Genomic DNA, 72,089 nt, shown 5'->3' on the forward strand with positions numbered 1-72,089 from the left:
AAAAATATAATATTCAAAATGTTCCTTGCAAACCCTGTGTAATTAGTGTAGCTTGACTATTCACTGCTAATTGTTGTCTGCCATTATGGAGTCTGAGCACTCATAAATCAGCCAATGCATTTGGTTTTAATTACTGAGTGAGTTGTTATTATACAGATACCTACATGATTATTATAGAAAGTGCTTAAGCAATAGAAAGTGTTTTAAGTGTTCTTTAACATTCTGGGTTAAATACCATTTACAACTTAGAACAGAACTCTTCCTGAAGTCTGTTTTATTAGGAAATATATAATCCTATCTGTTAGGTAACTTTGTTGCACTCTGCACTTTCCCCCAAGTAATGTGAAATATTGTCATGTAAATGAAAAATGTAAAATTAATTTTTTTTCAGAGATAAAAGTGTGAGAAATTTGATTTTTTAATCAAATTCTTGGTGAGCACATGTGGAGGCTGCAGTGTCGTTGAGACTCCATGAGAGGAAAATGGAAAGCCATGCGCGGCTGCTATTGTTATTGTTGTTATGAGCTCTCAAGTTGCTTCTGTCTTACCGTCTCCATTTGGTCTGTAGTTAGGATTTTGGTCTTCTTAACGTTCATCTACAGTTCTATTTTAGCACTTCCTTCTTTCAATTTCAGTACCAATTGTTCGAAGTCGTTGCTGCTTTCTTTCAGTAAGACGGCGCCTGCATCTGCATAGCTTAAATTATCAATGTTTCTTCAACCAATTTTCACATCTGAGTCTTGTTTGGGATTCCGTATATGTTCTGCATACATATTGGACAGAGGAGGGGATAAAATGCAGCCTTGTCTAACACGTTGCACTATAGGAAATAATTTTGCCTCTCCATATGATCTCCTAAAAGTAGCTTCTTGTCCACAATACAAATTACGTATGAAGAGAATTAAGTGCTGAGGCACACCCATTACTTTCAGAACAACCCATACTGTTTGATAATACAATCAAAAGCTTTGTTGTAGTCTATAAAGCATAGGCTGAAACTTGTTGGTGCTCTCTAGTAGCCAGCAGATGTTTGCAATATGATCTCAAGTGCCTCTTCCTTTTTGAAATCCAGCTTCAACATTAGGCATTTCATGCTCCATATAAGGAAAACACCTTTGTTGCAACACTTTGAGCATCCCTTTGCTTCCATGAGAAATTAATATTAATATTTATGTTTTGGCATCTACTTTCTTAGGGACTAGAATATATAGTGTTTCCAGTCTGTGGGCTTTTGTTTTGTTTTCCATATTTGTTGACAAAGTCTCATTAGAATGTTGATAGATCCAATCTCTGTGGCTTGAAACAGTTCTATTTGTATTCCATCTACCCCTGGTGATTTATTACATCCAAGTGCTTTCACTTCACTTTCTAGACCTGCAAGTTCCTCATCATCCATCATCCTTTTGTCCCTTCCATATAGGTTGCTTCTATACAGGTCTTTGGCATTGAACTGGGTCCTCTGTGTCACATGATTCATCAACTGTTCCTCTAACTGTATTACAGATGTCTTCCAAGACAGAACATGCCATTTGCACTTTTACTCAGTGTTTAGCCTGGACAATGCTAGGAATTTGAACTTTAATGTTTTTGCAGTTTCTTCTAATAGTATAGAGGATGGACTCTGCTCCTCCCCATTTTTAATGAATAACACCGCCACCTTTGTCTCTATGGAACAAATCTCTTAGTCTCCACAAAGTGGGATGAGAAATGAGAAAACTTTATTTCATATTTCCCCTACAGGATCATATACAACATGTTAAATCTTGCCTGTGCTGTTACCATAATATGCACCAATCTGTATTTACTATGGCTGTTCCTCTTGTCTCTGTGGCATGTACACCAGGCATGACTGGGAATTTCAGCAGCACCTGCATTAGAATATTCAGCACTGTCTTGGATTTTGATGAAATTGGGATTAAATTGCATAAGCATTAAATAGTTTCACTGGAATTCATGGCATCTTGTCAGGAATTCATGAACCAACTGGTAAGCCGTCGGGGTAGTCAGTAGTCATGGCAAGTGAATACAAGTGAGAACCAAAAAGACTGTGGAGGTAAATCCTGATTTGGTTCATCCTTATTCCATTTCTGGAAAACATGCTTTATCAGAAATGGTGTGGAGCATTGCCTTCTTGCATGCAGTAGCAAACATAGTATCACTGAATGGGCTACTCGGAGCCTGAACGGATCCTTGTGGTGCAGTGGTTAAACTGCAGTACTGCAGTGAAGACTCTGCTCATGACCTGAGTTTAATCCTAATGGAATCAGGTAGCTGGCTCAAGGTTAACTCAACCTTCCATCCATCCTTCTGAGGTCAGTAAATTAAGTACACACCTTGCTGTGGGGGCAATGTGTAACCTGCACAATTCAATTGTGAACCACCCAGAGAGAGAGAGAGAGAGAGATTTAAGCACTGTGGAGAAATATATAAGTATATAAGCAGCACACTTTACTTTGCTTTATTTGCACTTTTTTATCAACCAGCCTGTCCTTTTCTGCTTGCTATGTGCAAAAGTTTTGCACTGAGACATTTTGCACAAAGCGTAGAAACCACAACAGGGGAAAACAATACTCCTTGTCTTGCTCTCAGGCTGGGGATGATAATTCTTGGCAGGGGATGAAGAATCTTTGCCATGGCTTCTTGTTCTTTCAAGATGGCCTGCCACAATCAAAATCGTAGCAAGATTGTATCTACAAAAGAAAAATGTTTTTTTTAAAAAGGGGGGCGTTTGCAAAGGACAGCCAAAAGTCAGAACCAAATAATAACCCAAAGAAGTAGGAATGTACAAGAGCTGAAGTAGACCTCAGGCATGGCTCAGGTGCAACAGGGAACATTTTTCAGAGTTCTTCTTGCTGAAGATCCAATAATGTGTGCTTGTCAGTGTGAGTGCAAACCTGGCATGGCCTACAGGCTGCCCCAGCTTGACTAATGTGTACTTGTGCCTCGGATCTTTTAACTGGAAGAACGGTGGCATACGATTAAAAAAAATAGCCAATAATATTTAACATAGTACACTTTTATGTACATTTATTGTACATAAATAAATCTGTGTATATTACAGACACATTTATTGAACATCATAGACTTGGGTGCGTGAATCAAACTTCAGGCTTGTAAATCTATGGTGTTCTAATGATACATTGCGCTGGGGGCCCCATTCAGCTCAGAAACAGATAAAGCCACTTAGCAAATTTGGGTCAAAAACGAACTAAAGCAATTCTCCTATTCTTTTCCTCAGCAGGACAGGATTTTCCATTTTGGCCTTTGAGAAGACCTGGCAATTGTTCCATAATTCAGCATGAGATGAAAACAGGTCTGGATGTCAGATGTTAGCTTTTAACTACTAATAACAATTGTCCAGAAGCCCTCATTGTACACATCTGCGTCCATCTACCATATATGAATGCAAGTGTTTCAATTTGCTTGTCAGTGTCCGCTAACTCACTTGGAAATTTTCTACACATTTTAGCTATATCTCACTGTAGCCAGTTCTGTGGGACAACAATAATGCCGTTAGAGGCATTTTTTGCTTTGCTCTTTATATAACAGACTTTCCGTTTCAGGGGAAACCATTTCAAAAGTGTCATTTTTCCGAGAAAGTGCGAGACAAGATAACATGACACAGGTTGTCCGGATTTGTAGAAGCAGCAGGGGAAGATTGTTAGGACTGGAACAAAACAGTCCTGCACCAAATGTTTCTCTTCCTATTTTCCAACACTTTCTCAAGAAAAAAAACAGAGCCCAGAATGGACTTGTGAAGAGTGAACCAGGCCTGAATCTTAATTGCTGTTGTGACATGTGGATGCGTGTGCACAAGGCAGAAAATGTAGCTTATCCCCAATTTCAGAAGTGTCTATGAGTTCATCCCTTTGCTTTTTTTTTTGTCAAAAATTTGCTGCTGTTCATTTGTCTGAGTAAGATAAAGTATTATATCTGAGACTCTCACGACTAGCCCATAGGCAGTAGTTTGTCTTGGAGATGTCAAGAAGGACGAAAAGGCAAGACCAAAGCATAACAAAGCATGCAAGAATATGCCATAACAGGCAACCATTTCATGCTCATTTCTGCCTAGAAGAGTCCAGTGAACAGAATCCATACATTCCTTTCCAAATGCCTACTTTTTGATTTATCCAGTTCTGAGAACAAAACTTATGTCCACCCAACGTGGGGCTCGTGGTGCAGTGGTTAAACTGCTGTACTGCAGCCAAAACTGTGCTTCTGACCTGGGGTTCAATCCCACGTAACCGGTTCAAGGTTGACTCAGCCTTCTATCCTTCCGAGGTCGGTAAAATGAGTACCCAGCTCGCTGGGGGGGGGGGGGCAATGTGGAGCCTGCATAATTAACTTGTAAACCGCCCAGAGAGTGCTTGAAGCACTATGGAGTGGTAAATAAGCAGCACGCTTTATGTTCTAAAAGCCTTTGATAGAGAAGCTTTAACTGCACTTTGGTGGTGGCCCCATCGTGCAGCCATACATAAAGCCAAAAAGTTCCTGACAAGCCATTTGCAGCGTGTCTGCTGCTGCCAGGGCTGCACGGCATCCAAAGGTATTGAAAGCGGAAGGGATCGTTGAGCCCAGCCTGTGCCAAGGAGGCACAGTGGTGGTGAACTGAACTCTCAACCTCTGGCTTCACATCCAGAGACCTCAACCACTGAGCTATCCAGCAATTCTAGATGCGCACAGTTAAGTCTTTCCCTCCCAGACTGAGCACACTGAACAGATGCGGAAGCCTGTTGTTGTGATAGATTTTTCTATCTTTGTTCACAATACTTTCAGCAAATGGGTCTGGAAGAAAATGAGGGGTAGGGAATCAGGAGCAGAGTACAGCAGCAGATTCATCCTACCAGAAGCTCAAAGCTCAAGTTTCTTTGGTGAGTTGCCAGAGGGAAATATAGTTCCATATGACAAAGGAAGAGAAGCAGAGGGTCGCCACTCATTTTTGTATGTGTGATCACAGGAGAACACATTTATGTTCAGGCCTGCTCACCAGACGAAGTATCAAGGCAAGCAGGAAACAGGATTAAGATACCAGCAACTGTAAATAGGGGTGTGCAAATACCATCCACTATGGGGCAACCAACATGAATTTGACCCAACTCCGGGAGGCAGTGGAAGATAGGAGGGCCTGGCGTGCTCTGGTCCATGGGGTCACGAAGAGTCGGACATGACTAAATGACTAAATGAAACGAAATGATGGGACAGCCTAGATTGCCTTAGAAATAGCAAGTAATTTACTCCTTCTGTAGCCCCTGCACTTCGACTTGTATCCACATATTTAACAGTATTTGTTCTTAATTGAATGGGTCTGAACAGGGAAAAACCATAAACATGGGAGACATATATGACTGTCATCTGGGATGGTCAGTGGAATCAGTGCTATCAATTACAGCTCAATTGCCATTGTGCAGGAAAAGTCCCCACCAATTTCCTTCTTTGTTCTGTCCTTCCTCACCAGGAATCATCCACTTTACTCAAATTTACCCAATAAAACAATTTTTGAATGGGGAAGGAATAACATCCAGTTAGTAGCTTTCCTAAATTTCCTTTCCAAGGTTAAGTGTGGCACTGCTCTGTTGCTTTTGCCTAGAGTATTATCCTTTGCAGGTATTTTCTATCTATTTCTTACGTTTGTCAGTTTCAGCTCTTATCCAGGTCAGTTTCAAATGGCTATCATTTAGGCATAGCTAGAAAAATATACAACCATTTGAAACTGGTCTAAGATATATAAAAACATTGCAGAAGATAACATTTCAAGCATAGGCAGTGCAGGACTGTCACATTCTTATGAAGGAAATTGGCAAGAAGGGCATAAATATTTCTAGTTTGAAGCTCAAAGGGCAAGCCAGAGGAACAACAAAATTATAAATTTAGAATGATATGTGATGTAATGTAGTAGTAAAAACAAATTGTTTCCCACAATGCAGAAAGAGTAAGGGGGGAAAAAACCCACCCATGACTGTTAACCAGGTAGGTCTGTTTCTGCAAAATTAGGGTCATCACAACCATCATTGTTTGGCGTTCTTTTCTTAATGGCCCATAGCGACTGTTCCTCAAAGGAAATCTGTTTGACATTCATTGTTTGCATGAATACTGGTAGGTAATATTTACCCAGGTTCTGGTAAGGAATTCTGCAGAGAATGGCATCAATTGCTATATGCTATCTAGGGGATTAGACACAAGATTTTGTAGGAGGAAACTGAGGACATTCTGATTGCTGGAAAATCCAAGGGGAGGGAGAAAAGGAGGCAGAGCATCCCGTACAAAGCTGCAGGACCAAGAAGCTTTTGGATTCACAACCCAACTTGACTGTGGCTGCTCAGACAACAATGAGATAGACAGGAGAAGAATGTCTTTTGTATCACAGGCCGAAGTTTTTTTTTGCCTTCAGATTATCTGAAACTAACTAAAATGACTTAAAGACCAAGGATCCAGCACTCTTTTCATAATGCCTGTGATTCCAGACCAATTGTTTCATACACTACAATCAAGGACAAACATTTCCATATAAAATCTATATTTACTGCAGACAGTAACCCTGTTCTGGGATTTTCCTGAACTCATGAGGGTAAGGGCAAGTAGGACAACATGGTTGTTCACCGTGACCTCATCCCATATCCCCCTACGCACTGAACCTTACCTTATGAATCCAGAACAAGGATATAGAAAGCTGCAGGCTTCTCCTGAGTCAAACAGTTGGTCCACCTAGCTCAATACTGAATGTTTTTGGCTCTTTGGAATTGTAGGCAAGCTTCTCCCCTAGCCCTGCCTAGATATATCAGGTCGTGAATCCAGGATCAAGAGTGTTGTATTAATTGACTATAGATATCTAAGAGATGGTCTCCTCCCATTTTTTCTTATGCTCTGGCAAAGGCCTGAACAGGGCTACTTCAACATGACTACCTCTGATGGGCATTGCCTTGCCAGAATCAAAGTCAGATTTTTGTTGTTGTTGTTCATTCATCTTTTCAACTACAGATGATAAGGGGTGCATGAGCTCCATGTTTGACATTCTGAAGTTTCTCTGAAGTGTGCAAGAGCAACGTGTCCATATGACCCACAACAGTCAGCTTGTTTTTCCTAATACAGCTAAACTCTATCAGCCAAACAACCATTCCTCTAATGCATGAATGAACCACCTGAACTTTCACCTCCTCCAGGCAACGTGTTGTTTTCCAAATTCAATCACATTTGATTATTTGTCAAGAATGGAGCTTCCAGCTTTGCCTGCTTTTCTGGAAGACTTGGGAGCTGAAGAAAGAAAAAAAATGCTGCTTTTTTGAATGGCATCCACTTTTATAGCTGAGTTGTAATAAAAAATGAGTATCAGCCAGGTCTCCTCTTATCTATATTTATTGCCGAATTGTTTGGTAAATAATAGGCTTTTGCCTGACTTCTGTTGCATTCTAAAATGAAGCCTCTTTATTGAAGATTGCTAAGTAATTGGAGCTGCAGCTACTCAGAAGAGGGGAGGAGAGAGGAAAATAAAATTAAAGATAGCTGGCGCTCATAAGTCACCACCATTGTAGATATGAATGAAATTGGAATAGTGTGTGTGTTCGTTTTCACAAAATTCCAAAGGAACCGATCTGTATGCTTGCTTGCTTTCCTAAAGTAAGAATGACTTTATAAATATCAGTGGACGTTATTATTGTGCTCCAAGGAAAGCAACCACCAGCCTAGAGCTGAAATAAATTTATGTCCAAATTTATGTTTCCACAATATTATGTTTTACAGATTTCGATGCAAAGTATTATCCAGTTAGCTTCAGCTTACCTTCTATCCAGCCATTAACCCTGGTAAGAGAGTTGTATTAGAGTGCTAGTGGCCATGAAAGAGCCACCATTGCCACAAATTGCCGTCCAGCATAGCTCCTTGCTACTGCAGGTCATGGAAGTGGGCAGTGGCAGTACTGAAGAAGACAAAGGTAGCAGCATATTCTCAAAGGCTTTCATGGCCGGGGTCTGATGGTCCTTGTAGGTTTTTGGAGCTGTTAGGCCATGTTCTTAAGGTTTTTCGTCCTAACGTTTCTCCAGTCTCTGTCGTTGGCAACTTCAGAGGACAGGAGTTAGAACTCTGTCTGTGCTCTGGTGCAGTTTGTGCGATAGGTGAATATTCATAGCTGTGGGATCAGCTTTTGTCCTTTTCAGGAGATTGGGTGATTATGGTGATCAGCGTATTTGTTATTGTTGTTGTTGTGGGTGTATTGTTGTCATAAGGGGGAGATATGATCTGTCACTGTGATTGATCGGTCGAGTGTAAGCTGAAGCTACCTGGATAATTAGACTTTTAGAATGTCTAAAACTCAACAAAGTCTGGCTCCCAACACTGAAAAATACAGCCTGCAAAAGGTCAATGAACTCTACCCAGCCACTAACACCGTTGATCACGGCACACAAAAGACCAGCTAACTACACCCATCGATCACAGTGAAAGATCATCTCTCCCCCTTATCACTCTAGGCCCCTTCCAACTTCACTATTCTATGATTCTATTATCTAGATACCAGGGTATTTACTGCAATATTAATGAAGATAATAAATATTTTTATTACTAAATATATTAAATAAGGTTGCCTACTATCACTGGCATTATTCATTCTCTATATAAATAATCTATCTAGCTGGCTTAGTACCCCTGATCTCCATCCTCCCAGATTTGATAACATAGTACCAGTGTTACTGTATGCTGATGATACAGTGATACTCTCCAGAAGCCCTGTAGGGGTGAGGAGGGCTCTTGAGAAACTCTTTTCATACTGTGAAGATGAGTCCTTAACAGTCAACTATCAGAAAAACCAAGATAGTAGCCTTCGGGTGCAGACCAAATACTTGATCTTGGTTGATTAATGGCCACTGCATAGAGCAAGTTAACAACTTCAAATATTGTGGGGTAATTCTTCGGGCCTTGGGCTCTAGGCTTGAACAAAGTAAATATGTGGCAGATCAAGGAGAAAGATTTGCAAATAGCACAGCAAAATTCCATCTCTCTCAAGGAGGGCTTTTTATTCCAGCAGCTCTCAAAATTTATAAGGCCTAAATGGGGCTGCTTCACTCCTATTTTGAACCACAAAGAGACAAGTCTTTAGGTCAAAGAACAGGCTAGAAAAAATGGAGAATGAAGAAAAATTAAAAGTTTTAGTTGAAAATTAAATATCTTGGTATAACATTATTCAATAAGAACAGAAGGGGATAAAAAGAAACAATAAATGTAGAGAAGTTAAGAGATATGAAGGAATTATTTTACAGAAGGAAAGCATAGAAGAGAAGAAGCTAAGGAAGGGGATAGTAACTAAAAATTATAATTTATTATTGTAAGTAGAACAGGATGATTTACTCAAAACATTATGGGAAGGAGATTTGGGAGAAGAAATAAGTTGTGGTGCTTGGTAAATTGTTTTTGGAATGTTAGACTATTGAGATCCATATCTATAAGGATATAAGAAAAAAGTTTAGGCTACTGTGGAAGTGGTACTTGATTCCAACAGAACATAATCAAATAGATGATAATTGTCCCAAGATGTTCTGGAAAGGGTGCTAGAAAACAGGCACTTGTTTTCACATGTGGTGGAAAGGCAAGTATATACAGTGGTGCCTCGCTAGACGATGACAATCAATTCCACTGAAATCGCTGTTTAGCAAAATCATTGTCTAGCGAAAAGCATTTCCCCATTGGAATTCATTGAAACCTGTTTAATGCGTTCTAATGGGGAAGAATCGTCGTTGTCTAGCAAAGATCGGCCATAGGAAAGCCGCTTTGCGAACCGCCGATCAGCTGTTTAAATCGCTGTCTTGCGAAGCTTAGGTCCCAAAAATACCTGTTTGCAAGTGCAGAGGGAGCTGTCAAAATCGTCATCTAGCGAAAATCAGTTTGCGAAGCAGGGACCAAACATTGTCCAGCAAAATTCCCCCATAGGAATCACTGTTTTGCGAATCGCTATAGCGATCCCAAGAAGCCAATGTCTAGCGAAAAAACTGGCATGCGGGGTAACTGTCTAGCAAGGCACCACTGTATAAATTTTGGCAATTGGCTTTTAAAAAAAGAAATAAAACAAGCAACTGAAATTTAGCTGTATGTCCTAAAATAGTGCTTTTTTAATATTTGGAAGCGAAATAGGTAAGTGACCAAGGACAGAAGTCGCTTCTGATCTGTTAACAGCAGCAAGATATTGTTAAGTGACTGGGATAGAGAAGGTTGGAAAGTACCTACTAATGATAAACTTACATATTATATAAAAAAATAAAAAAGGGGATAATTGGTAAACATGAGTTTGTAGATATACGGGGAGAATTTATTGATTTTGTATTGATATAGGGGAAGAAACACAGTTTTACATATGATAATATTTATTTAATTCTGGAAGAGGAAAAGGACCCCCAGGAGGGTAAAACAGTTTAAGCAGTTACTTCATAATGGGCGCAAAGTATATGTAGGGTTTGTTCTCATTTTAGTTTGTTACATGTTTTAACGTTTATCATTTGTTGTCATTTTTTAAAATAAGAAAAAAAGAGAGATTAAAGGAATTTACTCTGCGTTTTGAAGCGCTTGTCTTCGATCTAGTACCAGGACTGTGCAGATGACACTGTTCGATTCAGGAATCCTACACTGATAGATGAATCTAGTTGTGTCAAATTCCGCCCCTACCCCATACAGACAATTTACACATCCATATGCATGAACAACAGCGCTGAAATGCACTTTTGGGAGGCGTGTTCATGCATGCACAAAGCTGAAAAAGAATAAGCAAGAAAGGCATTTCGCCCACCAGTGACCTGTGATAGGAGAGGGTTGCTATTCTGCTGTGGCAAAATGAAGCCCTCCTTGTTTGGATCAGGGAGTGTCCACAGCTGTACCTGTTTCTTTGGAAGGTAAAAAAAAGGACACAAGAAACAGAAATGGCTGGGCAATGTGTTGAGATGGGAAAGAGAGGAGGTAGGGTTTTTAAATCTGCACATGCAGTACCTAGTGTGATATAGTGGACAGAGCGATGGACTGGGATTCAGGAGGCCCGGGGTGGAGCCATGGAAGTTCACTGGGGGGTGTGGAACTGGTAAAACCACTCCTGAAATGTCTCACGTATTTTGAAAGCCCCATTAGAGCCGCTGTTGGTTGGTTTTGACTTCACAGCATGTAGCTAAGTACTAAGACTGCGGGTGATTTTGATTGTTTTAATTCATGAAATGTCACGAGCTATTTAATTCATGAAATGTCACAAAATATTCAACACTGTGAGTACAATAACATGCCTTATTCTAAGCCAGACTAAAGTTCAGTGAAGCACTGTAAAGTTCAGTGGGCTCTTCTCTGACCCACATGGATCTCCACTTTATCACAGGAGTCTCCAAACCCATTTTGGAAATTAAATGGAACTTTCTGTTTGTAGTACATGTGTTCAGTCAGCTGCAGCCCATAGGAAATCCCCTTTGCATGTCATAAATCAGGGCAAAACCCATTTTAACTCCCAAACTCCTTTCAGCTGGTCTACAGTCTCTGTGTTCTGGGCTGTCAAGTCGGAGCTGACTTATAAGGATGCTAATGGACTCTCAAGAGACGTGGTTTTACCAGTTCTACTCGGCCAGTGAGTTTCCATGGGCAAGTGGGGATTTGGACCCTGTTGTTGGGCCCAAAATTGAATTTAGCTCTCAAATAGCTTCATACATCGACCATCATGTATAAAAGATGGAAATCACTTGAAGTATTATAGGAGGTCAAACAGACATCTCAAATGTTGGAGATCTATGTCACTTAGTTGATTATGTCACTCCTGAGATCTACGCCAACAGGTTAAAAGAGAATTTGGTGGTTGCAGGTTTGGTTTTCTTTAGCCATCTTGGCTGCTTAGTGACCACGTTGTGGAAGAGTAAAGTCATTGTGGTGCTGGAGGAGACTCTTGGACTGCAAGGAGAACAAACCTATCCATTCTGAAGGAGATCAAGACTGAGTGCTCCCTGGAAGGACAGATCCTGAAGCTGAGGCTCCAATACTTTGGCCATCTCACGAGAAGAGAAGACTTCCTGGAAAAGACCCTGATGTTGGAAAAGTGTGAAGGCAAGAGGAGAAGGGGATGACCGAGGATGAGATGGCTGGACAGTGTCATCGAAGCAACCAACATGAATTTGACCCAACTCCAGGAGGCAGTGGAAGACAGGAGGGCCTAGCGTGCTCTGGTCCATGGGGTCATGAAGAGTCGGACATGACTAAACAACAACACAAATCATTCTCATTATTACATTCAGAGTGTACTCAATATTTATCTTTACCATTCAGAGAAAAGAAAATCCGGAAGTGAAATTTAGTAATCAAATGTATTTTTCAGCTCTGCCTCAAGTGGTGTTTCAGAAGCCCTCTTGAGCCATTTTGTTCTCACTGTTTCTGTCTCTTTCACTCTCTTTTCCTCAGTAGCGTCTTTCCACCAATTTCCCTTCCTGCTCTTTCCCTTCACAGTCAGTGCATATCGATATTCTGATCCAAGCTTCTCACAGTGGGATCCAATTGACATGGTTATTTACAGCAGATTTTCACTTGTAAACACACAGAATGTAATTGTCTTTTGTGTTTTGGAGGCTGCTTTCATAGCAACTCTGTTAAGTCTCACAACACAGTCCCTCTGATGACACAAATGTGAGGACAATTTGCTCTAAATTTTGGAGATGATAAGGTGCTTCTTCCATAATTTGAATTCCCAGGAAATATTGGTGTGAGCCAAGCTTCTCTCTTGGGATCAAGGAAGCCATTGCCTTTGCAGTGGATGTACAAGCTCAATATTCATTAATTAAGAATTACAAATGATGGGAAAAAAAGGACTATCAGCCAAAGTGGTGATTTGGCTTTTTCTTCAGACATAAAAGGGAAAATCTGTCAGGATTGTTTGGATGTAAAAGACCTGTTTTCGCTATTCATTGGACAGATGGGAAATGTGTCCCTGGCACTAACCTTGCAGGTGGTGTGGAGTAGCCAGCTGCAACCCGCTCTCTTTCGGCTCTCTTGTCCCAGACATTATTTTGTCAGTTCATGGAAAAACAAATTTGGCTTGAATTTACGGCAAAGCCATAGGCCAACAACATTTCCTGGGGTCTCAACTAGACAAACAGCAGTACAATAGTTCCTGGGCTGTACCAGTTTGCATAACAAGCAAAGGCACTGTGATCAAGTGCTCCATAAAAAGAATAACCCTGGTGCATTGAAAACCAGCTACTTTTTGTGTTGACATGGATTTGGATTTCAGTGCAAATGGGACTTTACAATATACATTAACTTCATTTACATCTCAACTTTGTCCCTAAAGTGAGATTCACTGCGGGTTATGAAGCCGAAGGAAGGAAGGAAGGAAGGAAGGAAGGAAGGAAGGAAGGAAGGAAGGAAGGAAGGAAGGAAGGAAGGAAGGAAGGAAGGAAGGGAGGGAGGGAGGGAGGGAGGGAGGGAGGGAGGGAGGGAGGAAGGAAGGAAGGAAGGAAGGAAGGAAGGAAGGAAGGGAGGGAGGGAGGGAGGGAGGGAGGGAGGGAGGGAGGGAGGGAAATGCATTATGTTCTAACCCAAAAACATAGTTTTAAAACATTATAATCTTATTTTTCTAAAATTATAATATTCTAAAATGTGACAATATAGTATTGAGTTTTAATATTTAAATGCAGTTGAATTAAGACACGGCAACAGATAACTGTCCACTCCGAAAGGGCTTAGCGACAACAGTACATAAAAGAATAAAATCAGTCAGCCAGAGTCCTATGCAAACACTAAGAGTACTTTAAAGTTATTATCACATCATCATCATCTTCTTCAGTTCATCAGTACAGATGAGAAAGATAAATCGTCATGATGATCACAATCAACACAAACTCACTCAACTCCCGAAGGGCAACCAAATCAAATTCCCCCAAACCCCCCAACCCCTAAATATGGGGGACAGCTCTCCCCTTACCACTTCAGTGCTCGGAGCCCAGGAACACAGACTGTTGTCCACCAGGTGAAAGGCTGGTGGGACACAGTTCAGGAAAGGGGGAGAAATCTCTGCAAAAATCTTCTTCTTCTTCTTTTTTTTTAAAAAATGCCAAAACAGGGAATCCACTCCAGTTTTTTTAGCTCTTTTACATATTGAACTCCCCACTCATCTCTTCCAGGACATCCTCTAAATCTTTTTTTTTTAATATATTTTATTTTTAACAAAGGGTAAGAGGAAGGAAAAAGGGATTGAGGTTAAGGGGAAGAGGAGAAACAATGACATACTAACATCCATTCTATACATATTGCCATATCAACATTACAAATTGCTCTTTTTACTATTTTCTGCCTTACAGATTTAAGTTCTCATTTTAATGCATGTTCTTCAAGCGATGTCTGATGACTCATACCATTTGTAGAATAAGTCCCATCTTTCAGTTGCCTTTTGTAGAGGACAGTCCTTCATCACTTCTGATAAAATGTCCATTTCCGCTGTTTCCCGTATCTTCTCTATAAGATCTTCTTGTTTTGGTACCATTGGACTTTTCCAATTTTTGGCGTAAAGAATTCTAGCTGCAGTGACTATGTATATAACTATATACTTCTTTGCCATATCTATGTTATCAGGTATCATGCTCCAATAAAAACAGTTCTGGGGTTAGTGGAACCTTACAAAGCAATATTTGTTGCAGCACAGCATGTACTCTTTTCCAATACTGTTTCACTACTCTACATGACCACCACATATGATAATATGATAACCACATGTGCTTCACATTTCCAATACACATTTGATACATCTGTATACATCTTCGACAATTTTTCTGGAGTCATATGCCACCAGTAAAACATCTTGTATATATTCTCTTTAAAATTAACCGATCTTGTAAGCTTTATATTATTTTGCTCAGGACGTCCTCTACATCTTAATTGGCAGTTGGCAGCCCTCCTTCTCCTGAGACTTTGAATTCAAAGGCAGTGGGAACAAATCATAGACCTATAAGGCCATCAAGAACACCCCCTTCTCAATGGAGGAATACAGATCAAAGGATATCTGCCTGGTGGTTGTCTAAGTTTCTCTTGATTCCATTGTCACACTGCTCTAACAGTTAGGAAGATTTTCCTGGTATTCAACCAAAATCTGGCTTCCTGTAACTTGAGCCCATTGTTGTGGGCGCTGGGATGCTCAAGAAGAGATCCTGCCCCTCCTCTGTATGACAGCCTTTGAAGTATTTGAAAAGTGTTATCATATCACCCCTCAGTCTTCTTTTCTCAAGGCTAAACATGCCGGGAAGATTGAAACGGTTAATACTGGATAGCTTGATAGTCATCCCAGCCCAGAAAGGCCTCTCAGAGCCACACCGTCTCCAGGCAACATGTGAGGCTATAAAAACTCAAACACAATGCCACGGCAAAAAATTGTGACATCATTATAAGGAAATGAAATCATGTAATCTGAGACAAGTCTGTGGATCCTGCATGACTGACTATTGTGAGGAGTTGTCATTGCAGATAATTTAGAGCAAGCTGGAGTGAAGGAAAATTAATATACAATTATATTTGCAGGGAAAATTGGAAGACATATGGTTATTTTTTAAAAAAAAACAACAACAACACAAGAATGGCATGTAGTCCTTACACAATACAAATGCGGGAGAAGATGAAACCTTTATTAGACCACACACAAAAAATTCAATGTGAGATTTCGTGAATTAAAATACAAATCTAATGATGATTAAACAAAACTTGAATTTCAAAAATAAGTAATGTTGTGGGGAAAGAGAAAAGGTTTATGCAGAGTGAGGAGCTACATCTGTCTGAATATATGAGGGAGAGGGAAATTCCAACCACATGTTACCAGAGGTGAAATATTAAAGCACAGCCCCTAAATATTGTTGTAAACAGCATGAAACTCACCTTAAGAAGCATACCTTCCAACTTCTGCCATGAATTTGTGGGACATTCATTCATAATTTTTCTGCACTGTTCCCAGGTACTGGTGCATGCATGAACAAGTGAATTTTAATCTATGCAAGCTCTCACTCATTGATTGCTTAATAGTCTAAAAAAGGTATCACATTCTGCAGTTTGTTTGTTTTTTGCTGTTGTTATGCACAATTATATTTATGAATATTATATCAGTTTTCCACAGTTTAGGTAATATATGGTAAGACTCCAGTGTCCATCTGCTGATTCACTTATCCACAGTCTGGAAATATAAAAAAATATAAAAAGAAAAATCCTAGAAATATATATTTCTAAAAAGGACGTTACCAGACCTGGCCAGTAGAGGGAGCCAGAGGACATGCTATGCATAGCTTTTGTTATTAAAATACAGTGGTGCCTCGCTTGACGAGGATAATCCGTTCCACCAAAATCGCTGTAGAACGAAATCCTCGTCAAGCAAAATAAAAAAGCCCATTGAAATGCATTAAAACCACTGGCAATGGTGCGGCTAAAAATATTGTAAATAAATAAATAAATAAATGCATTCCAATGGGCTAAATACCTCAGCGTCCAGTGAAGATCCTCCATAGGGCGGCCATTTTCTGCTCCCTGTCTTGCGAAGAATTTGTCCTAAAGCACAGCGGGGAGCCATTTTACACAACGGGTGGCCCTTTTAAAAACCCGACGATCAGCTGTTTTTGATTGTCAGGAAGCGACTGCTGGGACTATTGGGACTGTGTGTGACTGAAAGGAGGGCTTGCAACTCCGGGATAAAGCGCGCCAGGAGAAAAGCCGCACTGCGGTTTGTGCATGCTTCAGCGTTTTGACGAAGGCGGGTGGTTTTAAAACCTGACCAGGATTGCCTGGCTGCAACATTTCTTCCCTTTTTTGCCTCTCCCCTTTTGCTGCCCCTTGTTTTAGTGAGGGCTTTGGCGTTGCTTTGGGAAAGGCTCAGATTTGCTCTCTCCTACAGTTGTTTTTACCTCCTCCCCTTCTTGGAGAGCTTTAATTCATAGCCTTTTCGTTTGCCTTGCCTGTTGGTTTTCGCTTGCCACGGCAGCGGCATTCTGCTCCCTACTGCTGCCTCTTTGTGCCAAGTCATTTTGATCTCCCCCCACACACTTCTGGGAGATCTTTATAGCCCTTGCCTGTTTGGCATTGACTGGCTGTGGCGGCGGCTCCTCTCCCATTTAACTCTTGCTGTTACAGTTCTCTCTTGGTTTCCCCCTCCCCTTGCTTGCCTCCCTTGCTGGAGGCAGCAAATTTCTCTGCTCCCCCTCCCCATTGTTGTGACACGTGGCCCCAGTCTCTCTCACTAAATGGCTCTTGCCACGTGGGCAGCTAAAACTAGGTAGCTGTAGGGCAGGGCAGTTAGGGAACCTATCATCGTAAAGTGAAATTTCCCTATCTAAACATCATTTTGCGATCACTTTTGCAATCGCAAAAACCTCATCGCACAGCGGATTCATCGTACAATGAGGTTAATCGTTAAACGGGGCACCACTGCATTGTCAGCTACAATTCACCATTTTCAGAGTTTTGGGGGGGCTTGGAATTGATCCCCTCAGATAAGGAGGTCCTGCTGTAACTCCTGCTGTAACCTTGCTGTGACAAGCAGGTTCATAGTCATCCCCACTTCCAGGCTGTGGGAGATTGCAATCAGACTGTTATTTGCAGAATAATCAAGCAAAAAATGCTCCATATTTGGATACAGGACACATTTTCTGTGACTGTGGAGAAATTCTATCAAGGCAGCATTTATGTGCATACAGTTTATGCTTAACCACATGTACAAAAGAAGATTTTGCAAATGCCTGATATAATGCTATTGAATTAGCTAGCCTGCTTCTGGTCTAAAGTAGTCGAATTATCCTAACATTTTAATTTATTTTTAATTTTACCTATATGTCATATATGTCCATAATTTTAATTTGTGCAACACTCTGATGTGAACATAGAACCGCAGAAAGTTTAGTGTGGGATGGGATTCACCGGAGTTTGTATCTAGTGTTTGCAGATCATGTCATGAAAGGGAAATGATGGTTATTTAATGAATTATTATTGGATTCTAACTGAATGGAAGGGGGAGAAGGGTTTGTTACGTTTCTTTTGCCTCAGGCATAGAATAGTATTCACTTGGAGTTTGTTCTGCATCAAACCCCGGAATCTCCTGAGCTAGTCCTGCCTTTTAACAAAGCGATTAAGACAATTGTCACCCTTAACCTAAACACCATCATGCCTAGGGGCACATAATTAGCAGCCTGCCTGGATTAAGGATTTGAAAATATGTTTGCTGCATTTGCTTAGGAACCCATTTACATTCCTGGCCTTACCATTTCCCTACTAAATTGTGAGACTTCAAAAATCCTCATATGGCAATTTCTGAACATGTTGATATACACTTTCTCCAAACAAATTTTCACTTACTTTCCTCCACTAGCTAAATTGTACTGGTTTGCATTTTTCAAACATATGCGTTTTTAGTCATCCACCTTTTCCAAATATGCATCTGGTTTAAAACTTTCTTTGCTGAAATGCATTAAAACACATCTTACAAGGTGCAAAATCAATATTTCCATATGGATCCATCAAAGATCTAGTAAGCCCACGAAATTTCTTTTCTGTTCATAGGAAAGTTCCCTCTAGTTGGTTGTTGTGGATTTTTCGGGCTCTTTGGCCATGTTATGAAGGTTGTATGGGAGGGTTCGGAAGGAACAACCTTCAGAACACAGCCAAAGAGCCCGGAAAACCCACAACAACCATCAGATCCCAGCCGGGAAAGCCTTCGAGAATACATTCTGTCTAGTTCTTGCAAAATGTCTAGAGCAGAGATGGACAACTGTAGCTCTGTAAACTAAAAACTAAAAATAAATCAACAATTCCTCTTAATTGGCCATGTTGGTTATGGCTGGTGGATGTTATCGATCAAAAACATCAAGAGCAATGCTTCCCAATGTTGGTTCCCCAGATGTTCTTGGACTACAACTCCCAGAAATCTTGGCCAGCACAGCTAGTGTTTAGTTTGGTTTCAATTTATTACTGTCGAAGACCAGTAAATGAAACAGAGTATACAAAAATACGGTACACAGTCTAAGGAGATACTCCAATAAACTGGAAACATTTACATTAAAACTGTGGTGAAGGCTTCTGGGAGTTTTAGGCTAAGAACATCTGGGGACCCAAAGTTGGAAACAATTGATCTAGAGGGCCACAGTTATCCACTCTGTCAAAACAGACAAGTACTGTGCATATGAAATTCTCAGATTTTCCTGGAGACCTTCGATTTCCTTTATCCATCAAGATAAATGGACTAAGGGGGGAACTTGGTATAAGGAACTTCCAGCTTGAAGAGATGAGAGTTTGAGTGTAGGAAGTGTGGTGTCCCTTTTCTCTCACACACCCCCACGCTACCCCAAATACTAATGAAAAAACAAATTCCAGAGTGCATATCATGGTCTAAACCAGGTAACTGTAGTTGTTTCATTTTGGGGGTGAAAAATCCCACCATCTTCCATTGCCTATTCTGCTTACAGGTGATGGAAGTCATACATCAGAAACATCTGGAGTGCCACAAATGCACACCCCTGACCTAGAGACAAAGAATGTCAAGGAGATAGAGGGGAAGGAAGAGAATAGGTACTTAATAGAACCCTTTCTGTATCTGAGGCCAGGCACAGACAGAGTAGCAAAAGGAGTCAGAGGCCTCAGTTCACCATTTTGAATGTCTAAGTTCCGGCTTTGCCCTACTTTGTTCTTATTGAGGATTGGCTCCATTTAGATGCGTGTTTATGACTGCTGTATAGAAAATTACTCCCTTGCTCCACCATTTTCATACATTTTGTATCCGTCTCTCATTAACTACCAAGGCATTTATTTATTTGTTCAATAAAGAGCCAACATGAACCTAAAATATCCAGTCAACACCATACTGAAGTATAAGCTCTCCATCATGTTCCCATTGCCTGCCTCCTACGCCTGCTTTATTGCTCTCTTACCACCTCCATTTTATATCTCCCCACTTTAATGAGTCATTATTAGACTTTCCCAAGTCTGTCCAACCTTTAAAAACATGACGTCTTGAAGGCAGACTGTCTAGAGTGTCCCCAGTGACTGACCGGCAGACTCTAGAATTCATCATTATGAGCATGACAAAGAAAACATATAAACTTTCTTTATAGGAACCCCCTTGGGCCCATGGACTGGCACATAAAATATCAGCAGATTTTATACCTTTAGGGATACTTGGTGCATGGAGGAGAGTGAGATGGTCGTTCTAATTGTTACCTTGTTTCTTCGTAATAGGAAACTGCACTCAGGCGGGCACCCTAAGCCACATGGATGCTGGGAACTTTTACAAACTATAGGTGAGTTTTTCTGGCTCACCTGCTTCTGAAGACTGTGCCCGATAGAAGAGACATTAAAACATGAACGCGTGCATACAATTTCCAATTAAACTCAAGCAGCGTAAGAAGCTGATGCTATAGACGGTCTTATCTCTCCTGTTTCAAAACATTGATCCTGGGCTGAGCTTTCCCTACCAAAAAATAAAAAATAAAATAGAAATTTCAGAAGTGCTGTATGAGTGCAGGACATGCAAGATAAGATTTTTCAAGAGCCAAACTGCTAGATGATCGAAAGTGAAGCACTTTGCAAGAGGTCTTTGCCGGTTAATTAAGATAAGCAAGATAAAGCTTTGCAGCCTGCATGTGTATAGATGTAGTGCTTACAAACAAAATAGGACATGGGGTGGGGATGCAAAAGCCTCTGCTTTGTATGGTATTGGTAGGAGGGGGGCAATCAATATAGATCAGGACTGCAGTGAAGGGGGTGGAAAATATGCCTTTCTCCCCAGATCATACTACTGGTGAAAATCTGTCTCTAGAAGTCAGTGTTCAGGAACCTAGCTCCTAAGACTGCATCTCCCATAAACCTCTTAACAAGAGCCTCGTGGCGCAGTGGTTAAACTGCTGTATTGCAGCCAAAACTGTGCTCACGACCTGGGGTTCAATCCCAGGTAGCCGGCTCAAGATTGACTCAGCCTTCTATCCTTCTGAGGTCAGTAAAATGAGTGCCCAGCTTGCTGGGGAGGCAATGTGTAGCCTGCATAAATAACTTTTAAACCACCCAGAGATTGCTTGAAGCATTATGGGGTGGTATATAAGCAGCATGCTTTGCTTTTAAAAACCAGTGCTATGGAAGATGCGTGCAGCACTCCATACGTGCTCTACCACTGGGTTAATGCCAACAAAGTTCAGCCCTGCAGATGTTGTTTGACTGTCTGTGTCTCTATTGGCTGCAGATGATGGGAATTGTAGCCCGATAACATCTGGAGGCTGTACGTTGCCCAACCCTGCCTTAAGTGGTGTTAGCGATCTGATTCCGGTTGAGTAAGTAGGACAAGCTACATTATAAGAGCTTGGAAAGCTTACTTTTTAACTGTTTGGGAGGATGTTACAAGGGACACCTCCATCTATCTGTATTTTGAGGGCTCTTATGATAGATCAAGTTATGAGAACCATTTTGCACATTGGCTCCACTTCAAATTCGGCCAATAAGGAACTGTTGATAAGGGAAATTCCTCTAATATGTTTTCACACATGCAACTACACTATCACACGAGGACAATGTCACTTGGCAAAGTTCAGACATCTACCACTCTGTCTAAGATTGCCAGACATGTACATTCAGAAGAATTATTTTTCCAAATTGTGGGTACCTGCCATCAGATATGTAGCACAGAAGGAAAAGGTTAGTCACTCCATCTCTACATTCTAGGTTCTTATCCCAACATATTTTTTTCACATGTGTATCAGACCAAGAACCTCTATGCTTTGTGAATGTTCCTGCATGTGTGTGTGTGATCTCAAAAACAACTGTGCCCAATGCAGCAGCTGCTCTTATCTACATTCCAATTCCAGCCTGTGATTCTGGGAATTTTAATGACAAGATGTTACTTGCGCTATCTCTGTTTGCTTTCCACCACTTACTCGATACTTTTTAACTAGAGAAGCCAGGAATTGAACCTGAGATTTTTTGTTGAGATTTTGATCTGAAAATGTATTAAATATATATGTATTAAATATGAATGTTGTATAGTAGAAAGTAAAAGGGCTGATTTTACCTGAGTCATGTGCTAAGTGGATTCAGGTGGGTACCAGGGTTGAAGACTTGATGTTGTACAGCTGAAGAAAACAATGTAACCTTATGTAAGTGTTAAATGAAGCAATGTATTTTGCGATTGGTCCCAAGAATGTATAAAAGGAAATGGGTAAAAGGACATGTGTAAAGGGGACATCTTATCTGCTGTAAGTCAGATCACTTATTTCTATGCTATGTGTTGTATCATGTTATGCTGCCAGTTGAATGTCTATGCTCTGTATATTTGCAAGTAGACTAAGCTGAATTTTACTCTCTCAGTATTATAGTGTCTGCAACCTGATATCACTTAACTCTGCTTATGCCCAAAAAGAATACACTAACAAATTCTCAACAATTTTCAGCATTACGTATGTGCTCTACCATTGGGTTAATGACAACAAGGTTCATCCCTGCAGATGTTGTTGGACTGTCTGTGTCTATATTGGCTGAAGATGATGGGAACGTAGCCCAATAACATCTGGGGAGGCTGTATGTTGTCCAAAACTGCCTTAAGTGGTGTTTGAGATCTGATTCTGTGTGAGTGAGTAGGATAGGCTACATTACAAGAGCTTGGAAAAGTTACTTTTTGCTGTAAGTCATTGCCAAATGAGGCAACTGAGCAAGTCCCAGTGATGTCATGCATCCCACAAGATAGGGCAACTCAGTCCAAGGTCCTCCATGTCCCTTTGGCACTTACACCCAGCACTCTCCTTGCACTCTAGGGAGAAAAAAAGAAGTCTGATGCAGGCCCTAGAGGAAGGTGAAGGGACAGCCTGAGTCACAGGAGACTTACCGTATTTGCCGGCATACAAGATGACTTTTTGGCTGTGAAAAACATGCCTCCAAGTGGGGAGGTCATCTTGTACACTGGATGCATGTCCAGCAAACCCTCCCTCCCTCCCAGCGAAGTCACTTACCTGGTAGTAAGACTGAGTAGAGCCCCACTCCTAGCCTGGGAACAGCCTGACTCTCAGAACAGCTGACTGTCGGAAGAGCAGAGAGGTGGCAGCCATTTTGAGATGCGACCACATGGCTGCTGCCTCTCAAAATGGCTGCCGCCTCTTCAAAATGGCTGCCGCCTCTCTGCTGTTCCTTCTTCCAGCAAACCCTGGCTCTCTCCGAAAAGGAACCAAAAGGGGCAAAAGGAACTCTCCCCATGATGCAGCCAAAGCAGAATCACGCAGGCAGAAGAGGGGGTAGTCTTATACAGCAAGTATATAACAAACTCTATATTCTGAGTGGGAATGTTGGGGGTGGTCTTATACACCCAGTTGCCTTATACACCAGCAAATACAGTAGTAGTAGAGGAAGAAATGGAGTCTTGGAGAGATACCCAGGAGGAGTTAGGAGAGGCCTTCTAGGCTGAGGAGGTCAAGAAAAAGCAATTAGAGTTCCACAGGGAATGTGATTCCATGAATAAGGAGAATCCTTGGATCGAGGAGCTGTGTCATGAATTCAGCCAAAAATCTGGAACCTGAGAGGTTAACTACAGCTGAGGAGAATGCTGAGCAATTAGAAGCACAGACAGCTGAATTGCCACCAGATTCTCCTCCCCCAGTAGCCAGGGTAAGGGCCAGACTTCAGCAAAGACTTATGACGCAAAGGTCAGAGGATCGCCTGAATGCTGCCCGCAGAAACATCCGGTCAGCTAGTTCTGAGTTTTTACAGGATGAAAAGGCTTCCAGCACTTCAATGACTGTTTTGCTATATAATCAGCTCCCAGCCGGCTGGGAAGCTTGTGGAAGCAACAAGTCCTCTGGCTCATGTCCACGCTCCTGCTCATCTTGGACCTTGTCTTCTGGACCCTCACCTTTGGACTCTGAATTCTGACTACCGTTTGTGTTTTGGCTCTGGCATTTTGGTATCTGTTTTGCATCTAGTGGACTTCTGATATTGGACTGGTTTATTGGATTTTTGCCTGTTAAAACCCCTGGGAATGTGACAAGCTGGCTGAACCAAGGATTCCTAAAGGCAAGGGAGCCAACCATCTATCCTCTCATCCTCCTTGTCCATGCTACTGAGGTGAGAGTCACCGGTGATAGGGTCCCCATCTCCTTGGAGAGCTGGAGAAGGGAAGACGACTCTGGTACAGTACCTGGCGGTGCCAGAAGGCATGTCTACATCACTTCCACAAAGAACAGCAACAGCCAACGGCTCCCTTGATCCACCACAAATCTTGCCCTCACAGCGAGTTTATAGGCCTTTGCTTTTATGGGCTGAACTTCAAAGGAATGCACATTCACTGCTGAGGTGAATTTCAGGCTCCACCCCCAGTGCAGTTAACCTGAGGGATTGGAAAGAAAGAGGCTTACCTCAGGATAGACCAGGGGAACATCAGCCTCGCTGACCAGGGGCGGGTTGGTGAGGCTCACACTGCTCTTCCCGGAATATTTCAGGGTAATTCTGTAAGCTGTAGTTGAAAAATGTAACTTTGACAATGCTACATAATCTACTTCAGTGCATGCAGGATTGGCCCCATCCCTCTGGAGAGAACTGCTCTAGAGATTGCAGGACTGGGCCCTTTCCCTGCAGTGGTTGCCCAGCTCCTCAGGACAGCCACCTGTGGAAGCTGAGGACTGGGCTATATGAGAACAGGCTTTCCCTACAGACCTTTGCCTCAGCAACTAAGGTTTCTGGCTGTGCTGTTATTTCTGCCTGGTTGTTCCTGTTGTCCTCTTCTTGCATCCCTGGGCCCTGCTGCCTTGATACTGTTTCTCCTGGCTTTGACTCCTGGATTGACTGATCATGATTTGTATCATCCTCCTACTTGGCTGTTGTTTGGACTCAAAACCCTAGTTGGATGGTCTCTGCTTGGTCTGTGGGGTTGTTTCTAACTTGTTCCTGTGGTCTTGCTCTGGACTAGATCTTGGTGCCTTTTTTACTGAACCCTGACACTCCTCTCTCCAATCTTAAGAGAAAAACTGAAGTTTGGCAGGGAATTGAAATGTATGCAATGTTTATTTTCATATCAAACCTTTCACTGATTTAGCAACACAAAATGCTTCATTTCTATAAAATTACAATATTAGGTTGGTTTGTGAACTTTGTTGTTATGTGCTGTTAAATAAGAACTGATGTAGCAAACCTAACAGGGTTTTCAAGGTACAGTGGTGCCTCGCTTAACGAGCGCACCATTTAACAATGAATCCGCATAGTGACGTGTTTTTTGCGATCGCTAATGAGATCGCATTGCAATGTTTAGATAGGCTAAAGATCGCATTGCGATGATCGGTAAGCGTTTTGCTTACCGATCTTCGCATTGCGATGTTTAGAAAACAGCTGATCGGCGGTTCCATAATGGCCGCCGGCTGTGGAAAATGGCCGCCCGCAGCATTTTCGCACCCTGCCCTCGCTTACCGGGCAGTGAAAATGGCGGCCAGATGGGGGGAATCTTCGCTTACCGGTGAGTTTTTCCCCAATAGGAACGCATTAAACTCCGTGGGTCCCCCCTCCCGCATAGCGACGAATCCGGATAGTGGCGTTAATCCTGGAACAGATTAACGTCGCTATGCGGGGCACCACTGTAGGTGAGATATTTAAGGAATAGCTTTGCCAGTTCCACTCCTCCAGTCAGTTTCCATGGCTGAGCAGGGATTCAACCCTGTTCTCCAGAGTCCTAGTCTGTCACTCTATCCACAACAATATAAAAACTTTTGTGTTGCAAATAGCCCCTATATTAAAGAGAAAAACTGCTACTGTTTCTGCTGCCTAAGCAGAGTACCTTTCAATTTAAGCCACAGGAAAAAAAATGAAAACAGAAATAGCGCATTTTGTAGCAAACAAAATAAAGTGTATTCATTGGGTAGAAAAGGTCTTGCTTGCTTCTGCTGTGAAGTATCCAGTGAAGTAGATCAAAGGTCATCAGAAAAAGGTAAGCAGCAATTCACAAGCAATGAAAGCTCCTTTCATGGAAATAGCAACACTCACTTGTGCAGAACTGCACCTTGGCTTTGTATATACATATGTCAATGGCACGCACAGAAATTCTCATTCTCTAGCTCTGTAGATTGTCTTACATCCAGCTCTTCATACTCTGAGTGAATAAAATCTGTCTGAAAAGCATTTTCTTCATTCCAGCAAAGGGGGGGGGGGAAACGACAGTTTTTCCCCACAATGTTCCAAAAACTTTTGATTTTTTTCCACTGAAAAAAAATTAAAGTTTTTCCTTGAGGGAAAATGAGAGAATTATTCTCCTGACCTTTTGCATATTTTAGGAGTGCCTTCACATCTCTAAATGCAACGGATTTTTCCTTTGAGTAGTTATCTATACTATTCCGTTAGTTACTGACAGGTTTTCGTTGTCTTTGTCTATTGCTGGAGTCACGAAATGAGAAGGCTGATGGGCTTTGTGGTGATCACCAGAGAAATAGTCTCTTAGAGATAGAACTTAAAGAAGTCGGCCGCACACACAGGGATGTCTGCCAGCAAAAGATGGGCGACTAGCAGACGAGGCAGAATAACACCGAATGGGTTCCCAATGAATTCTGCCCTGCCCCCAGGAGGACTGTGCTTTTATTAACCTTACAAGCTCACAGATAGTGGACAGTATGCAGATAGTTGACAGAGTTCAGATAGGACAGTGATTACATCATGCCATTATGACTGGCCTAAGGAAAGGCTCTATGCAAGCTCTCTAGCACCTATGAGAAAGAAGAAGTATGGTGGGCAGTCATGCCCCTCAGAAGCAGCTGCGATGTCATCCAGGAGGGTTTGCCCTCGACTGTAGATTAAGCCAACAGTTTAGCAACCTTGGGAATGGCACCCCCACAGTCTATGAGGCAGAATTTGCCATGGCTTTCTTTCTCTTACATCCCTTCTTTCCTCCATGGCTCCCATCCTGCCCAGTTTCTCCTCCCAACTGTCCTATAAGGTTGATTTGTCTGAAATCACCAGCAGAATTTCGTGGCTTAGCAGAGAGTTGAGCCCAGGTCTGCCATGTCCCAGGCCAACATTCTGACCATGGCGCTACCCTTTTAAGAACATGTCTATACACAGAACTTAAAGAAGACGACTTGATCCTGTCAGGCCTGCGTTCCTGGGGAAAAAAAAAGTTTTAAGTTAGATAATGTGATTTTGAAGTGCTTACTTAGAGCTAATGGGTTTCTTCTGAGGCCCCGGCTGGGTTGCTGTTCCACTGCTTTAATAACATGGAAGGGAAACAAGGCTGTTTCATTCCCTTCAGCTCAGGAGTTTATAAAGTGTCAGACACCTAATTAATACTCCACTTCGTAAGAGATTGCATTGTTCATTGTCAGCTCTTGATAAAACACATGCACAGGCACACACAAATGTAAAAGGCTATTCTAATTGGCAGTAATGAGCCAGTAAAACTTATATTGGATTACAGGCAACCTGAACCAGCATGAGCTTTCTGAAGAGTTTAATCAGTAATCTTCCATTCACAAATCTTCATTGTTATGGCTCGGATAGCTGGCGCTGCCTCCCGGCCTGCCTGCGGTTGTAAGCCTGATTGATTCTGTTGCCTTCTTGTCACTTCTGATGGCTACTTGTCTCTGCAGCACCCTTAACGAGGAATACAGCAGCCCTGAGATATTTTTCAATTGCTTCTTCAACTGGAACATCCACGTTCGGATGCTTTTTGGAAATGGGAACAAAAGAGCCAGCTGAAGATGCTTTCCTGGAATATAACTCCCAGAAACCGTGCTGGCCATGTGGGCAGGGGATCATAGGAAATGTAGTCCAAAATAATATTTATTTATTTATTTATTTATTTATTTATTTATTTTTATTTATTTTTATTTATTTATTTATTTATTTATTTATTTATTTATTTATTTATTTATTTATTTATTTATTTATTTTTTGATTTATACTCCTCCCCTCTAGACAGAGTCTACTCGGGGTGGCTTACAAAGAAGAATAAAACATGATAAAATACAATCAAATAAAAAACCATCAATATATGTAAATCAATGACACAACAGGAGTTAGAGAGATGCTGGGCTTGTTTTAATGAGAATACCAGGGCAATACACTTCCCAGTCCTGCTATCGAAGTAACTTTAAGTCAGAAATTTGACTCCAATCTATCATGGTTTGTAGTAGATTAGCAGAGCTTTTGGGGTTCCAGTTATCTGACAATGGCTCCACTCCATTCTAAACCATACTCCCACAATGAAAAAATGCTTGCAATTAGTAAATGCAGTGTTTGTGCAGACGTTTATGAGATTTATGGGATCGCAGGAGTCAAAATGAACCTCCAAGGTCTCAAGAAGTTGCACAACTGAACCCTACAGAAGGGGCATGCTTGGATTGCATGCATGATTTATTGACCTGGGTTGGCGTGGAGGTTTGTATCGACCATCCCTCTCAGTTACTTGCTGGCACAGCAATTGTAGGTTGCAAAGTGAATGAAGAACGAACAACGGCAGGAAGAGGGGAATGAATTGTTTTTCCTTCTCTGTGCATGTGAAGGGCAAAAATAAAATGGTAATACAGTATATTACTTGAATTTGCACTCCATATACACCTCCATATACACCTCCAATATCTGTTTCCTGGAGCTGTCATTGTACTTGGATGACATGGTCGCTTATTAAGTTTTGCTCACAAACACAGGGAACAAAATCTGTATTTTCAGATCACAAATGTGGTCATGATGACATCAAATCAGAACTGACTTTAGGGACCCTAACAGGATTCTGGATAGAACTGAGGTATTTAAAGAGGAGTTTTACCAGTTTCACTCTGCCCATGAGTTTCCATGGCAGAGCTGAGGAATCAAACCTAGGTCTCTTAAGTTTTAGCCCATCTACTACATCGCACTGGGGGCCACGGACTCAGTAGGGTGCCACATATGAACATTTCTCAAGCACTACTGAGCGGGATTCGTATAAATCTCACAGGCCTTCTTGTTCCACTACGTTGAATTACAAAGCAATTGCATTTCTCTGTTGTTGTTTTTTAATTTTTAACTGTACGCAATGTGTTTTAAAGCATGCATTTTCCGTACTGATTTTTGTCTGCAAACTCCCCCCCCCCCAAAATGTGTATCTGCAGCTGTTCATGTGGTATACATGGTTTTGTACATAAGTCTCATATGTACAGATTTTAGAGGCACGGTACACTTTGTCTCCTACTGAAGCTTGGAAGATACAAAATCAAATTAAATTGTTTACATTGCTAGATAAGGTACTATATTTTGATTCCTCTCGCTGGACAAAAGTATCATGCGCCGTGTACAGAAAGAATCGAATGTCAGGTAGTAAAATGACCATTTGCTCCATAGTCTAGGAGGTTTTGATGGAGAGGAGCACTTAAGCATAAAACCTCACAAGAGTGCAGTTCCGAGATCTCTGCTTTTCACAAATGGACTATTTGCATAGATCCATCCCTTAATGTCACAAAAAGACTGGGGTACATAATTTATCTTTGCATTTAAAGAGCATTCAAGTTCTTCTAAAAACTACACTGTATCTTGAATTCTTAATGTTAGCAAATTAGCAGAAAGATTTCCTTAATCCATTTTGTGTCATAGGGAGGTGCAGTTTGTAGAAGCACATCTCAACTGAGACAGATGTTCATGTTCCTGGTGATAAGTAATACGTCCATGAATCCCCCAGGATGTGTTGACTTTGTGCTTGACTCCTTTTTGTAGAACTCAATAAAACTCTGAGATAGATTTTGTACAAAACAGACCTGAAGAGGTTATTTGGCTCAGACATAACAGGGGACAGAATTAATTTTTTTTCTTTAAAAGCACATGAAAGGACAGTAATAAAAGAGAGGAGGAGAATGTGAGAACAACAAATAGCGATTTTAGACCCCACAGGAGTTCTGAAATAGGCTTATTTGAGGAGCGTTTTGATCTGAGTAATTTTGAGCTTTGTTATGAAGCTCTTATGATTTCCTGAAATTAGTTTCCTTCTTCAGATAGAAGTGGCCCTGTGCTAAGAAACGCCTTGGCCTCGAAAGATGTAAGCATTGAAAACAATAATTCAGGACTAGTGTGAGCCTTACACTTAAACTATGAGAAGTAATTCTCACTTCTCATTTTTTGTGTGTTTCCAGCACAGATCATTCCTTCACTCTCTCGATATCTAAACTTGTACCTCATAATAACCTTTATGTGATAAACTGTGAATGACACATGTATTCTATAAGCACAGCAGACAAAATACCAAACCTACCATTATTCTGATAGATCTGTGTTTATCCTCAGGAGAATAGATGCATGGTGTGATTGACACTTTTAAAAATTTACAGTGACAACTTTCTCTTCTAGCTATCCTCATTGATAAGTACTTTATTCTCTTTCCTGTAAATTTATTGGGGGGGGGGAATGTATTCCCTCTAGTGAACTGCTATCAATAGATAACATGAATGCAAATTGGTCGTTCTATGTGCCTCTCGAAGTTTAACCCAGTCCCTGTACCCATGTGTCCACCATAATCACCCTCAGCTGTGGTGCCACAAACCAATTGTTAGAACTGCACTGTGTTTAACTAACTGCAGCAACCCAAAATGCTGGTATTGAATGGCCAAAAAACAAGTGAGGCAGATAAGAAGTGTGTCAATATGGAAGGACAGATCAGTCCATTGTACTTTCTTCTATGTTGAACTTTTTAAAAATTTCAAGTCCTTTCCATCTCATTTATTATCATGTTTGCAAACTGTGAGTTCTTAAGTTCTGATTGATTGATTGATTGATTGATTGATTGATTGATTGATTGTCATTGTAAGTATATACACAGTATACCCATACAATGAAATTCACAGACACCCAGAGACCAGACACATGCACACACATAAAATTCCCCAAACACTCCCCACCCACTAAAAAATCCCCCCAAACTCCCCACCCACTAAAAGTCCCCCACTAAAAATACAGACATCTACACCGCAGGCCAAGTAACACAGTCCAACTAACTATTCACTATGGTGGTCTTTAAGCTCATTGTTAAGTGCAATTATAGCTCTGGGATAAAAACTATTCAGAAAACGTGTGGTCCGAGTCTTAATTATTCTATATCTTCTGCCACACGGCAACAGTTCAAAAAAGTTATAAGCAGGATGGGAAGAGTCTCTCAGGACGCTGTGTGACTTCCTCAGACAGCGGGATGTCAAGATGTCATCCAGGGTTGGTAGCTGAAGCCCGATGATATTATGGGCAATTTTAATGGTTCTCTGTAGAGCTTTTTTATCACAACTGGACCAGATGACAATCTTAACCACGTCCACTAGCCAAATTCAGTTTGCAGTTCTGGTAAGTTCTTCTCAGAAGCCAAATTATCACTCGTCTGCATTAATGAAACTCAATAGTTAGTAGCTGTACATTATGAAGAGGAATGTGTGCTACCTGTTTGTCATATAAATGTTAAAGATAATGAGACTACCAGAAAAAAAGAGTGGTGTTGATGGTAGCACCCATAATTTAGCGCCAGGTTGAATATTTTAAAGATTCAAAACCAGTTTTTTAAGTTTAAACAATCTTAAGTTTTCTGCCGGAACATTCATTTTGTTTTGTTCTGCATTTTGAACTTTGTTAATCTCACATCCCTTCTGCTGAATTCATGAAAAAAAAAGTTACTTTTGATATATTTTGATACCAACTAAAATCTTCACCCATTCCATAATTTTAAGGGGCAATTATACATGCAGAAGAGCTGGCTGGATTATTTTGTTTCCTGTACTCTGCTGGCTGGACAGCTAGTCACCCTAAGTCAAAACTGACTTGAGAGCACATGCTTCGTCATCTTCTACATGCAGAAATATTTAAGAATAAGATTTTTGGATTTTCTGCAATACAAATCCAATAATTCTGCATTTTAGGAGTTCTACCTACCTTTTTTTGGTCAGCTTACTAACACCTCAATGTGTCGCAGTTAGGGGAAAGACTTAAATTAGAAGGCTGTGATGCTTGGCTAGGCCAAGATCCCAGCCCCTGCCAAAGTGCTAGCTATGAGATTTCTTTCTGAGGAGGAAGCTTGGGTTGAACTAACAGAATCATAGCATCACTGAGTTGGAAGAGCCTATAAGGCAGTGGTGTCGAACTGTGGCCCTCCAGATGTTCTTGGACTTCAACTCCCAGAAGCCTTCACCACCACCTCTGCTGGCCAGGATTTCTGGGAGTTGAAGGCCAAGAACATCTGGAGGGCCACAGTTCGACACCACTGCTATAAGGCCATTGAGTCCTCTTCATAGGCATCCTTCAGTCTTGAGAGACTATGGTGACATGCTCTAAATCGAGGAGTGTCCTCTCCAGAGCATGAAGCCTGGGTAAGGTAGTATGGAGGATAGGCTGTTACCCAAGCAACAGATCCCCCCTCTCCACATTGCTGAAATGGTCCAATGGAAAGGCAAGAGCCAATACAACTGGTTCCAGCAATGCGGCGACATTGAATCCAACACCTGCTCAATGCAGGAAGCCAAATCAAAGCAGATCTGACAGATGGCTGTTCAATTTTCTCTTCAATGCCTCCAGCACTGGGGCACTCACCACCTCCCAAGGTAATTTGTTCCATTGTCACACTGCTCTAACCGTTAAGAGGTTTTTCCTGATATTTAGCCTGAATCTGGCTTCCTGGAGCTTGAGCCCATTTTCACGCGTCTTGCAGTCCAGGATAATTGAGAACAGATCCTGCTCTTCCTCAGTATGACAGCCTTTCAAGCATTTGAAAAGTGCTATCATATCTACCCTCAGTCTTCTTTTCTCAAAGCTATACATGCCCAGCTCTTACCATCTTTCTTTGTTTTTTCCAGTTCCCTGATCATCCTAGTTGCCCTTCTATGAACTTCTTCTTTTTTGGCATCCTTCTTAAAGTACAGTGTCCAGAACTGAACACTCTAGATGAGACCTAACAAGTTCTGAAGAGAGGGGAACTAGTACCTTGTGGGATTTGGAGACTGTACTTCCGTTAATGCATTCTAAAATAGCCTTTGTCTTTTTTGTAGCTACATTGCTTTGTTGGCTCATATTCTGTTGGCTTTTAATCTACAACAATTCCAAGATCCTTCTCACTCATGGTATTATTTATTTATTGTGTTTATCTAAAATAGTTTTACACCACCTTTCTCCTCGATAAGAACCCAGGGCAACTTACAGCACTGAAATACAGTATTTAAAATTGAAAATCACGAGTATACTAATGGTGGTTAACTTCAGTAAAAGACAATATTTAAAGCTAAGAACAATAAGTATACAAAAATATATTTTTTAAAAATGCTACTCTGAAAAATGGAAAATATAATTAGTACTAAAAATGCAATCAAAACAGTGATGTATAACAATCCATCTAAAGCCAAGTATCCCCCATTTAGTAACTCTGCATTTGGGTTCCCCCCCCTTCCACCAGGTGTAGCACATTGCACTTATTCCTATTAAATTTTACTCCGTTATTTTCAGCCCAATATTCAATCATGCCTATCACGATTTTTTTGAATTTTGTTTCTGTTTTCCAAGGTATTCACTCTTCCAACCAATTTTGTGTCATCTGCAAATCTGATAAGTATTTGTGGATGAAATTTGTAGAAGATAGATTTCAAAACTTTCTAATGTAGGCCTTTCTCCCAGGTGCACACATAGGTAGAATTTCCAGAATGGAGAATTATGGTATTCATACTTCAGAAAATCTGAAAACACTGTCCCCAGAAATAGCATGTAGTTTGGCTGTTCTGGTACTATATATCAAGAGAGCTAGTGAAAGGGGGCGGTGGCGTACTTGATACAAAACCCATATTCTAAAAATTTCCTTCATTGCACACATAACAGCTAGCATGAAAGAGTGGCTTTGTTAAAACTGTAGCCCTCCAGAAAGATATAGTAGCTTTCCAATATGGAAAATACTCTTGGTTCTCTTTTCAGTTTAATTTAAAGGACTCTGAGTGGTAAAAAGTGTTCTTGCTTTATATACTCTTGAGTTTTAATTAAGCGTGATTTTATTCCCCCAATTGATTTTGCAGTCTTTTGAGCTGCTGTTTATGGGAGTGCACATAACCATACAATAACATACATTATGCTGACATTTCTAGTTTTTTTCACTTGAATGACTAAAACAATTTTTAGTACAAATGTGGTTTTGCAATCTCCTATATTAGTCATCTTATTTGAGAAGTAAATATCTTGGCCTTAGTGGATAAAATAGATTAGCTAATAGACTAATCAGTGATAATGGGGAGGAAAGAGTTAATGGACATGATCCTGGTTTGCTACTGTAATTCAACCAGTTGAGATTCTACGGCATTTCTCCAAGGCTGGCACGAGAGATGTCAACAGAGGTTGCTGTGGCTGTTCAGATCAAGATGTTAAAATCTGTGCCAAAGTCAGTGATTTCAGAATAGTGCAGGATGTGACAGAAATAAAGAATTATGATTGAAGAACTGTTGCATGTTGCTAAAAGTAACCAAAGGTGATATAGCTGAATAGATTGGCGCTTCTAACTACAGAGTCAGAGGCCTGGGATTCAAATCCGCACTGTGACCTCTGAGAGAGGGACCAGGTGAGATCACCTGGACAGTGTGTGACTGATGGGGGTATGTGCTCTGCTACCTGGGTGGCCTTGGGTAAGCTGCACAATACCAGAGCCCCAATGGAAGAGGTACTCGGAAACCACTTCTGAGTCCTCTCTATGTTGAAAAGGGAAGATTGCCATAAGTCAGAATCAGCTTGATGGTACAGAATTATTAATTAAAGGGAAATGAGTTGCTTTTCTGGGATGTGTACAATGACAAGCCTAGAAGAGTCATTTATTTATTTATTTATTTATTTATTTATTTATTTATTTATCTATCTATCTATCTATCTATCTATCTATCTATCTATCTATCTATCTATCTATCTATCTATCTATCTATCTATCTATCTATCTATCTATCTATCTATCTATCTATCTATCTATCTATCTATCTATCTATCTATCTATCTATCTATCTATCTATTTAACTTATATGCCGCCCACTCTACCCAAAGGTCTCCGGGCAGCTTACAACACTTAAAATTAAATTAAAATACAATAAAAGATAAAAACGATTAAAATACAATTAAAATTGCCATCAGGACACACAGTTTTTCCTCTTACATTTCCCCAAATCCTCCAGGCAACATGGCTATGGGCTATGAAGGCTGGGAGATTTTGGGAGCTGTAGGCTTAAAAAAGTAATTTTCCCAAGGATACATGATCAGGTAAGATAGAGTATTTTACAAGGCCATTTAAACAGACAAAGGCAATACAGCTGCAACGTATAACTCATGGTTTAGTAATGCAGCAGGAGGAGGCATATCAAAATGTGGGAATAATTGAAGAATGTAATATATTGGTAATGGTTTTGATTGGATGACCCTTTAGTACCCTTCCAATGCCTTAATTCTGTGATTCCGTATATGAAAAAATGCCTACTGATCTCATTCATTAATAATATTATAATACTTCACTTTATAATCTCCAAAATCAGGTCATCATGTTTGTCAAGTAATTGTGTGCCATCAGATCAATCCTAACTTATGACAACTGTTTTCAGGGTTTTTCAGGTAGAGAATACCCAGACGTGGTTTACCATTCCTTTCTTCTGAAAGCACCTCGGGATTGGGCACCATGCCCAAAGCTACACAGGCTGGCTGTACTTGCAGGAGACACGGTGGGGAATCTAACTCTGCTGGTGGTTTTGCTTCAAGAGTCAACAATAGCTGAACTGAAAAAAGCCCCGGTAATTCTGATTAAAGAAGCAAGGAGAAGTTGTTCAGAGCAGAATGGAAGAGTTACGTAAAACTTCTATTGGAACGATGTGCTGATATTCCTATATTCCATCATTTCCTGTTTTAATGCACTAAAGAGCAGGTTTTATTTTATAAACTGCCTAATGGAAGTTATTGCAGCTATTTCATTATTTCAATGAGCTCTTAAGGGTTTGTTGATCAGAAGATGTCATGTTGCTACATAAAGCTGGTGGAAACCTACTGCGTTGTGAGAGAGAACACCCTCATGTCACTCTGTTTTCATCTTTCAGCAGTTTTCAGAGGTGGCAATGAACAGCAATTGGATCTCACTCAGGTTTATATAAGGGACCCCAGCATTGTTTTAATAGTTCATCCATTAAAAAAATGGCTAAATTGAGCATAACGTTGTTGATTTACCCAAACTTTAGATCCGGGATAAAGGATTGTCTGGGTGATTTTCCAAATTAGGGTTGGATGAGAATTGAAGTTTCAGATGGCTTTGATGAGCATTTGCAGATTTCTTCATAATTAGTTCTGTCACAGACAGATTTAACTAGTTTGAAACTGAACCCAAAGCCCAAATCTGATTTCTTGTTTACGGTACAAGCAACATTCTGTTGTGGCGGCTGTTAGACCTTTCCCACATATGCACAAAGTGCCAGTCTTTACCCCTTCTGTGTTGGCAGAACCACCACTGGCTTGATAGAGGTGATCTCTGGCACATGGAACATCAAGCCAAAGCCTGTGGAACAGAAATGTTGATCTACATCAGGCCTAGGGCATTAAAATTTTAACTCTTTAAAATCTGAGCTCAAAGCCTTTGTGTTAGTTCTCAATTAGAGTTGCTCCTTGCTCGCCTATGCTTATATAGCAGGTGCGTACAACATGGCTTTTTGGTACTGGAAAAAGATCTGCTACTGAATGTGGCCAGTAGAATGAATGAGAAGTTATAGAATCATATATCACAGATTCATGGTATAACTGAGTTGGAAGGGGCCTCTGAGGCCATTCAGTCAAACCCTCTGCTAAATGCATGAATCCAAATCAAAGCAGATCTGAAAGATGGTTCTCCAATTTTTTTTTTCTTGAATACCTCAAGTGCTGGAGCGCTCACCACCTCCTGAGGTCATTGTTTCCATTGTCATACTGTTTTAACAGTTAAGACATTTTCCCTGATATTCAGCCTAAATCTGGTTTCCTGCAGTTTGAGCCCATTATTACCTGCCCTGTATTCTGGGATGATCAAGAACAGAGACTTTGTTCATTTTTAGAACAACTTAACAAATTTACAAATTTCTCCATATGTGGCATAGAAAGAATTTGAGATTTAAGATTTTTGAATGCGGGAGAAGTTGAAACTGAGAAACTCTGAAGATGCTGGCCACAGAGACTGGCGAAATGTCAGGAAGAACAACCTTCAGAACACGGCCAAAGAGCCCGAAAAACCCACAACAACCATTAGATCCCGTCCGTGAAAGCCTTTGCGAATACTTCCCCATTCTCTTTCCCTGGTCTCTGTTTCAACAGACACTTCATGTGCCATTTTGAGCAGTGGTATACAAACAAAGTGATACATGAATTTAGATACTTCTTGACACTTCATTAGCTAAAGCTTGACAGATGATCACAAAGAGCAGCATATTTAGTCATAGGGCTGTGCTTTGGAATGCCTTCCTGAATAGGATTAACCCTCTTTTATTTTCTTTTTTAAAAAGTATCTCTGGAAAGGCATTGCATCCTGATTTAAGACTTTACCGGAAGCAACATGTGTTGTACCCCAAGGTTGGGCACTAATCTTATTGAAACTTCCCCTCTCATACAGATATTTCTTTTTATCTTTCTTTATACCAATTTCCCCCAGAAGTTCCTATTCCCTCCCAAATTCTTTCCTTTCCTTGGCTTTGTACTGGAGGTGGTGTTTAGCACTATGACATTTCCCCAGCAACTGAGTGCTAATGCCACCACGAAGGGTTTGCAAAGGCTACATCAGCACTGGAGGCTGCAAATGGTGGCAATATTTCCACCTCCCAAAATGTTCTACTTTCTCTTTCAGTTGCTGCTTTCCCACATACCCTTTTTGCCTGTTGTCTGTTTGTTGCAGTCTTATGTAACTGAGGCCACGGTCTCACTAGACTGTTCTCTCATGTCTTCTGCTTTATGTAGAGTTGTGTGTTGCGGTCACGTGACACCATATGTCTTTTTAACTGTTCCACATTTTTTTAGCTGAATTGGATGCAGTACATTCATCCACACACCTCTACAGCAGGGCACCTCCCTTACCCTTTCTGTGCATTTCTCTGCCCACTCCCCTCCTTTTTTATAAATGGTGTGAGTACATCAGTGTGTCTGCAAAACATGCTTGCTGGTCCTGTAGTACTCTGGGGCATGTTCTCTTGTTTCCAGTGGTGGGGAATCCCCCAGCCTTTTTGGGAGAAGCACACCAGTGTGCCAACATTCTGGTTTGATTTTTTTTAAGGGACTCAAACAACAACTGGGGTGGGTGGGTTGACCGCAGCCCAGATATAATGAGAAAGAACTGGTTTAGTAGCACACACATGATGGAATTTCGGGCGCAATGAAACATGGAACAAATATACTAGAAAACTCCCAGCAGGGTGGATTTGATACAGGGATAGCACAGAGGGGAAGCAAAAGATTTGGGAATGCCTGTGCATTGTCTGAAAAAACCAAAACAAAACACTAACTCGAAATTCATGAGGAGTAACTAAGAAACATTTTGGAGGTGCTATTGAAGCCTGAGCAAGAAAGAGAGAGAGAGAGGATGTTTTTAATTTTGTGAAGCCGCCTTCTTCCCGCTCAGCTGCTGGAGCAACAGGTTCCATTCAGTTCACAGCAACAACGAGTGGGGGTACCCAGCCAGCCCCCCTCTCATTCCTTCCTTTAATGTCTTAGTCAGTTGCTGCTGCTGCTGCCATTACTGGGCAAGTGCACAGCTGAAGCATTGGAGTATTTGCACTAGGCAGTTTTAACAGTTAGGAAGTTAGAGGCAATCAATCCCACCAAAAAGAGAATGTAGAACAAGGCAGAACAAATGGCACCTCCCAAAGCCCGACAGTATCCTGGCAGACAAAGAGTGTGTGTGTGTGTGTGTGTGTGTGTGTGTGTGTGTGTGTGTGTGTGTGTGCGTGCGTGTGCGTGTGCGTGTGTGCGTGTGTGCGCGTGTGCGCGTGTGTGCGTGTGTGCGGGGGGGGTAAGGTGCCCTGAGACTGCTGATTGGATCAGCCCTGCCAATGCCTGCCATTTTGTTGAAGCAAGACTCCGAAGCCTGCGTCTCAGGGTAAACCATTGATGACAAAAAAGAATAGCTCCCCTCCTCCCAGGAGAACAGCTGACATGTTTGGACCTTGGAAATACTGTGATTTTTGGATCACAACTACAAGAATCCTGCAAGGAGCATGACCTGTGGCTAGGATGGCTGGGGAATTCTGGAGTTTTTTAGTCCTACAAAGTGACTGTTGCAAATGCAGAAAGCCCTTTCCTCTTTCAAAACCTTTGGAGACGGCGCCATGACAGTGGGAGAGTACCACTTTTAGCGCCAGGTCTAAGATAATGTGTAGAAAATGTACGTAACTCAGAAGCCCACCTCCTTACTTTTCTCAGTTTCAGCCAAAGAGTGGCTCCTCCACTCCATTGGATTCCCTGTGTGGCATAGTGCAGTGGTTCTTAACCTTGGGTTACTCAGGTGTTTTTGGACTGCAACTCCCAGAAGCCTTCACCACCAGCCGTGCTGGCTGCGGTTTCTGGGAGTTGCAGTTCAAAAACACCTGAGTAACCCAAGGTTAAGAACCACTGGCGTAGTGGATCAAGTGATGGACTAGGACTCTGGGGAACAGATTTGATTCCCCGATCAGCCATGGAAATGGACTGGGGGAGTGGAACTGGTAAAATCACACCTTAAATATCTCACTTATCTTGAAAGCCCCATTAGGGTTGCTATAGTCATTTCTGGCTTGATGGCACAGAACACACACACACACACACACACACCACTCCATTATAAAAGCTTAGCAGGCTCAAGAACTTGATTGGCAATTGCAGAACCATTGAGAGAGAGGGAGAAACAATTACAGATGAAATGCAAGGGTACTTTCAGTTCCATGCCAGTTTCATACAAGTTCCTCACCGAGAAAATTTTTAAAAAAGCAAAACAAATCATCTCCCTCCCCATGTCCTGGAGGAAGCACTTTACTTTCCCCATAAGAGGTTAAACCAAAGAAAAAGAAAGTAAAGATGCCGGTTGACATAGATACACAGGAACTGCTTTCTCTTTCATTGTTTTCATGCTATACAAAGACGCAGTAAGAGATGGTCCATCATGACATGTAGCCATTTCAAACTGTGTAATTGTTCATCACACTATGCGCCTGCCCAAAGAAGCTAAAAATTGACATGTACGTGTGTGTGTGTGTGTGTGTGTGTGTGTGTGTGTGTGTGTGTGTGTGTGATGTAAAGATAGCCCTTGGATTACTGTATTGGGAAGAAGTTTAAATTATGGAAAAGATATCTCTCTATAAATCTATTTGGCCACTGCACTGTGGGGGTGTGTGTGGTGGATGTCTCCTGCTTTTCACATCCTACCTGAAAACAAGAGTATAATCTGCTGTAACCCAATGTTTAAAGGTTTTAAAAACAAATTGTGCACAGAAAATCTAAGCAGGCAGAGCTTAGCAAATGTTTAATGCTCAAATGTTTACTGAGCCCAACACTTACTTGCCATGGAATAGTGAAGGATGTTGGTGGAGGATGTTGGCGGAATGAACCCAATAATGGCCATGGAAAAGGCTGAAGAAAGACATGACTGATTGGCTGGCTAGAAATCAGCACATGATCATAGTGCCCTGGTTTGGAAGGGGAATTGAAAGTTATTTGAACAGTAGGTTATCTTTGGAAGGAGCTATTGCCCCAGCAGGGACATGGTGGCGCTGCGGGTTAAACCACAGATGCCTCGGTGCTGTAAGGTCTGTAGATCTTCAGCTGTAAGATTGAATCCATGCGACGGGGTGAGCACCCGTTGCTTGTCCCAGCTCCCGCCGACCTAGTGGTTCGAAAGCATGCAAATGCGAGTAGATAAATAGGGACCACCTCGGTGGGAAGGTAACAGCGTTCCGTGTCTAGTCATGCTGGCCACGTGACCACAGAAACTGTCTTCGGACAAACGCTGGCTCTATGGCTTGGAAATGGGGACGAGCACCGCCCCCTAGAGTCGGACACCACTGGACAAAAATTGTCAAGGGGAACCTTTACCTTTACCTATTGCCCCAGGAGAAGACCTACGAGAATTGGAGACTACAGTAGGCTACTTAGCTCCTTCTTAAGCAACTAATTCTTGCAGCTACTACCCTGAGGGTCCATGTTTGTTACCGTTGGGAGAAATTAACAATCTTGCATGCTTTGTAATGATGATTATCAGTGGGAGAGAGTTCTTAAGAACCTAAGGAATTGTCTTCTTTCCTACTAACCAGTTTACAAAGTTATTTTTTGTGCTTCTGGCTTGCCTCTTCTTGTTCGTCCTGCTTACCTTGCCCCTCTTCATCTCTGATCATCTATCAGATGCATAAATTTTGGTTCCTGGCCTCCAGCCATGAGACTGCAATGGCAGACTGAACCTCCCACATAGTTGAGGCTAGGCTTTCCTTCCTTTTATATTATTTTATTCTTTTGAATTTAACTGAAAGTTAAGGTAAAGGTAAAGGTTCCCCTTGACAATTTTTGTCCAGTCGTGTTCGACTCTAGGGGGCGGTGCTCATCCCCGTTTCCAAGCCATAGAGCCAGCGTTTGTCCGAAGATAATCTTCTGTGGTCACATGGCCAGTGCGACTTAGACACGGAACGCTGTTACCTTCCCACCGAGGTGGTCCCTATTGATCTACTTGCATTTGCATACTTTCGAACCACTAGGTTAAATTGTAATTAAATGTTTCTTTTGGATTTTTCTTTTATATACAAAGGGCTAGTGAAAATAAAGGTGCTGAATGGAAGCTATTCTCTACTTCATCTGTGCTGTTTATTTTGTATTTTCCACTCCGCTAATTATATGGCCCACTTGTCTAGGCCGTTTTGGCATTGGAAAGATGAACGAAAATGGCCAACGCTTACTGGAGTTTTGCTGTTATTATGGTCTCTGTGTCAGCAACACATTCTTTAATATGAAGCTGCAACACAGAGTTTCCTGCAGACATCCAAGATCCAAGCATTGGCATCAGCTTGATTTGATCCTCACTAGGCGTTCTAGCCTTCCTAGTGTTACGATCACACGCAGCTACCAGAGTGCTGATTGCGATACTGATCACTCCCTGGTGTGTAGTAGAGTAAAACTGCGAACAAAGAAATTGTATCACACGAAAAAGGAAGGAAGACCACATATTGACATCAACAAGACTCGCGATCAAAGAAAAGTGAAGGAATTTGCCCAAGCACTCGAGGAAACCCTTCCAGGTCCAGCTAATGTAAACGCACCTGAACGATGGGAACACTTCAAGAACACTGTCTACAACACCGCCTTGTCTACCTTTGGCAAGAAGAACAGAAAGATGGCTGACTGGTTCGAAGCCCATTCGGAGGAGTTAATGCCAGCCATTGAGGATAAGAGAAGAGCTCTAACAGCATACAAAACCTGTCCTAGCGAGTACAACCTGCAAGCTCTTCGAGCTGCTCGTAGCCAAGTCCAACAGGCTGCCAGGAGATGCTCCAATGACTATTGGCTTCAGCTCTGCTCTCAGATACAGATAGCAGTGGACACAGGTAACATCAAAGGAATGTATGATGGTATCAAGCAGGCCTTAGGTCCATTACAGAAGAAATCTGCTCCCTTGAAGTCTGCTACAGGTGTGATCATCCAGGACCGAGCACAGCAGATGGAACGCTGGGTGCAGCACTACTCCGAGCTATATTCCAGAAAGAATGTAGTAACCGAAGAAGCATTAAATAACATTGAGTGCCTGCCTGTCTTGGAAGAGCTGGACAGTGAACCAACCCTAGCAGAAATAAATGCGGCCTTGGATTCCCTCACCTCCGGCAAGGCACCTGGAAGGGACAACATCCCTGTTGAAGTGCTGAAATGCGGTAAGGAGATCATCATCACCGAACTGTATGAAATCTTTTGTCTCTGCTGGAGGGAAGGTGGAGTACCACAGGACATGAAGGATGCAAACATTGTCACATTGTACAAGAACAAAGGTGACAGGGGTGACTGCAATAACTACCGTGGTATCTCTCTTCTTAGCGTTGTAGGGAAGCTGCTTGCCCGTGTTGTGCTGAAGAGGCTCCAGGTGCTTGCAGACAGAGTCTATCCGGAATCACAGTGTGGATTTCGAGCAAATAGATCCACCACTGACATGGTATTCTCCCTCCGACAGTTGCAGGAGAAATGCAGGGAACAACAACAGCCACTCTTAGTGGCCTTCATAGACCTTACAAAAGCATTTGACTTGGTTAGCAGGGATGGCCTCTTCAAAATACTTCCCAAGATTGGATGTCCACCTCGTCTCCTTAACATCATCAGGTCCTTCCACGATGGAATGAAAGGCACTGTGGTTTCTGATGGCTCAACATCAGATCCCTTTGACATCCGAAGCGGAGTGAAACAGGGCTGTGTCCTCGCACCAACACTTTTTGGGATCTTTTTTGCTGTCATGCTGAAGCATGCCTTTGGAACTGCAACAGAAGGTGTCTATCTCCGGACTAGATCAGATGGAAAGCTCTTTAATCTCTCTAGATTGAGAGCGAAGACCAAAGTCCAACTGAAATGCATGCGGGACTTCCTCTTTGCAGACGATGCAGCCATTGTTGCCCACTCTGCTGAAGACCTCCAACAACTCATGAATCGTTTCAGCAAGGCCTGCCAAGACTTTGGACTAACAATCAGCCTGAAGAAAACACAAGTCATGGGCCAGGGTGTGGACTCACCTCCCTCTATTACCATCTCCACACAAGAATTGGAGGTTGTTCATGACTTCGTGTACCTTGGCTCAACCATCTCTGACACCCTCTCTCTAGATGTCGAGCTGGACAAACGCATTGGGAAAGCAGCTACCATGTTCTCTAGACTCACAAAGAGAGTATGGCTCAATAAGAAACTGATAACACATACCAAGATCCAGGTCTATAGAGCCTGTGTCCTGAGCACACTCCTGTACTGCAGTGAGTCCTGGACCCTTTGTGCCCGGCAGGAGAGGAAGCTGAACACCTTCCATATGCGTTGCCTCCGACGGATTTTTGGTATCACCTGGCAGGACAGAGTTCCAAATAGAGTAGTCCTAGAATGAGCTGGAATTTTCAGCATGCATACATTACTGAAACAGCGACGTCTATGCTGGCTTGGGCACGTTGTGAGAATGGCTGATGGTCGGATTCCAAAGGATCTCCTATATGGAGAATTAGTGCAGGGAAATCGCCCCAGAGGGAGACCACAGCTGCGATACAAGGATATCTGCAAGCGGGATCTGAAGGCCTTAGGAATAGACCTCAACAGATGGGAAACTCTGACATCTGATCGTTCAGCCTGGAGGCAGGCGGTACATCACGGCCTCTCCCAATTTGAAGAGACCCTTGTCCAGTAGTCTGAGGCAAAGAGGAAGTCACAAAGGAAGCAAAACCAGGGAGCTGGACAGGGGACAGATTGGATTTGTCTTCAGTGTGGAAGAGATTGTAACTCTCGAATTGGCCTCCTCGGCCACACTAGACGCTGTTCCAAGTCCTCCATACAGAGCACGCTACCATAGTCTTTCGAGACTGAAGGATGCCTACAAATTATAAGGAAATGACAAATTTCCACAAGTTATAGGCCCATTCAAACAGAGAAATAGTTAACCAGCATTTTTCAGGGTTGCTGTTTTCTGAGTAGTGTGATTGCCCCCCCCTTTTTTGACCAAATTACATAAATAGCCAAAGAAAGTTGTTGCTTTTGCTAACTTGTGAACCCTTGTTTCTGAGACCAGTAAGCTCCCCCCCACCCTGAAACAGAAGCATAAATTTTGATCACAGTAAAGTTTTTTTTTTCCTCAGGGAACTTCTGAAGCTTACTTCTGCTAACTTCTCTCAGTGGAAGACAAGGCTGCAAACTTGAGAACTATGGAGATACATGCTTATTTAGAGACTAATGATCTGGCAAGTGCTGAAGTTAAAATTCTTGGTCAAGACAAAGATTCTGTAGCCAAGGCAATGATTTTTAATAGCTTGTCAGATCAACAAATGGTTTATATCAGTGGTTGTCAAGCTTTTTCAAGTAGTGACCCCTTTTATAATAACTAAGTAGCCTGCACCCTCCCCACCATGGAAAAAAAAACATTTTTAATAGTGTAAAGTCATCCCTTCTCAGAAAGTAGAGACTTCTTTCACTCCCAACCCCCAGGGTCTGTTTCTCATACATACGCATACACACTCACTTTAATATCAAGGAAGACATTATTTAACAAGAGCTATAACATATATATAACAGCTGCGATACAAGGATATCTGCAAGTGGGATCTGAAGGCCTTAGGAATAGACCTCAACAGATGGGAAACTCTGACATCTGATCGTTCAGCCTGGAGGCAGGCAGTACATCACGGCCTCTCCCAATTTGAAGAGACCCTTGTCCAGCAGGCTGAGGCAAAGAGAAAGTCACAAAGGAAGCAAAACCAGGGAGCTGGACAGGGGACAGATTGGATTTGTCTTCAGTGTGGAAGAGATTGTAACTCTCGAATTGGCCTCCTCAGCCACACTAGACGCTGTTCCAAGTCCTCCATACAGAGCATGCTACCATAGTCTTTCGAGACTGAAGGATGCCTACTAACACATATAAGGTGACCTGTGACACCCCCTCCCTGAAAACCCTTTGTGACCTCCCTTGGGTCACAACCCTCAGGTTGGGAAACATTGGTCTATATAGATAAATGCAAGACTACTAAAGAGATGCTGAATACTCTGCGAAAATCCTATCGGTTTACCAGTTTTAAGGCACAGGGCCTTTGGATAAAAGAACTTGTAAGATTGAAGCTAGACTCTAAAGAAAAATGTGTTGTTGTTGTTATCCCAACAAGGGACCCAAAGTGGCTCACAACATTAAAATTCACACAATTAAAAACACAATAAGTTAAATATTAAAGGACAAATTAAACAATATATGGTTTAAAATGAAATTAAAAGATTAAAACATGAAAATATGGAAAAGATTTAAAATACCTGTTGTTATAATTGTTAAGGCAGTAGAAGATAGGAGGGCCTGGCGTGCTCTGGTCCATGGGGTCACGAAGAGTTGGACACGACTAAACGACTAAACGACGACGATAATTGTTAAAAGCTTGCCTGAAGAGATGGGTCTTTAGCTTTCTTTGGAAGGATAACAGGGAAGGGGCCATCCTGATTTCCCGAGGGAGAGCGTTCCATAGCCTGGGAGCTGCCACAGAGAAGGCCCTCTCCCGTGTCCCCATCAGCTGTGCTTGTGCTGCCAATGGAACCGAGAGGAGGGCCTCCTCTACTGATCTTAATCGCCAAGAAGACGCATATAGGGAGATACAGTCCTTCAGGTAGCCTGGACCCAAGCTGTATAGGGTTTTATAGGTAATGACCAGGACCTTGAATTGGGTTCCAAAACGGACTGATAGCCAGTGCAATTCTTGTAACAGATGTGTTATATGCTCCCTGTAGCTGACCCCAGTCAGTAATCTGGATGTGGAATTTTGCACCAGCTGAAGTTTACGAACTGTCTTCAAAGGCAGCCCTACGTAGAGTGCATTACAGTAATCCAAATGGGATTCAACTAAAGCATGTGTCACTGTAGCCAAATCTGATATCTCAAGGAATGGGCGCACCTGGCGCACCAGCATTAGGGGTGCAAATACACTCCTGGCCACTGCTGAGACCTGGGCATCCAAGCTTAGGGATGAATCCAGGAGTACACCCAACCTGCAGACCTGAGTTTTCGGGGGGGGGGGTATAACCCCATTCAGCACAGTAGTATCCCTATTCCCTCATCTGCCTTCTGACCAAACAGGAGCATATCTATCTTGTCTGGATTAAGTTTCAGTTTGTTTGCCCTCATCCAACCCAAATGTGAAATTTAGCTGCTTTGTTACCTGCATGTACTAACTTCCAACTAACTGGATTTAATTTAGATATACACAGAAGACTGGTTTTCTTTATACAACACTAGGTCAAAGATTTGATGCTTTTGTATCTGTTTTGAATGGCAAGCAATTAAGCTTTGAGGAAGTGCTCCATATCCTCTGCAAGGAATGCGTTGAAAATCCCCTAAGAGCTCCTGTTGAATGGGAAACAGAAGAAGAAAGCCACACATAACATATGTGATTTTCAGAGTCTCTCTTGGAATTAAGACTTAATCTTACAAACTCCCTGATCCACACTGTTTGAAATTTAAAATTAGTAAAGCTATAGGATCTCTCTAGAGTGTCTAACATCTTTTCTGTAGTCTCACACTTATCTATATAGACCATCTCTTGGTCTGAAAGGCCGTCAGAGACCATTGCTTTGGTTATAGAATCTTTATTTTGCCAAATAATCTTAGCTTATCAATTTGATTGTGGTTGCTGGGTTTCTATACAGGGATGCACTCATGCAACTCTTAAAACAATCTTCAGCCCACTTCACCACTGAGAAAAGTTAGCAGAAGTAAGCTTTGGGAGTTTTCAAGAAAAGCTTGTACTATGAATCAAAATTCATTCTTGTATTTCTGAGTGGTTTGCTTACTTACATCAGGAAAAAAGGGGGAGATGAGCAAAACAAACAATTATCTTCAGTTAGTATGTGATGAGAGAGAGAAAACTGCATTACTTAGAAAAACAATAAAGCCTAAGATATAATTGTAAGTTATCTCTGTGGGCTAAACTACTCTGCCTGTCCATGCTGGTCCCATAGTGTCTTGTGGAAATTTGGTAATTCCTTTATAATTAGCATAGTTTAAAATACAAGCAACAGCTGCACGGAAAAAGTGTAAGAGTGTCAAGTCTCAGAGCTGGCCTCCTTTGCAGTAACCAGCACCTTATATGTTAAAAATCACTCTGGAAGCATTTAAAGTAGAAAAAGAAATATTTACTTACAGTTGCATTCAGTAGTTATAAATAAAAGAATAAAAGGAAGGAAAAATGGAGTCTCATCCATGTGAAAGAGATATTCTCTTTGCTTGCTACATGCTCAGAGGCCAGGAGGCATGAGAGAGATTAGCAAAGGAAGTGAAGCAAACAGAACAGGAAGATGTATTCGTGAAGGATTTCACGGCCGGGGTCTAATGGTCGTTGTGGGTTTTTCGGGTTCTTTGGCCATGTTCCGAAGGTTGTTCTTCCTAACGTTTCGCCAGTCTCTGTGGCCGCCCTCTTGAGAGGACAGCACTCAGCTGAAAAAAGGACTGGTTGGAAATAGTATAGGAAGACTCCTGGACAGGGGAGTGGTTGGATTTTAAGGTCTCTAGGGAGTATGCTGAGAAGGGAGGAGAAAGACCTATAAAAAGCCACCATATTGGGTCGAGACTGAAGAAAGGGAACAGAGGCAAAAGTTCCCGGAATGGCAGCAATGGGAAGCTCAGAGATGGGAGAACAAGCAATGTCTACATTGTCTTAGGAAACCCTGTAGGACAAGTCCCTCCAGGCCAAGGGTGAGACCAAACCCGGGCAAGAAAGGATGGGAACCAGAGGTGGGATAGGTTTTCCACCCTCCCCAATAAGGTCAGTACAGAGATACCTGAGGAATCGGGCATTCCACAGAGGTGGTGTTGTAAAGACTTGAGTCCTATACAACTAGAAGGGGACTTTTTATGGTTAAGCGATACAAGAAAAGACACGGCATCTCTGAAGCAAGAGGCGAGATCTGTTGTTAATGTCGAAGCAAGCAAGTTGTCACGGAATAAATAATTTTTGTTAGAAACTCATGGCGTCCCCAAGTCATCCATCCAACGTACTTCAGAAGAAAGGGAGAAGGGGATTGCATCAGTTGTCTGTAATTTCAATGAACTGCGAGTAAAGAAAACATTTTTTGTTCTTTCTCCCACAAATGTCTCAGAGTGAGCTATTGAGACTTTAAGTGTCTGTTAATGGTAAAAGAGTGGACTCTGCAGAACTTGTGATTTTTTTTTCCTGTAATGTCTCTAATTCTGCTGAGTAGAAAAAAGAAAATTTGACCAAAATTCAGAAATTCTGCAACAGAGAGGAGGAGAAGCCACAGGCAGGTAAAGAGAATTTTAGCAATAGGTTAGTGGCAAGAGATAGTCACTTTAGGTTATGAAGAGTAATCTTCCACTGACACCTTGTGTTAATGCATATGAAAGAATGGCACCCTTCAGTCTCGAGAGACTATGATAATGTGCTCTGTATGGAGGACTTGGAGTGTGTCCTCTCCAGAGCACGAAGCCTGGTAAAATAGTGTGGAGGATAGGCTGTTACCCAAGCAGCAAAACCCCCTCTCCACATTGTGACAAACCCAGACCTACTGGGATATGCCACAGTTTCACTAAGCTGCCACCAACCATTCCCTGTAAGGAGTCACACAGACCAGGAATGGATTTTTAACAAATAAAGGAATAAGGTTTATTTAAACAACACACAGGGAAAATAAAATGATCAAGTGGATAAGATACAGTAACGTGGCTTAGTCTCAATCATACATACACACAGTTTGGTTCACACAGATCACTTAACTTGAAGCACAGACCCTGAACCTATCAGTTCTGGCTAACCATACAGACACCTGAACCTATCAGGTTGGTACTGACTGACACACAGTAGTACCCTGTCTGACACACAGACTCTCACTCAAGCTTCTTCTCTCAGCTCTTCTCCAGCTTCTCCCAACTCTCCACACACGCTCCACATATGTATACAGTACAGCCCCTCCTCCTGATGTCCCGCCTTCCACTCCCCATAGGCTGGAACTTTCCCTCCAAACCCATGACAGACAGGTAACATCAGTGCTGTATGTAACACCTCCCCTCTTTATAAGTTGTTTTGTAGGGGGAAAGCTAAGGTGCTTTTCTCCAAAAAACAACCTGGTTAAAACACACAAAAACAGTTATACATACAATATCATACTTACTTATACTTACACTCTAAGTTAAACATTTACCATTTACAATACATCAATTTACCTTTATTCATACAAACCAAGTTCAAAAAACAGGTACATTTAACCTTTAGTCATCAAAATATATACATAGTCCATGTTTCTTCCGCCGTCTTCATTCTTCAGGTCTTCTTGACAAGGCGTCAGCAACACAGTTCACTGACCCTCTGACCACCTTCACTTCAAAGTCATAGTCTTGCAGGTTTAAAGCCCACCTCATAAGTTTGCTATTGTGGGTTTTCATTGTCTTTAACCATTGCAGTGGTGAATGGTCAGTGCACAGAATAAAATGTCTTCCCCACATGTAAGGCTTGGCCTTCTGGATCGCGTAGACTATGGCCAGGCACTCCTTTTCCACGGTTGCCAGATGTCTCTCACCTTTCTGGTTTCCTACTCAGGTAGGACACTGGATGCTGGTCACCATTCTCATCCTCCTGGCAAAGAACTGCTCCTACCCCGCTGTTAGACGCATCGGTGTAGATGATGAACTCCCGGTCGAAGTCTGGAGCACGCAGCACTGGATAGTTGATAAGGGCCTCCTTCAACCTCCGGAACGCCTCCTCACAGTCACTGGTCCACGGGATGCGGTCATCAGTCTTCTTCCTCGTCAGATCAGTCAGCGGAGCCGCAATCTCGCTAAACCTCGGGATGAACTTTCTGTAGTAGCCCACCAACCCAAGAAATGATTTGACTTTTTTCTTGGTGTTGGGTCTAGGCCAATCACGAACGGCTTCTATTTTGGCCTCTAGGGGTTTTATCACTCCTCCCCCTACCATGTGACCCAAATATTTTATTTCTGGGCTACCCAGCTGACACTTGCTCGCCTTTACCGTTAGCCCTGCTGCACTTAACCTCTGCAGCACTAACTCCAGGTGGTTCAGGTGATCTTCCCAGGTATTACTGAAGATCCCTATATCGTCAATGTAGGCCACAGTAAAGTAACTGAGCCCTGCTAAGGTCTGGTCCATCAGCCTTTGGAAAGTGGCTGGTGCATTTCTGAGACCAAAGCTCAGGACTTGAAACGCATAGAGACCAAAAGGGCTGCAAAAGGCGGTCTTTTCTTGATCCCTGGGATCAATTCTTAATTGCCAATATCCCTTTACCAGGTCCAATGATGAGATGAACCGACAACCCCCTATGGTTTCAATCAGGTTGTCTAGCCTGGGCATTGGGTAGGCATCAGGAGTGGTTACGCGGTTTAATTTCCTGTAATCTACACAAAACCTAATGCTCCCATCAGGCTTGTCCACCAGGACTATCGGAGAGGACCAAGGACTAGAAGAGGGGACGATTATGTTCTCCCTAAGCATCTCGTCCAGCTCCTTCCGCACCTTGTCCCTATAGGGTCCCGTCACTCGGTATGGGGATACTGCCTGCGGGGGTGCATCCCCTGTGTGGATCCGATGCATCACTCCCTTCACTATCCCCGGCTTGTTGGAAAACACCTGTTGATATTTAATGAGCAGCATTTTTAGTTCTTGCTGCTGGTCTTGGGTGAGTGCAGGACTGATCTTTACCTCCTCTGGGTTGTATTTTACTTCCCCTCTACCCTCCCAGAAGGGTAATTCAGCTTCCTCACTCTCAGCTGCTTTTATCGCAAATAAAACCCTCTGTTCCCCTCTGTAGTAGGGTTTTAGGGCATTCACATGAACCACCCTCCTTGCTTGGTTCTCCTCCTGCTCTATAAGGTAGTTCAGGTCTGACATCTTGGAAATGACCCTATATGGTCCTGCCCATTTGAGCTGCAGTTTGTTCTCTCTGCAGGGCCTAAGCCAAAGCACTTCCTCCCCTGGGTCAAAGTGCCTCTCTCTAGCTTTGTGGTCATACCATGTTTTCTGTCTGACCTTCTGAGCTTGCAGGTTTTCTGCTGCTAGCTCTAGGTTTCTCTTTAGGTCATTCATCAAGGTGTCTATGTATGTCACAACGTCTTGTGGGTCATCCTGGGTGATCTGCTCCCAATTTTGTTTGATCAAATCAAGGGGCCCTTTCACCCTTCTCCCAAATAAAAGTTCAAACGGACTGAACCCGGTACTGGCTTGTGGCACTGATCGATAAGCAAACAAAAGGCATTGCAGCTTCTGGTCCCAATTGTTTGGATTCTCCGCCAAGTAAGCCCTAATCATGCGCATTAGAGTCCCATTGAACTTCTCCGTTAACCCATTACTTTCAGGGTGATAGGCAGTGGTTTCCTTGTGTTTAATTCCACAGATTTGCCATAACCGTTTCATGAGCTTCGATGTAAACGATGCGCCCAAATCTGTGATTATTTCTGAGGCAAATCCCATCCTGGACATATACCCCACCAAGGCATCTGCCACTGTGTTAGTTTCAATGTTAGTCAAGGGTATGGCTTCAGGGTACCTCGTGGCATGGTCCACAATGGTGAGAATGAACCTGTTCCCCCTCTTTGTGGCCTTGGGCAAAGGTCCCACAATATCCACCCCTATACATTTGAACGGAGTGTCAATCACAGGCAAAGGGCACAACTTTGCTTTGGTCCTGTCGCGGCTATTCCCCTGCCTTTGACACACATCACATTGTTTACAGAACTCCCTGATCTGCTTCCCTATGTCAGGCCAGTAAAAATTCTGTGTGATTCTCTGCTGTGTTTTGTTCACCCCTAAGTGCGCAGCAAACATGTCAGAGTGCCCCCTTTGTAAGATCATGGGGCGATACTTTTCAGGTACCACTAGCTGACTTCTGATCCCATCTCCCCCTTTTGAGATATTCCTCAGGGTCTCTCTATATAAAATCCCCTTTTTCTCTAGAAGTCTCACTGGGGTTTCAGGTGTTAGCTGGGCGTCTGTCACCTGTTCAAAACACTTTTGGAGAGTGGCGTCTGCCTTTTGCTCTTGGCCAAATCTGCTGTCTGTGGTTAAGGTTTCCACCACAGCTTCGGCACTCCCCTCTGCTTCCGTCTCGGGCTCATCAGTACCCCCCTGAACTGTCCCCGTGGTGGCTTGTGAGCGTGTAATCACTAGCACCCGTTTCACATGTTCAGCCAGGTCATTTCCCACGAGCACGGCTGCTGGCAGAGTCGCTGAAATCGCTAGCCGCCAAACTCCCCTCCAGCCTTGAAAGTTCACAGGTACCTCCGCTACTGGCAGCGAGATCACCTGTCCCTCAATCCCTGCCACCTTTATGCTCTCATTTGGGATTACATACTCCCTAGGAATAATATCTGGATGGCACAGGGTCACCTGGGAACAAGTATCCCTTAACCCCCGATACTGATGGTCAAGTATTCCTACGTCCACCCCTGCGGTTTCAAACAACTGCGAATCTGTTCTCACTAGCAAGCAGCGCTTGACCTCCACAAGAGGACCATTTTCCTCAGCCTGATCAGCAGATGTAACTGTTCCAGATTGAGTAGCCATGGCAACAGGCTCCCTCTGTGGCAAGGAGCTTTGCTCTTTCTGGACACAGAACACAGCTTTTGGCTTGGTTCCACTCAAATCATGAGGCACAATTCCTTTTAGCTGCTTTAATTTCTCACACTCTGAGATTAGATGGCCCTTTCCTTGACAGAAATAACATTTTCTGGTGTATTTTGAGTCTTTCTCATCTTGTTTTGGTTTTCCCTCCAAAATCTGAGGTCTTGGTTTCATGTCTGAGGGCTTCCCTTCACCATGGGCCCCTCCCCCTTGCTGGTTTTTCCCTGGTCCCTGAGAGTACTTGCTGTAGGTTTCTTTAGGTTTCCCCATCGATTTCACCTCACCCAAGGGCTTTCTTATTTGGGAAATAAAATCTGCGATTTCGGCTGCTTCTGCCACAGATTTCGGTTTCCTTTCCCTCACCTGGAACTTCAGTTCCCCATGCAGGACTGAATAGAACTGTTCCAGCGCTATCAAGTCTTTGAGCTGCTGAAAGGTCTCTGTCCCCTCCTGAGATAGCCATTTCTCTAGCAGCCTCACCAATTGGGCCCCCACTTGGGTAAAAGTCTGCTCTGGTTTCTTGGTGAGTGACCTGAATCTCTGCCTCAGCTGTTCCGCGTTTATCCCATGTCTGGCAAACACCAGTTTTTTAAATTCTGCAAAATCTTTCATCAGTTCCTCTGGCATCTCTGCATAGACTTCTGCCAGGCTGCCACTGATTAAAGATCGCATAATGGTCATCTTCTCAGTTTCCCTTACTGAGAAGTCCACAAACGCTCTTTCCACGAGGGAAAAGAACACCTCAGGGCAATCTCCCTTGTGGTATACAGGGAATTTCTTCAGGTCAGTTTTAGACAATTGGCCCACCTCAGAATCCCTATTGTTATTATTATTCTGGTTCATCAATTCCAATTTTCTTAACTCATACGCCATCCTTTCTTTTTCCAGAGCAATTTTTTCTCTCTCTCTCTCCATTTCCATTCTCTCTCTCTCTAATCTTTCTTCTATTTCCCTCATCCTCAGTTCATGCTGTTGGGCTATGAGCATTTTCCTGAGTTCTGGGTTCTGTTCTCCCGTGCTGTCACCCTGCACTGAGCCAAATTCATCCTCAGAACCTTGGTCAACCTGGGGGTCTTTCACTTCACCCATTTCTGCCATTTGGCTTCGAGTCAAGGGCATAATCCCCCCCCCAGAACAGGCTGCTTTCAAAAGTCAAGCCTCAAAATAAAGCGACCACTTTTTTTTCTTTTGCCTCAGAACCAGCCTTCTCTAGTTTGCTGCTGTTCTTCAGCACTAACTTGCAACTGTAGCCAGCCAGAGTCCACCCCCCTCTGCTAGGCCTCTCAGCAGACAAGCTAGATCACTGCTACTTCACAGTTTTGCCTCAGCTTTTTTCCCGCCAAAACCAGGTTGCCTCAGAGCTCCCTAATCTAGTCCCCAGTTGGCACGTTCTTCCACTAGCGCACCTCCCCGTGAGGTACGCCTAGAAGATTACCTACGCGCCCTCAGATTGTCCCTGACTAGACCCCCCTTGCTCTGGGCACACTTGCCAAGGCTTTGCTGGACCACTGGACAACTGGACCAGTCGTATCCCACCGCTGCCACCAATCAATGTGACAAACCCAGACCTACTGGGATATGCCACAGTTTCACTAAGCTGCCACCAACCATTCCCTGTAAGGAGTCACACAGACCAGGAATGGATTTTTAACAAATAAAGGAATAAGGTTTATTTAAACAACACACAGGGAAAATAAAATGATCAAGTGGATAAGATACAGTAACGTGGCTTAGTCTCAATCATACATACACACAGTTTGGTTCACACAGATCACTTAACTTGAAGCACAGACCCTGAACCTATCAGTTCTGGCTAACCATACAGACACCTGAACCTATCAGGTTGGTACTGACTGACACACAGTAGTACCCTGTCTGACACACAGACTCTCACTCAAGCTTCTTCTCTCAGCTCTTCTCCAGCTTCTCCCAACTCTCCACACACGCTCCACATATATATACAGTACAGCCCCTCCTCCTGATGTCCCGCCTTCCACTCCCCATAGGCTGGAACTTTCCCTCCAAACCCATGACAGACAGGTAACATCAGTGCTGTATGTAACACACATCACTGAAATAGTCCAATGGAGAGGCAAGAGCCAATACAACTGGTTCCAGTGATGTTGCGAGAGTTGCCAGAATGACACGAACTGCCTCCGGGACTCCGGCTCCGGATTTTGCCTTGAGATTAACTCCTGAAGCCTTTTCCATCAGTGGATAGAGCCACAAGGAGTGGAGGTTTGACATCGGAGTTTTTCTTCTAGATGGGCTGCCTTGCCAGGCTGACGAGTCCCACCTACCCAGCTAATGCATATATGATTGTTATTTTCCCAACAAAAATAAGATAAAATGTGGATATAATTTGCCTGTGGTAACTTATATGTCCAGAACTGTTCCCCACCACCACCTTGTCTGGGTGTATATTAAGCAACCAGTCATTCACTGGTTATAATTTTGGTCACACAAAAGTTTAACAAAATGTAGAAACTGATTACACAATGACCACAGCATGCACAGTTTTTACCAGCAAGATTTCAGCCTATATATAATTCCTATATTTTACATAGAAACACGGGGGCGGGGGTAAGGAATACTCTAGAAATCATGTCTTATTGTTGATTAACAAACATGAATTTGACCAAAATCCGGGAGGCAGATGGAAGACAGGAGGGCCTGGAGTGCTCTGGTCCATGGGGTCATGGAGAGTTGGACATGACTTACTGACTAAACAACAACAAATTGTTGATTAAAGCTGTCTCATCTTGACAAGATGCCTTGATGAGGACTTCATCTGTGGGAACTCTGGCTCCAGGCAAGTGTGTGACCTCAAGGAGTTCCATCTTTCAAGACGAAGGTCTTGAGGGTGGGTGGCCCTCCCGTCAGCGGCATAGGTGACTCCTTTTCTTTTGGAGGGCCGACCCTTGCCGCAAAGAGTGAGGTCCGCAGCTTGGGGATACATCTGGACCCGGCGCTTACCATGGAAACCCAGGTGGCGTCCGTGGTCCGTTCCGCCTATTTTTATCTATGGCGGATTGCCCAGCTGCGGCCATATCTTGATCGGGGGGCCCTCACTACTCTAGTCCATGCGCTTGTAATCTCGATATTAGACCATTGTAATGCACTCTATGTGGGGCTGCCTTTGAGGCTGATGCGGAAACTCCAGATGGTCCAGAATGCGGCAGCCAGGCTTATTAGTGGGGTGAGAAAATATCAGCACATCTCCCCCACTCTGGCTGCACTGCACTGGTTACCTATTCATTTCCGCATCAACTTCAAAGTGTTAATGATTACATATAAAGCCCTAAACGGTTTGGGACCTCAATATTTCGCAGATCGCCTCCTCCCACCCAGATCTACCCGAGTCACCCGACATAGCCAGCAGGGACGGCTGAGGGGACTGACGCCGAGGGAGGCCCGGAAGGAGAAAACAAGAAACCGGGCCTTCTCGGCGGTGGCCCCTCAGCTGTGGAACACACTTCCCACTGAAATTCGGCTGGCACCCTCGCTGGGTGTGTTCAAAAACCAATTTAAAACTTGGTTATTCAAACAGGCCTTCCCCCCAGTCACCTAAGTTCTTTTCCCCCCTTTTCTTCTGGTTCTTAATTTTGCCATCTTGGATAGTATTAATTATAATAATTGCACCATGCTCGTTTTTTACCTTGTTTTAATGTGTTTTAATCTTTGTAAGCCACCCTGAGTACACGTTGTCTAGAGGGGTGGGGTAAAAATTGAATAAATAAAATAAATAATCTTTCCATTAAAATGTCTGGTGAAAAATGTCTGTGGCTTCGGGAAGCAAGCACAGAACAATGGTTGGTGGTTAAAAGAAGCGCAAACACATCCTTTGATGCCTCTAACCCTTCAAAATGCATGCATTAAGGCAGCAGCCAGTGCTGTACAGTGCAAATGCCATTGTTTGTGCCCAAGCCTTAAGTGTACTGTGTTATTTTTGCTTCTTTTGTGCAAAATACCCTTCTTGTTTCTCCTTCTCCACTCTTGCCAAGAGTAACTAGAGATGGGATTTTTTAGGAAAAACATGAAAGAGGCCTTTCCTTTAATATTTGAACTCTTTCATAGCTTTATGATAGACAGCCTCTGAAATACGCAAGGTTCAGGACTTCAAAAGAGAGGGTAACGAAGCTTACAGACTTCATTTGTATTTTCTGTCTCGGATTACCCTGCTTTTTTGCCTTTTATTTTATGGGGTTTTGGAGGGACTGCCTCTCCCCTTGAGGACTGTTATGCTGAACTGGTGCTATTGAACTGGTAGATGGGAATGCTCCTATGGCTCTATAGACGAAACCCACCATGAAACAGGATATACTGTAGGGCCATACCAGTACCAGGCTACACGAGAAAGAACCCCATGGAATGGGTTACATCTGAGTATATAGCTGATTAAAGACTGCTGCTTGGAAGATCTATATCCACCAGTTGAAGTCAGATCTGGGCTAGCATAAAGTTTAATTCCTTTAATTAACCAAGATTTTAAATTCATCTCAGCCAAGCTTCCTTGATACACAGTGGGGAAGGTTTCTATTTTTATTTTTAAAAGCATGTCTTCTTTCAAGCACCAGTTCCTTCTATTTTATTGAAAGGAACCCTTGATAACAGGAGCCCTTCAGCCTTCCTCTCCTAATGCAGGCCACCTGGTTTCCATTACATTTTACGTGGACAAGGACATTAGGTCATGCCACTCTACACATTGTAAAAACAACCCTTTTAACTGGTGGCAGAGATGCACGTGAGTTGGAACAAAAGCTTTCACTATGAAGGGTGATACCCAAGAAAATTCAAAGGGCTTTAGCTGAGTACAGATTTAATAAATAGACGTCCTCTCGTTGGCCCCTTCAGACTGCCACCAAAGCTGGGGTTAGACTATTATCCCTCATTTATGTGTTGATTTTAAATACATTCCATAGAAAACCAAGCACACAAATCTGAGGCCAAGAGTTTTGCCAGTGAGGTGAAATCAATATATAAATTCTTAGTTGGAAGCTTATGCACTTCCTATATTCAATTCGTTAAAAAAAAAAACACAACCCTCTGGGTTATGAATGTGGAATATTGTATTTCTATACCCATTATTCTAAAAGGCAGAAAATTGCCCAATATTGTTGCACAATATTGTTCCTGCGTTGCCAGCAGGAAAAAGGATGCCAAGCTTTACATAGCAAACTGAACGTTAACAACCCCAATGACAGCACTCAAAGTGGTGTATAGGATACCCTCTTCTGCTCAATACCATTTGCACTTGTTAAAAAAAACCCCAGCCCTGGCAATTAGTTTGTGGTTTGTGGTTTGGTGACAACTGATGAAAAAAGGAGTCAGCTTCTGAAGTTTCCTTTGCTTAGTGTCTCTTTGTGAAATCCTTTAAAATATTTTACAACCAGAATCAGAATTTCTTTTAAATATATGATTGACCAAAAAGGAATTTAAAAGTCCTCCTCATGAGAATCATTTACACATGAGCATAAAAATAAAAAAAGTGGCTGGTTGGTATTTTACATTTTTTTTTATCTGTTTTCAGTCTGCAGACAAAAATGGTTGCTGGTGTTTGCATGGATAGAGTTGAGGTAAAACGTTTTTACTTTTAAAAAAATCATGAAAACCATTCGCCCACACTTTCTCAAATCTGGCATGGAGCAACATCAGTCTGTCTATTCCTACCATGCCAAATTTGACCCAAAGTCTTGTTTCAAAGTTATACATTTTTGTTTGCAGTGTTCTTATTTTTAGAATTACCTTATGGAATGCTGATTTGCTTTACTACACAATATCTATTACTGCACTCTCACGCAGTAATAATTATAAAGAGCTCAAGGGAGTTTATCACATTCTGCAGTCTTCTGCTGGAACAGTTGGGATTGCTCTTTAAGTGTCAGCTACACTATGTTTTTGCTACAGTGTTCCAACCCATCCCTAATGCAGACTAATGCACCACAGAATAGTCAAGGATTGGACCTAATGTTTATTTGGAATATTTAGAAACAATATAAATAAACATGGTTTTCTTGATGTGTAAATTCCCTAGATTGCAGCAGAGCAAATGAGCATTCCACAAGCCAATTATAAAAACGAGGGCACATTGAACAATTTTGTTTTTCTTTTTCTCAACCTGGAGAGGTTATGCATCACTGCACACTGATGAGAGGTGATTAACAGCCAGGCTGAGCCTTCAAGTGATCAGGATGGATCTTCCTCTTAGGTCAAGATGAGGGTTGGATTTTTTTTCTTTTAAAAAAATCATGACTATTAGTATAAGGTGGACGTGAAGTTTATCAAAATAAAGTTATTTGTAAGCTCCTGCTCACTCCTCTAGATTGTCGCTCAAATCCTCGTGAATTCCTGCCTGAAACTCTATCCACTATGACACCATAGCTGTCAACAGGTCAAGTAGCCCAACTTCAACAGGAAGAGTGTCACAGTTGGATTTTCTTCTCTCTTTGGTGGAGAAACCTGAGGGGGAAAAATCTCTTCCTCTGCCCTCACTTGAACAGGGGAAGAGCTTAATTCAGGATAGATCCAAGAAGGGAAGGAGCCATTCCCATGTGATCAGTCAAGACTTCATTACATTGTTCTCAGAGAACTTAAAATATGAGAATTTTGTCAAGGTCTTTGTGTTATATAGTTTGAATAACATGTCATAGACATATTATTTATCAATGTAAAAGATCATATGCCACACTGAAGATCCATCATGACCAGTTGAAGGCTCAGCCTGACTGTTAACTGCCTCTAAGTGTTCAGAGAAACAGAACCTCTCCAGATTGTGACCTCATTCTGACATTGGAGGATTCTGACTTGTGGCTAGGCTGGTTAGGGAAATGGTGGGAGCTCCAGTCAAAGAAAGCAACTTTATCAAGCCCTGCTTGGCATGTGATGAACTTCCCCAAGGCGACACAGGACGGCTTTTCCTCCCTAAAGGCCCAGGGGGAAATCCAACTCCCAACCTCTGGCTCCACTCCCTGCCTTCGTCACAATGACCCCAATACACCGTGAGCGTGACCCAAAAGCCTGTTTCCAGTAGAAACGCAAAGACACAGATCCCAAACCCTAGAGATCACTCATTACCTGAAGTCTGACATTCTCAGTAAGTGGACATATTTTCCCTGTAAATAGATTAACTGACACTTAGAAATTAATAATTTCAGGAGCATCATTAAAGAAAATGGGTAGTTGACTATTAGTATAAGGGGGCCTTGAAGTTTATCAAAATAAAGTAATATTTTACGCTCCTGCTCCCTCCTCTATGTTCCTCACTCAAGGCCCCCTGAATTCCTGCCTAACACTCTGTACAGTATGACACTATAGCTGTCAAAAGGTCATATGGCCCACCTTCAACCCTCAAGTTTACCTAACAGGAAGATCCATCCTGAGCAGTTGAAGGCTCAGCCTGACTGTTAACTGCCTCTAAGTGTTCAGAGAAACAGAACCTCTCCAGGTTGTGACCTCATCCTGACATCGGAGGATTCTGACCTGTGGCTAGGCTAGTTAGGGGAATGGTGGGAGCTCCAGTCAAAGAAAGCAACTTTCTCAAGCCCTGCTTGGCATGTGATGAGCTTCCCCAAGGTGACACAGGCAGGCTTTTCCTCCCTGAAGGCTCAGGGAAAATCCAACTCCCAACCTCTGGCTCCATAACCAGCCTTCTTAACAATACCCAAAGAAACCGTTAACTTGACCTGAAAGCCTGCTTCCAGTAGAAAAGCAGAGACACAGATCCCAAACCCTAGAGATCACTCATTACCTGAAGTCTGACATACTCAGTCACAGGACATATTTTCCCTATAAATATCTTAATTGACACTCATGATTAATAATTTCAGGAGCATCTTTAAAGAAAATGGTTACTTGAGTATTAGTACAAGGGGCCCTTGAATATTTTCAGAAGAAAGTTATTTTTAAGGTCCGGCTCAATCTCTAGGTTCCTCACTCAGGGCCTCCAGAATAATTGCCTTAAACTCTATCCACTATGAGATTATAGCTGTCAACAAGTCATATAGCCCACTTTCAACCCTCATATTGACCTGACACGAAGATCCATCATGACCAGTTGAAGGCTCAGCCTGAGTCTTAATTGCCTCTAAGTGTTCAGAGAAACAGAACCTCTCCAGATTGTGACGTCATTCTGACATGGGAGGATTCTGACCTGTGGCTAGGCTGGTTAGGGGAATGGTGGGAGCTCCAGTCAAAGAAAGCAACTTTCTCAAGCCCTGCTTGGCATTTGATGAGCTTCCCCAAGGCGACACAGGATGGCTCTTCCTCCCTGAAGGCACAGTGAGAAATCCAACTCCCAACCATTGGCTCCACAACCAGCCTTCATAACAATGACCCCAAAAAACCGTGAGCATGATCCTAATGGCTGCTTCCAATAGAAAAGCAAAGACACAGAACCCATACCCTGCAGATCACTCATTACCTGAAGTGTGACATCTTCAGTTAGAGGACGTATTTTCCCTATCAATAGCTTAATAGACACTTAGAAATTAATAATTTCAGTAGCGTCTATAAAGAAAATGAGTAGATGACTATTAGTAAAAAGGGGTCCTAAATCTTTTCAGAAGAAAGTTATTTTTAAGCTCCTGCTCACTCCTCTAGGTTCCTCACTCAGGGCCTCCTGAATTCCTGCCCGAATCTCTATCCACGATGTCACCATAGCTGTCAACAGGTCAGATAGCACACCTTCAACCCTCATCTTGACCTAACACGAAGATCCATCCTGAGCAGTTGAAGGCTCAGCCTGACTCTTTTTTAAAACTCTCCTTTTTAATATACAGAGTATACCCTTTTACAGTTCCCAATGTTAAATATATACATATTTTCAATATTAAGGGGCCCTTCCTTGTTTTCCCTTTTTTCATCTTTCTAGGTAATTCCCTCTCTGATTTCTCTTTTCTCATTTAGTATTTCTGTGTCTCTAAGCATTCTGCCATCTTTCATATCCTCTGAAACCATTTTATACATCTGATTTATGTCCACTAACTCTTTATGTACTTGGTCTATCTTCAATGGACCTTCCAGGCTTTTTTTTTTGTTAATTTTGCTGTTGTTATCTCTTTGTCTTCCCTTAGTACTCTAGTCTCCTGCTCCTGCTTTGATTGGCATACATCATCTGGAATATTCTCATTTCCTTCTTCATTGTTCCCTGTTGCTTGAGGACTATAATTCTTCTGATGTTGATTGGATAGTTTTGTCTCTTGATAGTGGGATCTCACTATTTCTAGTATTGTTTGAAGAGTAGATTTTATTTCATTCCAAAATTGTCCTTGTCGTGCCATTCTGTTCCTGCTGCCCAAATGCTTATAAACAGATATTCAAAGTATCCAGAGTCATTTCAAAAAGTCCACTTTGGCTAAGTAGGCCTGAACCAAATTCGAACCCCCAAAATACCAGGGTGCAATATTTGTATCCGCGGCCTGATGGCCTAATTACAGAAGTTTACGAATGCCCAAGGAACGGTTTTTAAAAAGTCCACATTAAGGTTAATTACTCCAGCCAGGCACAAAAAAAATTCAAGAAGAAATAAACAGATTCTCAGACTTAAGCAACAGCAGAGTGCTCAAGGTCATCCCTCCTGGGCTCCATGCCAAATGACTTCAAGTAGTCAAAACAATGTCCAGGTTTAGCTTACAGGAAAATCTCTTAAGCTTTATAACGCCAAATTGTAATATTCTTGAAGTATATTTTAAAAAAGGTTATTTTCTTCAGCTATCCCTCTCACCAATTTTTTTGCCGCTTTATAAGTTACTGAGATAGATAGCGATTCTTTTTTTGCATATATAGAAATTGTTTTCTCCAGGGGTACATAGGCAATTAGTTGTAAAAAAATATCTCACCCGATGGTAAACATCGATGCCAGATGCTGATCGTTGCTTCTCTTAGCCAGCTGCCGATGACTTGCAAGTGAGCCCAAGCTGCTTGTTTCTGCCCGTTGGTTGATTAGGGAGTTTCCTGGATCGAACGGGGGTGACCGTTGCCCCCCCCGTGATCAACAGGCTTCCCCCCCCAGTTCACCACCCCTCTGGGGTGGTTCCGACACCCTGCAGTGTCCCAAAACAGGTCAGAATTCAGCCCAGGGGACAGAGCTCTGTCCTCCTGCTGCTTTCTCGTCGCGACGTCAAGCCGGAAGTCCAGCCTGACTCTTAACTGCCTCTAAGTGTTCAGAGAAACAAAACCTCTCCAGGTTGTGACCTCATCCTGACATTGGAGGATTCTGACCTGTGGCTAGGCTGGTTAGGGGAATGGTGGGAGCTCCAGTCAAAGAAAGCAACTTTTTCAAGCCCTGCTTGGCATGTGATGAGCTTCCCCAAGGTGACACAGGACACTTCTTCTTCCCTAAAGGCCCAGGGGGACATCCAACTCCCAACCTCTGGCTCCACTACCTGCCTTCGTCACAATGACCCCAAAAATCCGTGAGCATGATCCTAATGGCTGCTTCCAATAGAAAAACAAAGACACAGAACCCATACCCTGCAGATCACTCATTACCTGAAGTGTGACATCCTCAGTTAGAAGATGTATTTTCCCTATCAATAGCTTAATAGACAGAAATTAGTAATTTCAGCAGTGTCTATAAAGAAAATGAGTAGTTGACTATTAGTACAAAGGGGCCCTAAATCTTTTCAGAAGAAAGTTATTTTTAAGCTCCTGCTCACTCCTCTAGGTTCCTCGCTCAGGGCTTGCCTGAATATCTATCCACTATGTCACCATAGCTGTCAAAAGGTCAGATAGCCCACCTTCAACCCTCACCTTGACCTAAGACGAAGATCCATCATGACCAGTTGAAGGCTCAGCCTGACTCTTAACTGCCTCTAAGTGTTCAGAGAAACAGAATCTCTCCAGGTTGTGACCTCATTCTGACATCGGAGGATTCTGACCTGTGGCTAGGCTGCTTTGAGGAATGGTGGGAGCTCCAGTCAAAGAAAGCAACTTTCTCAAGCCCTGCTTGGCATGTGATGAGCTTCCCCAAGGTGACACAGGACGGCTCTTCCTCCCTAAAGGCCCAGGGGGAAATCCATCTCCCAAACTCCGGCTCCACTACCTGCCTTCACAACAATACCCAAAGAAGCCTTTAACTTGACCCGAAAGCCTGCTTCCAATAAAAAAGCAGAGACACAGATCCCAAACCCTAGAGATCACTCATTACCTGATGTCTGACATCCTCAGTCACAGGACATATTTTCCCTATTAAGATCTTAATTGACACTCATGAATTAATAATTTCAGGACCATCTTTTTAAAAATGTTAATTGACTATTAGTATAAGGATGCCTTGAAGTTTATCAAAATAAAGTTATTTTTAAAGCTCCTGCTCCCTCCTCTAGGTTCCTCACTCAAGGCCTCCTGAATTCCTGCCTGAGACTCTATCCACTACAACACAGCTGTCAAGAGGTCATATAGCCCCACCTTCAACCTTCATCTTCAGCTAACAGGAAGATCCAACATGACCAGTTGAAGTCTCAGCCTGACTCTTAGCTGCCTCTAAGTGTTCAGAGCAACAGAACCTCTCCAGGTTGTGACCTCATTCTGACATCAGAGGATTCTGAGCAATGGATAGGCTGCTTAGGAGAATGATGGGAGCTGCAGTCAAAAAAAGCATCTTTCGCAAGCCCTGTTTGCCATGTGATGAGCTTCCCCAATGCGATACAGGCCGGCTCTTCATCCCTAAAGGCACTGGGGAAAATCCAACACCCAAGTTCTGGCTGCACAACCAGACTTTGTAACAATGACCCCAAAAAACCGTGAGCATGATCCTAATGGCTGCTTCCAATAGAAAAGCAAAGACACAGAACCCATACCTTGCAGATCACTCATTACTTGAAGCATGACATCCTCAGAGGAAGTATTTTCCCTTTCAGTACCCTAATTGACACTTAGATATTAATAATTTCAGGAGCGTCTATAAAGAAAATGAGTAGTTGACAATTAGTACAAGGAGCTTCCCTAAGGCGACACAGGATGGCTCTTCCTCCCTAAAGGCGCAGGGGAAAATCCAACTCCCAACCTCTGTCTCCACAACCAGCCTTCGTAACAATGACCCCAAAAAACTGTGAGCATGATCCAAATGGATCCTTCCGAAAGAAAAGCAAAGGCACATGTCCCAAACCCTACAGATCACTCATTACATGAAGTCTGACATCCTCAATCACAGGACATATTTTCCCTATCAATAGCTTAATAGACACTTAGAAATTAATAATTTCAGGAGCGCCTTTAAAGAAAATGGGTATTTGACTATTAGTACAAGGGCACCCTGAATCTTTTCAGAATAAAATTATTTTTAAGCTCCTCCTAACACCTCTATGTTCCTCATTCAAGTCCTCCTGAATTCCTGCCTGAATCTCTATCCACTATGACACTATAGCTGTCAAAATGTGGTGTAGTTCACCTTCAACCCTCATCTTTACCTAACAGGAAGATCCATCATGACCAGGTGACGTTCAGCCTGAACTATGGCTAGGCTGCTTAGGAGAATTGTGGGAGTTCCAGTGAAAGAAAGGAACTTTCGCAAGCCCTGCTTGGCATGTGATGATCATCCTCAATGCGACATTGGCCGACTCTTCTTCCCTGAAAAAAAAATGGAAAAAAACATTTCCCCCCCCAATATTTCTGTTTTTTCCCCAGGCCTTCTCATCTCTAAGCTTGATTGTTCCAGAGCAGCTCACACTAGCTCACTTCCTGAAAATATTGTAGCCACAGCTTGAGTTAGGTAGCTGGTGATAGAGGCTAGAGATTAGAAGTAAATTCCCCACTATTTGTCTCAAAAGAAAGAAAGAAAGAAAGAAAGAAAAGATCAGCCTGTATAGCCTTGGGTGACTGCAGAATTCCATACAGTCCCCAGAGGAAGGGAATGGTAAACTATTTGGGCTTTTTTTAAAAAAAATGGAGAAATATGTCACAAAATTCTGAATGTTAAAGTATCACTATGCTGTGAGCCATACATTCCCTATCTGTACTTCTGAGTAGATAAGCGTAGGATTGGAATCAAAGTGTCATTGCATCTCTCTAGAAAATTCCTTCACAGATAGACCCTCTTTCCTTGTCATCAGCGATCTCTTCTGAAGCCCCTATTCCCCCAGGCCTTCACAAGGTTCTCGCTCTTCTTCCTTCTTCGCTGCCACCAAGTATTGCTGTCTCAATACCATTCACTCAAGGAGACATGTGTACTTTTGAAACTTAACTTATTTATTTGATCAGGGAGGTTAACATCTGATTAATATACAGTAGGTAAATCACAGGTTGCTAATCACTTGCATCTGAATCAGTTTTACTTTAACTTTAAAGCTCTATCAACTCTCTGTTCCATTCAGCATCCTCACAGATCTCTATCACACTCTCAGTTCACTCTTAAGTTTCACACAGTCTCTCACTACCACAATCTCTCTCACTCACAGAACCTGAGCCCGGGGTCCAAGTCTGGTCATGAGCAGATTAGCCACCGCATCATGAGGCTTCACATTACTTATCAAAAATGGGCTATGACAGGATTATTGCGCAACAACCCATGGTAGACTTTGACTTCTGGCTAGATTTCCCAAATGCTTTCTTGGACTTCATTGGCCTTTAAATTAGTCATTGTTTGCTTGTAATACTCCACTTTGCTGTTGTTGTTGAAGAGGTTATTTTCTATGACATCAGAAGGTCACACTCCTTCTATATTCCAGCTTTGATCCTGAAATTTTGGAGAATGGGATTTTGCTGAGCTACATATAGATGAAGTCAGTTCTTCAGCTAACCTGGCCCTGAAACCTTTAGGGCTTTTCAGATTCAATACAAGCTTTTCTACCCTCATGTACCAGAATGCAACTGTCAGAACCCCATTTTGTTACAACACTTGCACTGAACTAAACCAAAAACATTCTCAGCTGCTAAGGATTGTAAACAAAGTCTGTGGCAAGTTTTAGCCACTTGTCACACACAATTATTGCTATGGCTTTTAACAGACATATTCTTTGCATGCATGTTTTTGGTTACACTAATGTACAATATTAGGACAAAATTATGCCATTTTTCTGTGAGTCAATGCTGTTGGAGAAGAGGTTATCAGAAAGGTGGCCCCTTTCAGGATCTGTGAGCAGTGGAATTCTCAATACATTCAGAAAATGCAGGAAATGATAATTTTCATTAATTTGATAAAACTATAAGTTACAGCGAGAAAAGCTCAAGAAGTAATGACAAAACATGGGAGTGAGGTTTCATTTGCAAGAAGTCCAAAACTATTAAGGAGAACATTAAAAACACACTGTTCAGATGTTATTTTACTCAATAATGGAGAGCATTTGTCTTGATCAGAGTTATTTTAACCCCAATTGGCAGTCCTGCCACTGCTGCCAGTTATCAAAAATGTCTGGGGATCAGATAACTCATTCATCTCACGGTTGTTGTTTTTTTTTTTGTGAGGGTGGGGCTGTCCCGTTGGATGCAGGTTGAATGGTGCATTGAAGTGAACTAATGACCCGTTAACATGATAAGTCATGTGTTTCTGAACATTTAGCCTTCCAAAGCATCAGGGCCATTGCATTTTGTACCAACGGAAGATTTCAAACGTTCTTCTAAAGGCAGCCAGTGTGATGATGTGCACTGAGTAAATCTTGCCATTTCCCTAAAATCAGAAAACAAATTAAAAGATCGGCAAGATCAGCACCCTAAAACTCAACCCTGGGGACAGACTGATCAGCTTTGACGTAGTATCCCTATTCACCAAGGTACCTATAAAGGACACCCTGACACTCATCCAGCAGGTATTTCCAGAAGACATCAAGGCCCTTTTCCAACACTTCCTAACAACCAGCTATTTTCAGTGGGATAACGAGTTCTATGAACAGACAGATGGAGTGGCCATGGGCAACCCCCTCAACCCGGTTATAGCAAACGTCTACATGGAGCATTTTGAAAAACTTGCCCTGGCTTCGGCACCCCTCGCACCCACAGTCTGGTTCCGATACGTGGATGACACCTTCACAATTTGGAACCACGGTGAAGAAAAATTGGAAGAATTTCTAAACCATCTCAACAGCATCCACCCAAATATACAATTCACAATGGAAAAAGAAATAGAGGGCCAACTCCCGTTCTTAGATGTCATGGTCCTACACAAAACTGACCTCCGACTGGGACACAAGGTCTACAGAAAACCCACCCACACAGACTGGTACCTACACAAAAACTTCAACCACCACCCACAGCAAAAAAGAGGCATAATCAAAACACTGGTAGACCGTGCAAATTGGAATTGTGAAGCTTAATTTCTCAGCACCGAATTCAACCATCTGAAATGGGCCCTACAGGCAAATGGCTATTTATTCCAAGAATGAAATCACAGGAGCCATCAAACCGAGAAAACAACACCAAACTGAAGAAGAAAAACAGCCACCCACAACTAAAGTATTTCTGCCATACATCAAAGGGGTCACAGACTGCATGGGGAAACTTTTGAAAAAACACAACCTACAAACACTATTTAAGCCCACCACAAAAGTACAACATATGTTATGGTCAGCAAAGGACAAACTGACCAGAGTAGTGGCAAGGCCACTAGAAAATATGGTATAAAAATGTAAACAAACAAACAAGACAGTAATAAGGTGAACTATGGGTTTTGGAGGTACCTATAGTTTGTGAAGCATTTGATCTAGCCAGCTCCTGCAATAGTGCTTTTCTGATGCATGGTGCTTAAGGGAAACACGTATATGAATTATCCAGTTTGAGGTATGTTTGAATTACGGTTATTAATTTTTAATCTTTTTTTTAAAAAAAAATGCATAAAGGGACTTGCCTATATGCATGTTTCGCTAATGTGCTCATTTTAATGTACAGCCGTCCTTAACATAAGTGTCTGGGAAACTTACTTTTTCAGACTATCATTCCCAGAAGCTTCTATGATATCCAGGGGATACTGGAGGTTGTACTCCAAAAAATAACTTTTTTTGCCTTTGAGCTTCAAACTGCATGGCATTACACGACTAAAGAAATTGTTTTCTCATCTGCTCATTAGTTCAGGAAGTGTGAGAGCTACATCTTGAAAAGTCATATAAAGTCTTCTCATCTTCAAGTACATATATTTTAAATTACTGGAAGAAATCTAACTGTGCATGTTTATTTGCTATTTACCATTTGACAGTTGTATGATGCTGACAATTTCTTTTGAATCTTAAGGATAAACAATGCCAGAGGGTATTGCATTAACATTATGAATGTGCCCCCCCCCGGTCAAAACAGTAAAATGAGAAATCTGCCAGGGACAGAGAGAAAAACTGAAAAAAAAATCTAATTAGTGTCTTATGTTTGGAAACAACTAAAAAAAGTACCCTGTTGTATTATGTTATATTATGGAACAACACAGGAGTTTCAATTCTTTACACTTTAGATTCTGAGTTTAAAACAATTCAGACTGCTTCTTCTTATATTACTCTCAGGAGGGAAAAAAGGCATCTCCCTATTTTTGCCCTACTCTTGTTCTCATCATGACAGGCAAGTCTATTATAATTCTATTTTTTAATGTATTTTAAAAATCTGTGACTATGAAAGAGGCTCAAACAAGATATTATCCACTACATAATAAAATATATGCTACAAGACCCAAAGGAAGGAAAGTATATTTTATTAGAATAATTAGAATGGAAGAACTCCACTCCATGTTATGTACAGTCATTTTCAAATTTCATATTGTCTTGTCTACTAAGGAAACCCTGAAATAATGTCTTTATATCCGCAGCAAAGGATTGTGCAGAATCGTTTACTGCAAGGAAGCTGGGAGTTCAGAGTTCCCAATAACAAATGACTCATTATTGCTGTGGTGTTGAAGAAGAGCTTTCTAGATACCACAGGCCAGCAGAAGGACAAATAGCTAAACTGAGGCTATAGGACTAGACCAGATCAAGATGAAGCTCTCTAAAAGTAATAATGGGTAAAAGGAGTTAATCGTACTTTGAACACATCATGAGATGACAAGTTTCATTAGAATAAATGATAATGCTGGCAAAAGTTGAAGGCAACAGTAAAAGAGGAAGACCAAACATAAAGGAAGTCATGGCCTTCAATTATAGCAAGAGCAGTTGATGCAAGGCAGTTGATGAAAGAACTTTTGGGGGCATCATTCAATGGGTTGCCATAAGTTGGAAGCAAATTGAAAGCGCATCACAACAAAATTCTGATAGCTCAGGAAAGTTCTTCTTTTTTTTAACCATACCTCCAAGAATCCTATAGCCAGCATGGCCAGCGGACTTCGCTTAAGTCATGAATAAATGCACACAATAGCAGCTACAACTCCAAACAAGGTTTTATTAAAATTAAAGCTCCCAGCGAAATTAGGTAGGTATGCAGGTGTTAACTTAGGGCCTGTCCTCCCTACCATATAAATATGATATATGGCTTGATGATAGCATGGTTTTCGGTCAGGGGGAAAAACATACCCTAAAACAATCCATCCTTCTGCTTTAAGCACCTTCTTTTTGGCATCTATATTATTATGCCTGTTTATCTGTGAGAAAGCAGCATCCAGTAGCTGCAGATTCTGAGGAAGAATTTGGAAAGGAAGCAGGGAAGGAGGAATGGAGAAAACAGAATGATACTGACAGTGGGGAGATAGGCAATGTAATTCATCTCTCTCTCTCCACTTCCCTTGACTCTGTGGAGCAGCAAAATTCTTGCAGATGCAAAATTCTTAGGGGTGCAAAATTTTAGTCCTGCCATGGAGCCATCAGGTGAGGTGGAGTGCACAGAGGGCAAGAGAGTGCACAAGCCTCCCATGCAGGGTGAGGGGTGGCCCAGAGCATCTCAGCCTCCCTCCCCTGGTGTAAACAAAGCAGGCGGGCAGTCCACGTGGAGGGGGCAGTGCGGGGAGGGGGCTGCACCAGCACTGAGCCCTCTCTCCTGCCACTTCCCAAGGTGACCTTTAGGGGGTTGCAAAACTTGCCTTGCCCCGGATGCTGGCAACGTGTGCTATGCCACTGCTCAAGTCACCATTAATTGAGAGCTGATCTGCCCACAAGAGGGACATGGTGGCGCTGCGGGCTAAACCGCAGAAGCCTGTGCTGCAAGGTCAAAAGACCAAGCAGTCGTAAGATCGAATCCACGCGATGGAGTGAGCACCCGTCACTTGTCCCAGCTCCTGCCAACCTAGTGGTTCGAAAGCATGTAAATGCAAGTAGATCAATAGGAACCACTTCGGTGGGAAGGTAACAGCGTTCCGTGTCTAAGTCGCACTGGCCATGTGACCACGGAAGATTGTCTTCGGACAAACGCTGGCTCTATGGCTTGGAAACAGGGATGAACACCGCCCCCTAGAGTTGAACACGACTGGACAAAAATTGTCAAGGGGAACCTTTACCTTTACTTGCCCACAAGGGGTTGTTTGCTGTTCAGACAGGAGGACAACGCGAAATGGCACGTCGTTCCTCCCTCCAACCTTAAGAAAGACACCCTTCATTGCCCAATCCCCCTCACATCCCAAATGGCCCATCTGGACAGGCCCTTAGACATAGTTTCCCCTAGGATACCCATTGCCCTTACATTAATTTTTCTTTGATCATCCTCATCATGCAGACTTACTGGATGGGGATTATAGCATTTCTAAATCCAAAAAAGTAACTTCTAAGTTCTGCTCATTTAGAATATGATCAAAATAAGATAAGGGAATGTGAGAATAAGTGCAAGGATTCACTCTGGTTGCTTTCCGTGGTGTTTTCCCTTAGTTGGACAGCACATTTCTGACCTAGGAAACCAGCTGTTCTCCAGTGGGCTTTCCCTCAGAGCCAGTTCTACCATGAAGCAGAGTAAGGCCACCAGCTGAAACAGATGGTGTTTTGGTGGCAGCATGTCCTTTCTTCCGAGTCCCTTGATCATACTCTTTTGAAGGTATGTAACGAGGAGATTTTTGGCCACGTAGATCAAAAATTA

Source organism: Pogona vitticeps, chromosome 10, assembly GCF_051106095.1.
Source record: "Pogona vitticeps strain Pit_001003342236 chromosome 10, PviZW2.1, whole genome shotgun sequence".
NCBI lineage: Eukaryota > Metazoa > Chordata > Lepidosauria > Squamata > Agamidae > Pogona > Pogona vitticeps.